The 72,089-nt window shown below is 39.1% G+C and overlaps 1 protein-coding gene across 1 annotated transcript; it reads right to left on the bottom strand.

Moving 5' to 3' along the window:
- Nucleotides 1–46,205: 46,205 nt before the first annotated feature.
- LOC104112570 (ABC transporter B family member 25, mitochondrial) lies at nucleotides 46,206–70,274 on the bottom strand. The gene is made up of 20 exons (XM_009622534.4): nucleotides 69,773–70,274; nucleotides 69,471–69,686; nucleotides 69,128–69,314; nucleotides 68,859–68,920; nucleotides 68,101–68,144; nucleotides 64,759–64,861; nucleotides 64,534–64,641; nucleotides 64,249–64,332; nucleotides 64,100–64,160; nucleotides 63,005–63,150; nucleotides 62,800–62,916; nucleotides 61,533–61,618; nucleotides 53,924–54,012; nucleotides 53,192–53,247; nucleotides 52,373–52,453; nucleotides 52,218–52,283; nucleotides 52,032–52,124; nucleotides 49,103–49,167; nucleotides 47,963–48,098; nucleotides 46,206–46,867 (listed from the first exon to the last, which is right to left on the bottom strand). Exons 1-20 carry the CDS (start codon nucleotides 70,046–70,048, stop codon nucleotides 46,727–46,729), a joined length of 2,217 nt encoding a protein of 738 aa, XP_009620829.1. The 5' UTR covers nucleotides 70,049–70,274; the 3' UTR covers nucleotides 46,206–46,726.
- Nucleotides 70,275–72,089: the final 1,815 nt, after the last annotated feature.

Below are 72,089 nucleotides of genomic sequence, written 5' to 3'. Positions count from 1 at the left end.
TACTACACCCTGCACTTCATGTGCAGATCCAGGTGTTCCCAGACACAATGGGTGTTGATTTCTTCGCACAGTTGATTATCCCGAGATTCTGAGGTAGTTGCCGGTGTTTCGCAGACCTTGTCTCTCCTTCCTTACCTTCTTAGTTACTATATTTTGTCTCAGACTATTATAGACCATGTTTTCTAGACTTGCGATGTATAGATGCTTATGTATTCGGTGACACCCCGATAGTTGGGAATTCCGCATTATGTTTTGAGTTTTCTATCCCGGTTATGAGACTTTTTACTACTAAAACTGCTTTAAATTCATTCTTGTTAAAAGTGTTGGAAATATTTGTGAGAAATCGGCTTGCCTAGTACCACGTTAGGTGCCATCACGACAGGTTAGGATTTTGGGTCATGACATATATATACAGAAAATTATCCAATTACGTCCATGAATTGATCCTCAAATCAAGGATTTACCATTTCGCAACTTTGGGGCTCAAAACACCAATTTCTACAACCAAAATATGGATAAAGATGATAACCAACAAAAATAATCATAGAAAACATCAAAATAAAGGTTAGACATTTAAACCCTTTTTGATACGAGAACAACGCCGCAAAAATCACCTTAAATTGAGCTATAGAACTCAAGATATGCTCAAAAATACTAAAATACTCGTTTTAAAACACTGCCCGGGTGATTTTTTTCATCGCCTTCGCGGGACACCTTCACTTTCGTGAAACGCAATTTTTTGCGTTGACCACCATCACGTTTACGAAGAACAAAATTTTGCACAAGAGACCAGGAATTTTTTCCGATACGGAAATGAGCATAACTCTTTCATACGACCTCAGAATGCGACGATTTTTATTGCTATGGCTCTATAATTATGATACGGATCTAATGGTTCAATCCAATCACAAATCAACGATTGTTTTCTCAATATGGTTCCCTTTATGCCAAAAGAAACAACATTGAAACATCAATAAGAGCGCGACACAATCCAAACCCATCTGAAACTCACCGAAATTAAATCAAAACTTGCGTACAAGTGAAACTTTTAAATCATGAAGCCGAGATCGTTACGTCCACTATTTAATCGTGATCAACTCATTTTCTTATACATAACTAGTATGCAACTTAAGTTTCTGAATCACTCTTAAACATTCCAGATCATGACCAAACTTCACACACAAGTTTCAATCAATAAAGTGAACCTATCCAAGGTCCTGAAATACCACCCGGAGTTTGATAATACCAAAGTACACTCTATGTCAAATATAGCAAATTTCAAACCTTTAAAATGCAAACTACCGATAATAAGCACCGAATTACTCCCGGACCATCCGATACTCAACCCGAATATAATCCCAAGTTCGAAATCACCTTATGAACCTATAGGAACCTTCAAATCCCGATTCCAAAGTCGTTTACTCAAAACTTAAACTTTAGTCAAATCTTTCAACTTTAAGCTTCCGAATTGAGAATTATTCTTCCAAATCAACTCTGAACTTCACGAAAATCAAATCCGACTACATGTGCAAGTCATAATACATGAAGTGAAGTTACTCAAGATCTCAAATTGCCGAACGACATGCTAGAGCTCAAAACATCCATTCGGGTTGTTACACAAATGTTACTAGGACAATATGCACAAATTTAATGTGGTAAGGTGGTCGAATTAATGTCTCAAAAGAACTTTGCTCAAATTTATTTGATACGCTATTGAAATATGATGAAAATCAACATGTAGTTGCTCCAATAATGTATATATCCAATCCAAATGTGACTAGAATAATAAATGAATCTCAGGTTGCTATGATGATGAATACAACCCCATGATCAAACAACCTTTGGTACTTTGAATACCTCGGCACAATAAGTTCCCTCCCAAAATTTAGAGCCGTTTGGTGATCATAGTAATGGTTCTGGGCAGCCTCTATCATCAACAATGAATGACAATGATGTTGTCAAGGAGTGAAATCAATTTTTGTTGGAGGTGAACAATGGAAAAGCTGATCAACATGAGGGTTATGTAGGTGATAGAATTTTGCCCAAGCGCAAAACTTGAGCTGACCAAGTCGAGGAGGATGAGGATGATGATATCAATACCTTTGATGATGAAGAGTGTGAAAATGAATCCTTACGCTCAGTTGGATCATCATCAATACCAACTAACAAAAGTTCTCCATGCACAAGTGTTAAGAGTAAGCTCAACTCAAAAGCTCCAATATTTGTTTTAAGAAATTCTCCAGGTGTTGCTGCAAGTTTGAGTGATCGACCTGCTCATTGTTCATCAAGTAAGGTTGTGCAGAATTCAGTCCAAGAAAGGACACCCTTGGATGCTTTGGAAGGACCAATACCACACACACTTGCACATTCGGCTGGTCCAAAAGTGAGTGCACGGGAGCTGCAAATTTCTGGTAAGTCTCCCAACAAAAAGGCTCAATTCGGATCCATAATAATTAAACCTATTGGCATAGTTGTAAAGAGGCATGAACCGGGTGGATTAGTTGACAAAGAACTTGAGAACCAACACCTATAGGGCAACTTAGGTGTTGACATTTATGAAGAAGGAGAGGAAGAATAATTACTTGATTATTGTCGGGCAGAGGCGGTTAGAAGTGGAGACTTATTTCCTATACATAGTGGAAAGAAGAAGAAGGGACACACACAAGGAAGAATAGTTGGGATGGTAAGGTGAATGAAGGAGTTGTTATTAGACAGCTTCCAATGAGAGTTGCAAAGCAAAAAGGGGCAGCCCCTACCACCTCCACAAAATCAAGTAGGTCCTGTAGTGTCATTTAAGACTTGCACGCAAAATTTGGTATCATTCTGAGTAGTATAAGTATGTTTAGGCGCATTGGAAGTAAATTGAAGAACTTGAAGTTCTTAAGTTTGATTCAATTGGTTTTAGGATGTGATTCTTGGATTTATTGTTATTTCGGGCATTCTGTGAGTTCGAGCTAGTCCGTTTTGTGATTCCAAACTTGTTGGTATATTCGGGCGGGGCTCGGGGGCCCCGAGTGTCGATCGGACGAGGCTCGGACCATTTCAGGAGCCGAAGCAACAACTGAAGCTCCCAGGTTCTGTCATAACCGCACCTGCGGTTGGCCAGCCGCAGGTGCGAGACCCGCATCTGCAGATGCGGCCCATCTGGCCCAGCCACTTCCGTAGATGCAGCTCCTTCTATGCAGAAGCGGGACCGCAGAAGTCGGAGCCCATCCGCAGATGCGGCCCAAACCGGCCCAGCCAACTCCGCAGAAGCGGACACCTGGTCTGCAAAAGCGGATCCGCAGGTGCGGCCTATGCACCGTAGGTGCGAAAATCGCTGAGGTAGTGAGGTTCAATTAATACGGGACTTAAGCCATTTTCACTCATTTTCTCTCACTCTTTGGGCAATTATTGGAGCTTCTTGGGAGGGATTTCCACCTAGCTTTTGGAGGTAAGTAATTTTTACCTATCGTGAGTTCAATACATAGATTTTGGATAGATTTTAACATGAAAATTAGTAGAAATCATGGGTTCGATGAAAAACCTAGGGTTTGACAAGAATGAGATTTTTACCCCGAAGTTCACCATAAAACTTAGTGATAATCATATATTTATGTTCTTTAGGTCACGGGTAACAACTTTCTTTAAAAATTTTCGGAATCCGAGCATGTGGGCCCGGGGTTAAATTTTAGGAATCTTGCAATTTAGGTTGGGAAATCACTTTAAAGGTGAAATTATGAACTTTTGAGCATAGATTGATTAGTTTATGTAATGTTTGACTAGCTTCGAGTCGTTTGGCGTCAAATTTGGAGGTTTAAGCACGTTCTTGAATTGGGAAGTAGGCTTTGAGACGATGTAAGTCTCCTTTCTAACCTTGTAAGAGGAAAATTACCGCATATGTCAACTAAATTAATATGTGTTGTTGTTTGTGGGAGGCCACATACGCACGAAGTGACGAGAGCCCGTACATAGCTATTATTCCTGTTATGTCCGGGTAGTCTTAGGCTTACACCATGCCTTGTTGATATTGTTATTGCTTTATGTATATTGTTTGCCTTGAGAAGGGCAGAATGGAGTGTGCTTATTAAATGTTTCAAAAGGAATTGGAATTGTGGAAAAATAATGGGATCTTAAAAGTTTTCATTTGGATGTCGTATTTTGAAAAGAATGGGAGAGTACTATAATAATTTATGAGTTCTCTATGTAACAGTATCACATGTATGATTCGCGAGCGGGGTAATTCCTTAAATTTATGTTTGACCACGTCGCATGTATGATTCGCGAGCGGGAAAAATAGATGCATCTATGGTTCGCGTTGTTCGACCCTCGGCAGTGCACACTTTATATTTATGTTGGATCGGGCCGAACGTCCTCGGTGGTATTGTGTGTGACAGTAGAACTGAAAGTTTCTTTCATAATTAATATGGATTCATTGTCTGTGTGATCATATGTTTTAAAGGATGTAAGTGATTAAGTTCTCAAATATGGTGATTTCTTGACCAGTTAAATTTTTGTTCTAAGTCTTATTGTTGTATACCATGCTTAATTAGAATCTCATATCATCATGTTATTGACCCTAGTAAGTGTCGAAGTCGACCCCTCTTCACTACTTCTTCGAGGTTTGGCGGGATACTTACTGGGTATATGTTGTTTTATGTACTCATACTACGCTTCTGTACTTAATTGTACAGGATCTGAGGCTAGTGCATCTAGTTACCCGCCCGGCGCACATACCTGATCTTGGACCGAGACTTCACGGTGAGCTGCCCCTTCTGAGCCGTTCAACATCATGCCAAAGTTTCTCTTTTATTTTATCTGTCTATCCTGTTTCAGACAGTAGGATAGTCATCTTTTGTATATTCTACTAGTTTTCCACACACTTGTGACACCAGATCTTGGCACGTATTAGCAGACTTTGATTTTTGGGTTGTAATTCAATAGTTATAACTGCTTTTATATGTTTCCATTTGTTTGCCTTAAAAATCCTTTGTTTATCAAATGCTTTAAATGTAAGTAAAGCTAAATGTTGGAATTGCTTAATAAACAAAAAAGGGGAAATCACTAAGTTATTCACTGTTGTCATGTCCAGCAACGGTGCTGGACGCCATCACGGCCTGACATAGAGTTGGGTCGTGACAGTTTGAATTGGGTGTTGTTCCGATAAATTGGAAACAACAAGAGGAGTTCAAAACTTAAATTTGAAGTGATTTGGAGTAGATTTGAACTAAATTTGAGTTAAATTTCAGAAGAGAATCGAGGAAGAAGACGAAGTCAGTTTTTGTATAATAGTGTATAATGTTATATAAAGGTGTATATGGGTATAAATATACCTCCTATACACTATTATACACTTTTATAACCCATATACAAGCATCTGTAGATGAATATTTTTCACGATTTTCAGTTGCAATTCTTATTCAAAATCAGTCCAAATCTCCATTAAATGACTTCAAATTTTGTATACAACCTTCTTATACTATTTCTAACTAGTCTAAATAACACCCACTCTAAATTTCTCACAACACCAGATTTGAAATTTAAAACCCATTTATTTAAACGTGTTCATCAATGGTGGATCACCTTAAAAATCTGATTTTCACCACCCAAATGAATTTAGTTTGTTAAACTAATGTTTGAGTCACAATTATTGATTCAAAGATTGGATTATCAGCTTGAACATTTTTTTAAACTTGAATAGCAATTTCGAGAGCCCATTTAGAGTTGGATGTTGAATTTTAGCCTATTATTTTTGGGCTACAACTTTGTAAAGTTGAATATAAGCCACTTAATTACAATGCATGTATGTGAGTTATATTTATGTGTAATTACATCATTTAAATTCGTCCTATAAGAATGAGACACTTAAAAAACAATTTAATTAATTTTAGGTTGTTAGTTTTAAGGGTAGATTTGAGCCAAAAACTAATAGTACATGCAAATTTAGCAGCTTAATTGGTCGACATAAGGCAATTTTATATCAGTTCTTATGGTTCAAAGGTAGTTTTGGCCCTTCCATTAAAATAAAGAATATTCAAACAAACATCATACCTAATATATGTATATTGTTATAAATGTATTTTACTTATGGTGAATGTCTATATTTTAGAGAGATTTTAGGGTTTATTACTTGGTGGCTAAGTCACTTTTTCCCCATAAATAGAGGGGTTCTATTCCATTGTAATTGATCCCATATCAATAAGATTTATCTCTCTACTTTTCACTCTTCTTCTTCCTTTATTGTTTATAACAAGTTATCAGCACGAGACTCTAACCAACTGAGTAGAGGGCGATTGTTTTAATTTATAGATATACTATTAATTAGTTGTCTAATGTTTGAGAAATTAAACCACCCGTGGAGAGAAGATATAGGAATTTGCGTGAGGCGGGTGAATACATTGATATTCCTATACTAGGCATCTGCTTTGGTCACCATGCTTTGGGATACGTGCATGGTGCTCAACTTGTAATAGTGAGCATAATGATTGTCAATTGTTCCATGAACTTTCTTCAGAAATAAATTCTGGACTTAAGGTAAGTATTTTACCTTATTTTTCTCTGTTAAATTCTTGAAATTCTATAATTTTATTGTAAATACAAGCAAAGACAATAAATTTTTATTATAACTCTAATAGAGTTTGTAAGAAATTATAACCACCCGAAGTGGTAAAACTTTCTATGTCTTGCCATGATCAAATTCATGTATGATTGTGGGCACAAGAAGTATAAATCCGTCCCATTGAATTTGCTTCATTCTCATTCCTTTAAGAGAATATGGTAGTAGTATGTGATAAGTCTAAGAGAAGATAAAATTATTACCGTGAAGGTATCATGGACATGGCAATAGACAAAATTATAATCGTCATCATTGTGATAGTGAGAACAATAATGATTCTCAAAATAATCCTTCACTCTGTGAAATTAATATTTTTCATCGATTTGACATGAGATTGCACAAAGCACATATTGATGATTATGGTCCATTCATGATGTGAATGTGACAACATGTGATTTATGAATACATATTCATTCTTGGAAGAATTTGAATATGCTAGTGGTAGTGAATATACCACACTCACCTCTAGAAGGAGGTTTGAGATAAAATAAGAAAATAATTTTATTATTATGGCATGAATGGTCATTGATCACGTACCTATTGTGATTATGTCAAAATATGGCAATGTGATTATTACATGGCAAAAGTAATAGAAGTAACATATCTTGCCTATAATGATTTTGACTATGACCATAATGGTATAACTTTCTCCTTGAAAGAGATATTCACCATATGGATGCTGATAAATATGTGGTAGTATAAAATCAATTGAGAGCTCTAGAAGAGCCAATTATACTATTTTGTAGAAAATTGATTATCAATAAGGTATTGTGTCGTAGTAAGTCTCAAAGAAACTTATTGAGTTTCTAAAGTATTCGCGAAAGCGTTTCGTTATATTGAGACTGAAAATAAAGGAAAGATTTAATATCCTGTATTACTACAACTTGTAGCGGGGTAATATGTATGTGAGAAGTAACCCGCTTTATTCTCCAGTTTGTACTACACAATAAAAGAATGCCACAATAAAGTAGAAGTTTATTAATATAAAAACCCATATCATAATAAACTTGGAGTTTATTGATAATTGCACACGTCATGGTATAAACAAAAAATTTATCAATATTGATAATTTATTCAGTTGGCATAATACATTTAGCCATGTTAATTTAAGTATGATGTGCAAAAATAAAAGAGAATTTACATGAGTAAATATTAAAGAACTAGAAATTTCTTTACGAATTCTCTTACGTCGTTTGTTCTCATTAATTAATAAACCAACTAAAATTGGGATTGAATCCCATAAATGCTAGAAATATCAAAGGTGAATATGGGCCCATTCACCTTCCATGTATACCACATAAGATGCATCTATGAGATGGTTACATGTGCGATTATTATTAACCCGCAACCTGGTGTTTACGAGGTAACTTGCTCAATAATTTAATTTAGAGTATAATTTCTAGATTTTCTATTAAAGACAATTCATCTTGATAAGTTGGTTACATCACAATTGGTTTAGCAAAATAATTTATTGAGTGCCTCCACTTAATAGCTAAACTATTGCTTATGAGAACAAAGTTATATAAAAAAGAAGTTTCATAATCATATTATTGCAAGAATGAATCATTAAGGCACAACATATTCAAACAGGTATTAATAGCATAACTTGGCACCTTAAAGATCATCAATGCAGATTCAAACCAACGGTCATGGTCAGCCATTGTTACAAAGAGGTTATCAAGGTCTTCAAGAATGGGATTAAACTCTCATAATGACTACAAATTCACAGGTTCAAACATGGCGCCCCGAAGGTCTCAATAGGGTCATGCTTTTAACAGTATTAGCAAGTCAATGTTTTCTGATATTATCAACAAATGGACTTCATAAGGTTTGAGAGTCAAGTTCAACTTCAGGTTAACAATAAGGAGGAGGATTGAGCATAACTCAAGATAGAACATGGTGTTACAGAGTTAAGCAAAGATGCTTACAACATTTAATCAACTACACATAGGTAGGGTGAGTGAGACAGTGACCTTATATAAGCAGGGGAACTTTGCATATTACAGAACCAATTACAGAACCAAATCAACATGTTGGTAAAGAAAGGAGATGGAAAACATTGTATCAAAACACGTTCAAACTCAAACATAAATCTAGTTCAGCATATGAAGTGATCATGCTTCAACTTCTAAAAGGGTCGCTTGATTATAACATAGTGTCTAAGTCCTTTCTTCATGACAGATAAGTTAATAATAGATGCATGCAAACCTTACAAAATCAACAGGGGCTCAAAAGATTAATGATAGGGATGTACTGCACAAGTTTTGAATTACACATGTATATGAAGATCTCAACTAATCATAGGGAAAACAAACTTAGTAATGCAGCAATTACCAGTTGACTTTATCCAAAAAAGATCATGACTTGCGTGTGAAGAGGAAGATAGCTTAACTTTAATAGAATATATATACAACAAAGATTCATGAGAATAGGATAGTTTGATGCAAATAAGATATCTTCCTATAAATGCATACAACAGTTGGGTATGATCATGAGAAGGTTATAATGATAGCCCAGATATCACCCTCAGAGTTAGTAGATACAGATGTAGAGAAGGGAAGTATCTAATCACTTAAATTCTTTCACCTTAGCTTAATGATATAGACTCATTAAACTTTTAGATGTATACCAGTTAAGATTACCAAATAATGAACTCGATCATAAAGCAAATAGGATGCAGGGAATGATATGTAGAAGTGAAGATCACAACAGTATCATTAGTGAAGGGAAACCATGAATATGATTGGTTTAACAATGATAATATTCAAACAAAGTAAAGACTATAGTGGTAACTTAGAAACAGTTTAACAAACACACGCAAAAAGGAAAGTATTTAGACATTTTAAGTTCAAACTTAAGGTTAAGAAGAAGGGGAATATAAATCATCTTAGTACAGGTTTCATTTCAGTCATAACTATCAGGTAGTAAACTCAGCTTCCAAAACTCACAAAAATAAAGAAGCGCAATAAGACAAAGATGAGTTTACTGCAAGTCACTGAGAACTATGAAGTTTGTATTGAACATAAACATATAAGAATTTAGGCACGGAAAACTCAGAACGAAGATCAACAATTATCAATGACTTAATCGATTATCACTTTAGAGAATCATAACATAACAAGCTGACCATAAAAGGGCGTCAAACTAACAAAGCATAAATATCAAACATGGCAAACACATATAGAATAATTATAATCTACAGAACTTAACTCGACATATCTAAATCATTTAGAGAGATGAACAAAAAGAAAAAGGGAGAGAAAGATGTTGACATTCTTAAGGGCAACATACCAAATGAATTCTTTTTGTTGCACAAGATCCCAAAACCTTCGAGCTTGAACCAGCAAAAGAACTCAACAAAAGAGAGGGAAAACAATAAGAGAGCTAAGACTAGAAACCCTAATTTTCTTAGTGTTTTCTTATTGTGTGCTTAGTGTGTTCGTATATGTGTATGTCCGTTCATGTTAGGTGAGAGCATTGAAGACCCCTTTTTATAGTGTCATTTAAGGCTTTAGGGTTTCAGATTTCAAACTAAGATAGTGGAGAGTGACGATGAGTTGATGATGTGAGCAAATCAAAAGAAAATTAATAGACAGAGGGTGAATTCAATTTTTGAGTTTACCTGGGTGGAGAACAGTCGATCGCTGAGGGCAAAGGACCGATGGACAAATCTCAAAACCTAGAGGTCACTGCGTTTGACCTCTGGGTATAGAATATTCATGATGAACTCTGAATCGTGCACATGCATGCTCCGATTTAGCAGAATGAGTGAGGGAACTAGATGAAATGAAAACTCATTAGTTAGGTCTAGGGTTTCGAATTGGGGGTTTTTGAATCTTAACAACGAGAAAGGAAAACTGAGCCTACTGCTTTTATCTCCTAGGAATAAAGGAAGTAGATTTGCGAGTTGATTTGAAGGGACAATGGAATGGTGCTTCGATTTCAAGGAGCCAGGTCCTCGCGTTTCTGATTTGGAACAAAAGAGGGAAAGTCAGCAGAATTCATGGATAATGAAGCAGGAGAGGATGATTTGATAGGGTTTCATGACCTTGCATAGATTTGTCCAAGGTTTGTTAACTGATTTGCTATGGCTATTTGAGAGAAAAGAAGAGGAAAGAGGAAAGAAGGGCGGCTAGATATCATAGGAATGATTTAGGGTTTTGAGAAAAGGGGGGGGTCGTCTCTACGGTTAAAGTCAGGGGAAAGGATTTGGACTGTTGGATCGTTTGATAAATGGTCCTGATAAATCGAGGTGTTACGCATTTAAGAAAATCAATTTCGGGAAAACACGGGGACCACTGGATCTGTGTAATCTAACGACTGATATAATGTCTAATACTAGGTTGAGATTAAACAAAAAATAGGGATAATTTGTGACCGTTGATGATTTGAATCAACGGCTCAGATTGCTTGTGTTTGTTTTGTGAGTGGGATTAGAGAGTGACGTGGCGCGAGCTGGTTGGTTCGCAAGGAGTGGCATGGATTGCCAACTTGGAATGAGATGGGGTATTTGGACTGGGTCAGGTTCGGATTGGGCTTGGTATTTGGGCTGGTTTTGATTTAATGAATAGCCACTTCATTTTTAATGAAGGAAGTGCAATTGTAGCCTTTTAGTTTTTAACCCTCTTAAAATTAATTTAAATAAGCTTAACAATTTCAATAAAATATGGTAAAATTATAATTACTATATGTTACTAATTATTTTAATTAATTATCTATAAATAACACATATTTTGAATTATAGCACTAATTTCAAAATATTAACATTGTAACCTAATTCACTGGAAATTAAGGAGTAATTTTGTCAAATTATAAAACCTATGTAATGTATATACAAAATTTATTTTTATAATAGTAAATACATTTATAATTACACAATGTCGGTACTACATGATTAATTTTAAAACTAATACTTAATTAATTTATAAAATAGATATTCGTTAATAGAAAATACTTTTAAAGTATTTATCGTAAATTGTTAAGCGTGAATAAATTAATTTTAAAAGGGAGGGTCAAAATTGACTGTCAACATACATGAATTAGAGTTGGCATCTATTGTTCACGCATTGAAGATTTGGAGGCACTATCGTGTTCATTGTGAGGTCTATGCTGACCATCGGAGTCTCCAGAATTTGTTCAGGCAGAAGAATCTTAATTTGTGGCAGCGGAGATGGTTAGAGCTGATAAAAGACTATGATATCACTATATTATATCATCCGGGGAAGGCCAATATAGTGGCTGATGCATTGACTAGGAAGGCTGAGAGTATGGGCAGTTTGGCATATCTACCGGTAGCAGAGAGGCCACTAGCCATGGATGTTCAGGCCTTGTCCAATTATGAGATTGGATGTTTTGGAGCCTAGTCATGTTCTTGCTTGTGTTGTGGATCAATCATCGTTGTTGGAGCATATCAAGGCTAGCTAGTTTAATGATCCTCACTTATTGGTTTCGAAGGACACGGTGCAGCGGGGTGGTGCCATGGAGGTTGTGATTGGTGATGATGTTGTTATGCGGCGTCAAGGCCAGATTTGTGTTCCAAATGTGGATGGGTTGAGATATTGGATACTTGAGGAGGCTCACAGTTCACGCTATTCCATTCACTCAGGTGTCACGAAGATGAACCGTGACTTGAAATAGCACTATTGGTGGCAGAGAATAATGAAAGATATTGTTACATATGTCTCTCGGTGTTTGAATTATCAACAGGTGAAGTATGAGCATCAAAAACTAGGAGGGTTAATTCATAGATTGGAGATACTGGAGTGGAAGTGGGAGCGCATCACTATAGATTTTATTGTAGGCTTACCACAGACCTTGAAGAAATATGACGCAATTTGGGTTATTGCGGACAGGTTGACTAAATCAGCACACTTCATTCCGGTGGTGACTTCCTATTCTGCAGAGCGGTTGGCTCAACCTGCTCAACCCGTCTTGGAGGATAGGAAGTCACCACCGGAATGAAGTGTGCTGATTTAGTCGACCTGTTCGCAATAACCCAAACTGCGTCATATTTCTTCAAGGTCTGTGGTAATCCTACAATAAAATCTATAGTGATGCGCTCCCACTTCCACTCCGGTATCTCCAATCTCTGAATTAATCCTCCTAGTTTCTGATTCTCATACTTCACCTATTGATAATTCAAACACCGAGAGACATAGGCAATAATATCTTTCGTCATTCTCCACCACCAATAGTGTTGTTTCAAGTCACGGTACATCATCGTGACACCTGGGTGAATAGAATAGCGTGAACTGTGAGCCTGTGAACTGTGAATGGAATAACAATAATATCTTTCATTATTCCATCCTCAAATGGACGATCAGTTCGAGCGCACCATTTAGATCTTGGAGGATATGTTACGAGCCTGCGTTATGGATATCAGAGGATTATGGGATCAGTTTCTTCCGTTAGCAGAGTTTGCCTACCACAACAGCTTCCGGTCAAGTATCCAGATGGCTCCTTATGAGGCCTTATATGGGAGAAGATGTTGTTCTCTGGTTGGTTGGTTTGAGCCTGGGAAGGCTAGGTTGTTAGGCACTGATTTGGTTCGTGATGCCTTGGTTCTCCCATGAAGTGTGTGATGAGGTTCGGAAAGAAGGGCAAGTTGAGCCCTCGGTATAAATATCCTTTTGAGGTGCTTGAGAGAGTAGGAGAGGTGGCTTACAGAATTGCATTTCCACCTAGTCTATTAGGTGTTAACCCAGTGTTTCATGTTTTTATGCTCTAGAAGACTTATGATGTGGAGTCGATGGCCATTTTGGACCAGCAGGTTTGAAAGTTGAGGTCAAAGAATATAGCATAAGTGAAAGTTCATTCAAGAGGTTAGTCGGTCGAGGAGGCTACTTGGGAGGATGAGCGGGAGATACGGAGCATATACCCACACCTATTTGAGACCCCGGGTATGATTTTAGACCCGTTCGAGGACGAACGTTTGTTTAAGAGGGGGAGAATGTAACGACATGGCCGGTCATTTTGTGTATAGTATCCCCCTTCCCCCATTTATTGCTTCTTCTATATTCATTTGTGGTTTTTTGACTTTCCGGGGTGATTGATTTGGTTTCGGGGATGTTTCATAGTGAATTAGGAGACTTAGTCCCAAGGTTGGAAGCTTAAGTTGGAAGAGTTGACTGGAGTTTGGATTTTGTATAAACAACTCCGGAATGGGATTTTTATGGTTCTGATAGCTTCGTAGGTGATTTTTGACTTAGGTGTATGTCCAGATATTGATTTGGAGGTCCCTAGGTTGGTTTGAGGCTTCTTGGCAAAAGTTGGAAAGTTTAAGGTTTGGAAGGTTGAGAGGTTTGACCGAGGGTTGAATTTTTTGTTATTGGGTTTGGATTTTGGTTCCGCAAGTTGGAATAGGTCAGTTATGTCATTTGGGACTTGTGTGCAAAATTTGGGGTCATTCGAAGTTGGTTTGGTATGATTCGGCATTAGTTTTAGAAGTTGGAAGTTCATTAGATTCATTTGAATTGGGATGCGTTTCATGGTTTTGATGTTATTTGGGGCTTTGAGTAAGTTCGTACTGTTATTTAGGACTTGTTGGTATGTTTGGATGGGGTCCAGAGGGCCTCGGGGGTGAAAGTTGGAAAGTTGAAGGTTTGGAAGGTTGAGAGATTTGACCGAGAGTTGACTTTGTTCATATCGGGTTTGGATTTCAGTTCTGGGAGTTGGAGTAGGCCGTTTGTGTCATTTATGACTTGTGTGAAAAAATTAAGATCAATCAGAATTGGTTTGGTATGATTTAGCATTAGTTTTAGAGGTTGGAAGCTCATTAGTTCATTAGGTTTGAATTGGGGTGCGATTCATGATTTCAATATTGTTTGATGTGATTTGAGGCTTCGACTAAGTTCGTATCGTGTTTAGGACATGTTGGCATGTTTGGATGGGGTCCCGGGGGGCTCGGGAGTGATTCGGATCAAATTTGGCTTCATTTTGGACTTGTTGGACTACTGATTTTTTGGTATCTAGTTTCCTTATATGCGATTGCGAGGGAAGGGTTGCGATCGTGAAGGGTCTTTTGGTGATTGGTGGAATTTGTGCATCGTTCGCGAGACAGGGGACGCGTTCGTGAAGGTTGAGGTTAGTTTCTCATCGCGAACACGTGATGTGTGTCGCGTTCGCGTAGGAGGGAGGTAAGGCTCAGGGGTGGCATATGTTTATTCTTCGCAGTTGCGAGACTTGGACCGCGATCGCGTGGCTTTAAGGTGTTTGGATATCTCTTTCGCGACTGGGGTTGTCGCGTTCGCGTAGGAGAATTCGTCAGATGGAACCATTTGTGCTTCGCAAACGCGAGGCATTTTATGTGTTCACGAGGAGGAGAACTTGGGCAGCAAATTTTTTTTTCTTTTCAATTCCACTAGACATAATGCCTAAGGTTAGATTTTATAGATATAACATAAAAAAAAGTACAACAATGGAGGGGGACATGGACCTTACCTCCGAAACTATGATGGATCTCCACTTGATCGTCCAAACATGACAACTAATTGGGTCTAGTGAATTAGTTGAAGTTAGACCTATGTGAATGAAGCAATTGTCTATCCACAAGTGATAGGTAATTGTAATCCCAAAAACAAGTTGAAGAGATCCTAGGTCAACTATACGGAAAAGTTAACCAAAGTTAACTATGTGAGGTAGTTGGAAGGACTCCTTCCATTTACAAAAAATTCTACCTCGAAATAGTGAAAAAACACTGCTTAGGAAAGGTGACAAAATACAGATGTACAAGTATCCAAGGAGAGCAATCCAGTAGCCGGTATAGTCTATCTTCCACATTGCTTTACCAGAGTATTCTAAAAGAGCCAAGTTGAAGATAGATATGTGAAGCTTCAGGGAATATTTGATAGAAGAGATGGAGCAATTAAGTATCAGTAAAACAAGGAACAGCATTAACAAGACAGTGTCCTCATTTTTATTGCTGATATTGGTGCTGAAACATGAGGAAAAAGGTGATAATGCAGCGTTCAAAACACTGGTGCAGAACTTCTAGGAATGTGAGTGATCTGGGGCTCTAAGGATGGTTGTTTCTGTCTGGTTTGTGAAGGCAAGGTAGCTACAGACATAGTAAAATGGAAACAGTTGGCACCATGTGTTACAGATGCTCTATTAACAATTGTTTTCTATATGGGTGAATGAGTGGGCATGTGTAACAAGGACATTAGGTGTGAGCCCCTAAATGTATCCATTTGGTTGCCTCTTGGATGTAAACATATGGGTTTGACGGATGTTTGGTATGTTTGAACCCTTTGATGTACTCTAAGCAGAATGAGCATTAGTGGTGCTAATACCACACACTTAGAATACCTCAATGGGTTTAACATATCAGGAGTAATAGTACCTCTGCACAAAGAAACAAACAAATTAGTGTAAAAAGTGACTCCATGATCTTTGCTTTTAGAGATGTTGCCAGATGTAAATCCTCCAGTTTTGGGGAAATGCGGTCAGGGATCTGCTGCATTTTTGCCATGAAAACGGAGGATAAATGGTGAGCTTTTTATGGCTGAGTGCTTGTAAAGAAAGGATCATATGTTCTGCACATTTGGGATGCAGATTTATGTAAATTCAATTTGCTGATACCAAGCCTGTCAGGAAAGGTAGGGGTCTCTTGTTGGGATAAGACTGTTTCAGATTTTCCAAATTACGGAAATTTGGTTAAAACATCTAGCATTGGGTGCATAACTGTTAATCCATTGAACCAGCTAAACCAATTGAGACTATTGTGATGACATTCTTTGAGCCATTTATATATCCTCAGTAGAATGAGCATTAAAAATACTAATACCACACACTGATGATATACCAATAGGCTAAACATGACATTAGAATAAGTACCTACAAAAAAGAAAAATAGAATTAGTGAAAACTGTGCATCCCTACTTTCAGGACTCTGTGTGTGGATTTGAAACTATGCTCTCAGGTTCTTGTGGTTTCTGAGAGCTGGTAGGGGCATAGATGAGATAATAAACAGAGGGGTTTGAAGTGTTGGTTTATCTAGAAGATGTAGTTCAGTAGTATGGATATGATTGTTATTGATTTTGCAAAGATGAAATGAGTTAAGGGTAGAAGGTTAAGATGTAGTGTATGTGCTGGTGTTTGGATTTTGTGGACACTAAGAAGGTAACAGAAGAGTGAACAAATCACTGGGAGAAAGATCCTGCAAAAAAGTAGAAAAGTTATGAAAATATTCATTTATGTTGTTCTCCAATTGGATTTGAGCATGTTATTGTGTTTCCATTGGTGTTGTGGAACCACCAACTGAAAGTAGGCATCACATACAGAGACACTATGATCAAGGTGATTTGGACTATTGGGCATGCTCCTCCCTGAAAACAATTTTAATCATAACCATTGGAATGATTGGCTATGAATTGTGTAGGGAAATGAACCTTAATAGTCTTTTTAGGCCTAAATGAGAGGGTTCCATTTTGGTCTAAAAGGATTTGACCCCTAATGTGAGTGGGGAGCTCCCACAGGTAGTAGAAATATGTTTGTAATGCAAGAATATGACTAAGTTTGGATAGAGAATCTGCAGGGTAATTGGCCTCTCTGTATACTTGTGAAATTGTAATGACTTCACATTACTGACAAAGATCCTTGAGTTTCTGCATATGCATATCCAAGTTCCGGGGGGTTACACTCTCTCTATCTAGCTATTGCTTGAGGAGATTGGAGTCTGTTTCAATCTGAATCTTGGTGAATCCATTGGCTACACACCATTTGACATCAATGATAGCTGCTTATGTTTCTGCTAGATTATTCGTGCCCTCACCAAGTGGACAAGATATGGCAAGCATGAATTGGCCTTGGTGATCTCTCACTATGACTCCTGCTCCAATTTTACTAAGGTTAGTAAGTGCACTACCATTAATGTTGACTTTCACAAAATTGGTTTGTGATTTTTGCCACCTCACCAGAACAGTTGTGGTAATATGTTTCAGATTTTCTACCATGGTATACAGATCAATCCACTTATGGGGCTATTTTATGTGTGGATGTTTGTATATGAGAAGTATATGAATATCTGAGTTGATTACAAGAATAATTCTAACCATAGAAGAAGTTTTACCCCCATACTTAGCACTGCATCTGTTTTTTTAAAGATTCCAACAGACAATGATGGGAACTGTATCCAGCAGTAGTTGTTGAAGTTTATTGTTGCTTTTATAGAGCCACCATTTCATTAGAAGCATATTAAGAGGTAAATCATCGGTATTTATCCCTGTGATGCCTGAGAACATTTTCCATACAATTTTGGCAAGAGGACCTCGCTGAAAATATGGTCTATGGATTCACATTGGGGTTGTCTGCAGCATCCACATCTGTTGTCAATGGGATTGCCAAAAGCAATAATCATATCATCAGTTGGGAGTTTATTTCTCAAGGTTCTCCACAGACAGAAGGACTATTTGAATAGGATTTTTTCTGCCAAGTCTTTCTGTTGGTTAGAGTGATCTGCTTCTTGTCTCTAATTGTTTCCCATGTTGAACCACATGTGAACTTGCCAGATGTGTTTGTTGACCAAATGGCTTTATCAGGAATTTGTGGATTATAGTGAATGGTGGTTTGGAGAATTCGTGGGATCATGTGAGCTGGGGCAGTGGCATTGAGTTTCTGGAGGTCCCATTTACCTGAATCCCAGAAATGAGATACCAGGACTTTATCTGGTCTATCCCCTCCAGTTCTACTACTGGCAAGTGAGCCTGTGCCAAACCAATTATCCCACTAGAAGCTGGAGTTACCTGAATGTAACCTCCAGTAAATGTGTTGTTCTACCTCCTTCCTGTTAGTAGTTAACTTCTTCCATGCTTGAGATTGTCCAGTGTCCCATTTCTTGGAGACTGGATGAGACCTTTCGCAATACTTAGCCATAAGGACATTACTCCACAGGGACTGCTTAGTTCTGAAATTCCACCATTGTTTGTACTCCATAGCTTTGCATACATCTTGGATGGATTTGGTTTATGTGCCTCCTACTTGTAAGGGATAGGACATTTTAGCCCATGAAGCCCAGTGATACTTCTTCTTGTCTTTTTTCATACCCCAAAAAAATTTAGCTGCCATTCTTTTAATCTGCTTTAGAGTTGTTTAGGAGGAAATACAACTGAGCATAAATGAATAGGCATGGATTGTAGAACATGTTTGATGAGAGTTATCCTGCCTCCATAGGAAAATAGCTTACCTTGCCACCCTTTGATTCTGCTTATGACTTTAGGGATGAGACCATTAAAGTACATAATTCTTTTCCTTCCAATGTACAGACGACATCCCAGGTAATTAATTGCAGATTCCTTTCTAGAAAATCCTGTGATTTGCTGAATTCTATTTACATTGTACTGGAAGACGCAAGAAGGAGTCATGAAGTGAATCTTGTCGCTGTTAATTCTTTGCCCATAAGTTTCTTCATAATATATCAGTATATGCATGGTTTTCTGAAGGGATGCTCTATAGCCTAAGGTGAAGATGATAAAATCATCAGCAAAGCTTAGATGATTCACCTGTGGACCTCTCCTTTCCATGTAAAAGCCTTTGAAAAATTGGTCATGATTGAGGCTGTTAAGCATTCTAGAAAGAAGTTCTGCTCCAATGTTGAAAAGAGCAGGTGCCAAAAGGTCACCTTGTGTGAGACCCCTAGTTGATTTGAAGAAACCATGTCCGGTACCATTTATAATGACATAGTACCAATTGTTGGATATAGTTCTCCATATCATGTCCATAATCTTCTCACATAATCCCATCCTCCTCAAGGTGATGCAGGTATAGGCTTATGAGACTCTATCATATGCCTTGGCCATGTCAAGTTTGATCACAACATTGGCCCCAGGATTTGGCTTCTTAATACCTTGTACAATTTCCTGAGACAACATGATATTCTCTGAGATACTTTTGCCTTTAACAAATCCTGATTGATTGACTGATATAATCCTTGGCAAGATAGTTGCAAGTATGGTGGAAATGACTTTTGAAATAATCTTGTTGATGAAGTTACTCAGACTGATGGTTCTGAATTCAGTCAAGGAATTGGGGAATTCCACGTTAGGTAGGAGTATCAAGCAAGTATTAGTCATATACCTAGGCATGGTACTATCCCCAAAGAAAGCCAAAATTTTATTAGGAGATCTATATTGATAATGTCCTAATAGGACTTGAAGTATTTATCATTCATCCCATCACGACCAGCTGCACTGTTGGGGCTCATAAAGAAAACCAACTCCTTGAGTTCTTGCATAGTAGGGTCTCTTGTAAAATTAGTGTTATCTTTAGAGGATATCATGGTTGGAATAAGTGAGAGAAGATCTTGTCTGATAACACCCCATGTTACAGTAAAGAGGTGTTCAAAATAATTGCAGGCAGCTTTACCAATATCTTCATCCCCTTGTATCCAATCTCCATCTTCATCTTTGATTTTGTGGATGTACAATCTTATTCTTCTTCATCTAATAAGACTGTGAAAATATCTGGTATTTGCATCACCCTCTTTAAACCATTGAAGTTGGGTCTTCTATTTCAATATTGCTTATTCAATCTTCAGATATCTTACATATTGGGCTTGTATCTCCTATAAGTTAATCCTATCAACTGGATTGTTAGTATTGATCAATTTCTCTTCAGCTTCCTTGACTTTCTGTTCAAACTCTTTAGGCTTTTGGAAGATATCCCATATTGTTTCCTAGACTATAAGCTCAGGGCCTTAGTGACATACTTTAATTTCTAGTGGAATATCCACATTGCACTTCCAAATCTGAGAATCAAAGGCATGAAGGTGTCATTTTCAACCTAGAAATCAGATCAGTTTGCATTTTGACCTTTCACACTGCCCCTTGTCTTTTGAAATGATGTCAGATCCAAGTGAAGCGCCTTTCCAATAGGAGAAAGGATCCCTCTTAGTATTTCCATGTAATAAAAGTGTCAGGGTAATTCTGGAATGACTACCCATATTGGCACAATTGGAGAGTCTTTATCAGGGTTGAATGTAGGTGTACAAGCTTCCAGCTTCATGATTTGTCCCTGAATGTACATGAATTGCCTTATCAAAATAGTGACATGATCATATTCATTATCTACGTCAATATATACAGCCCTGGAATTAAAGTGGGAAATTTTAACACCTCCTTTTAATTCAGTTTGTGCCACAAAACGTCTTTCGATGGCCTCCATTGTGGGCATGGTGTTTGAGAATTTGCCTACCATAGTATACTTACATCTTGCAGCCAACTTCACCATGTAATCCTCCCCAGTGAAGATACAGCAGGTTGACCTTGCTTGGTAGTGATCTTAGGTGGAGTGACTTCAATTGGTTCTACCTCAGCTTCATGTTTTGCCCTCAACTTGTTAACATAAGAGTGTTTGACTGTGGGTGGTGGAGGAGGGGCAGGTTGGTTGACAGCGGGTTGTTTGGTTTTGGGGTTGGTTTCTGATGGCTGTGTATTGGTGTTTGTGGTTCTAGGGGTTTGATTTAGTATAGGGTGTTGATTGGAGTGCTTAGGTTGCTCAGGTTTATCAAAGTTGGAGGATATTTGGCAGGGTATTTCTTGTGGTACTGGGTTGATTTTTGGGGATTTCTTGAATTGTGGGAGTTGGATGTGCTTGTGTAGCATTTAGTTGATGATGTGTTACTGTAGTGTTGGCTTCATGACTTGGGAGGGTGTTGTTATTTTTTTGATTGGTTGAATTGGGGGGTTCCTTAGAGTTGGAAGGGGCATTCTCAAAAGCTATGTTAGAAACAGGACTAATGGTTCTAGAACTAATCCTCACGGTTTGTGCTTCAGTTGAAGATGGTGGCTAATCTGTAGTCTTTTGAGGTGATTGTATTGCAAGTTGAGAATTAGATTCCGATTAGTTTAAAAAAGATAGAGATTCACCTTGTGCACCAAGTTGGATGGAAGAATTGGTTGTGACATTACCTCGAGCACCTGGGGCATCATGTTCTTTAGTTGTGTGCTCTTGCATTGATGTGGAAATTGGTTGGCTGGAGACCTGTTGCGACCAAACACACTCACGCAAGTATACGCGGTCGTCAAGTAATAAAGTGACTCAAAGTCGGATGTCGAACCCACGAGGACTTATGATTAACTATTAACTAACTTAGCCTATCTTAATTATCTAAACAAGAATTAAATCTAAAAATATTTTATTCTAACTAATTAAATAAGAAAAATATAAATAATAAACTTTGAACAGAGAAAGAGCAGATTTTAATGATATCAATGTAATGAAAACGATCTAGGGTTATGGTCTATCTAACAATCCTATTGTATTTTTCAATTGAATTGACCGACTAATTTATCTAGCTTATTGGTTGACAGGGTTAATATTGCTCATAAGAATCTGTCGAGTTCTTACTCGCCTATTCAAGCTAACCTAACGCCTATATGTCTATGGAGTTAGAATCAACAAGAACGCATTTATAATTCCTGTAAATCAACCAAGCAAGGTAATTAGGTATATGTCTATCCTAACCACGAATCCGTTCCCCGATGCCCGAGTTCAAGAACTTGCCCTACTCAATCCTATATGCAATATAGAATTCCCACTTTCGAGTTCAATTCTAGATTCGTAGATAATATTCAATTGGTGATCAAGCAATTAAATAATTAAGTGCAAGATTGAATAAATAAACTAATATGATAAATCAAGAAGTCAAAATCAATATCCGAATAACAATAGTCATGAAAGAACCACAACCCTAGAACGTGAAGTTTAGCTCCACATAGACATGGTAGCCAAACAACAAATCATACAAAGAAACATAAAAATTACTAAGTTTGGTGGGAGAAAGATGAAACTTGATGAATTCCGGCCTTCACAGCTTTTTCCTGGCTTTTTCCCTCTTCCCAATATGTTAGATAACCTAAAAGAGGCGTTTTTAGCTTATATATTACGTACAAAAGTCGTGGGCCAAAGCTCTCCTATTCCTAGTCCAATTCGGCTTCAGGGATTGATGCTAAGGTGGATGCGACGCATCCACCTTGTCCTCCATTTCAATTTTTTTGCCTGCGAAGGTGGATGCGACGCATCCACCTTGTCCTCTATTTCTCAGCTTGCATGCGATGGTGGACGCGACGCATCCAGCTTCACTTCTACTTCCCAGTTTCGCACGCGATGGCAGACGCGATGGCCCAACTTCACTGCTAAGGTTGCATGCATGATGATGTTTTCCTAGGTTGGATGCGACGCATCCAACCCTTCTTCCTCTAGCTAAACCACCTTTTCTTCATATTTTGCACTCCGAACACCTTAAATCGTCACACATAACTTAATTAGTCATCAAACCAATAATTACACCATGTTGGGTGTTTTAAAGATTAAATAACATCAAAAAGTGGTTAAAGCATGGGCAAAGTAACATCAACACATATCGAAATATGCCAAACATCACTACCCCACACTTAAACCTTTGTTCGTCCTCGAACAAACCATCCTATAGTAGACGAAACAAAATTAAACTCTTATCGTTCAAAGCACACTGCACCTATGACCGTGGTTATTTGCTACAATTAGGCTCTAGACTATGCATCAACACACTTCCCTTTTCTTATGCCCTTCTTTAAACATATTCGAACAAAGACAACATGCTCACAACAATCCTAACCTCAAAAACCGACTCAATGTCACAATGCACTCATGGCTTGAACAACCAACATCATAGAGAAGTCTAATAACGTTACCTATCCCTCGTGAAACCATGTGCCCTCGCAACAAAAGCAAAGAGAGTAAAATCAATCCACACATTCGAATCTCATGCTCACAAAGAAAATCGCTCACTCTCACAAAAGAAGTCGCATGCATGCAGTTGGTACCATAGGCTTGCCCTTAATGTAAATCTCTACTAATGTAAGCTCGCTCGATCTAAAATCAATTAGGACTTTTTCATGGTTGTAATGTGGGCTAAGGGACGGGTAGGATATATTTAAGGAATAGTGATTCACCCTCCTAAGCACTTTAACACATCATCAAATAACTTAAGCGCAAATTCTTCAACACCACTTCAATTTCACAAATAATATCACCCCAACAATATTTCCTCTTTCTTTAAGCACTACTTTAATTCATACCCACTAGCAAGAACAAGACAACAATTTATTCATTTATATTTTTCTTTCTTTCAATTTCCGCTAGTGGTGTATTATTTTACAAAATAAGTGCACCCTTCTTTCTTTCATTGGTTCCACTCAAAAGTCACCCCACACTTAGTCCCTTCTTACTTCTTTTAGCGCTCATCTAACACTTAAAGTGCTTTAAGAGGTAAAAGGATCAAAACAATGTCAATTAAGAATAAAAAGGGTATAGGCTTGTAATGTGGGTACCAAATAAAAGGTCTACAGGCTCAAAAGGTTTAACTAGGGATAGATTTTATTTGTGATAAGCAATAAGCTCAAAAAGATCAAAGAAAGCCTAAAATCATTTTTCAAACCGAGCATCACCTAAAATTTCGCTTCAACTCACATACCGGGCAAGTTCTAGACACAAGTACATTACATGGACTACACAAAAACCTCACCACACATGGCACATGACTCGCTAAGGACGGTCACATTCCGACTCTCAAACAATGCAAGTATTCACGGAGCCACGAGATATTAAGCATTAAGCGCAAAGTGAACACAAGTCAAGAAAATGAGAAATAGGCTGCAACAAAACATGCTATCCATTTTAACAAGGCATCATCAATAATTTCAGAGTGAGAAGGGAAGATATTACATATGTAAAAGCTTAAATATGCCAGTATCAACCAAGTCAAGGTCACCTAGGTTCATCATTCTTCCTCCTTTTATTCCCTACATTCCTACTCTACTCTAAAAAGAAAACAAAATTACCCGGTTCAAACTACATCCCATGGAAAAGAACCGAGGCACAAAGAAAAACCACAGGGGATTATTACTATCTACAAAGATACTTTTTTTTTTTAAATAAATAAACTAATAGATAAACTGATAGTTACTCCATATAGATGAATTTACTGCTATTTTATGCCATTAATCCAGTGAATATATTAGTACATTCATCCATACATCAAACATAAATCACCCCCACCCCACACTTAGGATTGTGCGTTGTCCCCAACGCACACAAACAAGGTAAAGTAGGGTGAGAAGGACTCCCTGAAGTCAAGGTGGAGGAGCATCTGCATCCATAGCATTCCTATCATCAACAACTGGTGCTGATTCTGTATCAGGTGTTACAGCGACCTCAATAGGCCTGTTGAGTGGAGCCTCGGTGACTATGGGAGGAACAGGAGTGGATGGTCCGGCAGTGGATGATGCAATCAGCTGGGAGATGTCTGTACCTGCACATTGAACCAGAGCTCTGAGGAGTAATGATATCTCCTTCATCATCGTGGCCTGCTCGGTCTGAACTCGGCTTAGATCCGCACGAGTCTGTCTCAACTCATCCCTGGTGGCACTCAACTCGACACGAGTCGCTATCAGCTCAGCCCTGTTCTCTTGCATATCTGCTTGCATATGCTCAAATAATTGTTGGACGGTGAGCTTAGAAGACCTTCCCTTGTTCGGCTCTAGAACATGAGTGACATCATATGGTCCTGGAGCTTTAGCCTCAATGTCATCATTCTCCTTGTCCCATAGTACTCCCCTCTCTGTTAAAAAAGCCGTTAGGGTATTAGCAAAGAACAGCCTCCACTTGTAATTCATCCTGGTTCGCTGCATTTGATCATGCATGATGGCTCCGAAGTTGAGTGGTATCCCCTCTAATAAAGCATATAATACGAGTGCGCGGTAACGAGGGACATCAGTTTTATGTTGGCATGGCAGCAGTCGGTTACAAATGAAATTTAGAGCCACACGTGCTAACGCACTCATGAATTCCTTTGCTATAGAGTGGTACTCCATACTCCCATGCTTCCATTCTGCATCCTTCCTGGTAGGGCATAGGACAGACTTAATGTGTGCATAATCTGGTGTTTTGCATATGGCGTCAAACCTGTCAGTGAGTGTGTGTGGCACCCTTAAGAAGTTATTCAGAGCTTCAGCTGACACATTAATATCTATCCCTCTTACTCGCACAATGTTTCCCCGTGCGTGACGCCAATTGGCGTAGAGCTCTCTAACAATGGTGAGGTTGGCTTTGCCATGACCTTTCAGAATGGGTCCCCATTTTTGCACCTCTCGAATTGACTTGAGAAACTCTGAGTACTTTGTCTTAAGTGGTCCGATGTTTATCGGCTTTTCCGGAATGTACTTCTTTGAAACCAATATCTTCTTATAGGCTCGGAATGCCTTCTCATTAACAAAGTATTTCTCCCAATCAACTCGGTCTATGGGTTCACCTTCGTCTTCATCACTCATGTTGATCTGTAGGTGGTCATTGTCCGAATCGGAATCGGATTCAGATTCTGTAGTAATCTTCTCCTTCCCTTTATCAGTTGGAGCACTCATTCTCGAAGCTTTTCTTTGGTATGTCACAGGCTCTCGTATCTCTATTCCTTTGCTTGGTGTAATACCCTTCTTCACTGTCCTCCGGACCAATGTTTCCTCCTCCTCTTGCTCTGAATCATCACTTAACTGCCTAGGCAGCAGTTCCATTTCCTTCTCCGTCCGCTTCCTCTTTTTCTGTGGATTTGGACCGCCCGCTGCCCTTCCGGTAGGCTTTTTGGGCGGTTGTTTGTTACCATCTTTGTCTTGTTGCTTGGATGGTTTACTCGCTGCTGTCATTTTACGAATCTAAGTACCTGCAATGCAAATAATTCAACAATTAGCAGATGAAACAGCGAAGTTCAGCTTGAAAGCAATTGCGACAGCTTGCAGACTTCAATTTATTTGTAAAGTCATGCCATTCACTCTTCATGGAATTGTAGCTCATGACTTTCAGCAAGTATGTGATAACTTTCTTCAAAAACTCAATTTCACATAGCCCCTCACTCGACCCCACACTTATTCTCAAGCATACACCAATGTTGCTCGGTTACTCAGACTTCACCGACGCCTAAATTTTTCTCAGGGACAATTCGTCGAACATGTGGTATGCAACAAGTGTGCCTAGTTCATTCTATCAGTTGAGCAGTGCAACTACCCTCCCAAAGTTGGACGAGATGAAGGGAATTATAGTTTATCATCTCTCAACCATTACAACTACCAAGAACGACAGCCCTAAAAATCTTGAAATTGCAAAACCTACTTGTTGCTACCATTGAAGGAGGGAGGAGAGACGAATTTGGAGAGAAGCCAACGGAAGAACGAAGAGGATGATGCGTACCTGTCGCGTTTGAGCTTATTGCGTTACAATTTCGATGAGAGAATTCTGTTCTGCGTTCGTAGGCGTCGCCAAAACGAGACGAGTGGATGCGTCGCAAGAAACGTTTTTTGTTCGAATAGGTTATCTTAAGATGTGTTAAAATATATATTACTTACCTGTGCGTGCGAGCTTTGACGCGACGCATCCCCTTGTCTTCCTTCAAAAATTTTCGGACGCGATACGGGCGCGATAGGCAGACTTCACTGCCTTGAGCAATTGGCCCGTCAATTTTTTTGCTGAGGGGGACGCGACGCATCCCCTTGTCTTCCTTCAAAAAATTTTCGGACGCGATACGGGCGCGATAGGCAGACTTCACTGCCTTGAGCAATTGGCCCGTCAATTTTTTTGCCGAGGGGGACGCGACGCATCCGCCTCGTTTTCTTGAATAAAATCTATGTCCTACGAAAAGAAAGGAGAGAAAAAAAAAATTAAAATAAAAATAAAAAACTAACTAACTTGGGTGGCCTCCCAAGAAGCGCCAGATTTAACGTCGCGGCACGACGCAACATGTTCTTCATGCCTCCACTAAGTCCATTGTGGTCTTGTGACGTGCAATGTCACCACCCCAATAGTGTTTTACTCTTTGGCCATTTACCAAGAATGTCGTATTGGACCCCTTATCACACAATTCTATCGCACCATGAGGTTTCACACTAACCACTTCAAACGGACCCGACCATCGAGATTTAAGCTTTCCTGGAAAAAGCTTTAGCCTTGAATTAAACAGTAGAATTTGTTGACCTGGTTCAAACTCACGATGTTGGATATGCTTATCATGCCATCTTTTGGTCTTCTCTTTATACAATTTGGCATTTTCATACGCATGCAATCGAAACTCATCAAGCTCGTCGAGTTGTAGCAATCTCTTTTCACCGGCCAAGTCCATCTCCATATTTAGCTTTTTAATCGCCCAATAAGCTTTGTGTTCAAGCTCGACGGGCAGATGGCAGGCCTTCCCATAAACCAACCTGTACGGAGAAGTGCCTATTGGGGTCTTGTACGCAGTGCGATATGCCCATAATGCGTCATCCAGCTTCCCGGCCCAGTCCTTTCTATTCATACTTACTGTCTTTTCCAAAATCTGCTTGACCTCTCTGTTGGAAACTTCTACTTGACCACTCGTTTGGGGATGATAGGCAGTGGAAACTTTGTGCTTGACTCCGTATTTTGCAAGAATATTATTCAGCAGTTTGTTACAAAAGTGAGTTCCCCCGTCGCTTATCAACACTCTTGGGGTCCCAAAACGTGTGAAGATGTGCTTCTTTACAAAGCCTACCACAACTTTTGCGTCGTTAGTAGGAAGAGCTATGGCCTCTACCCACTTAGAAACATAGTCGACCGCTACCAAGATGTATCTGTGTCCGTTAGAATATGGGAATGGTCCCATAAAATCAATCCCCCAAACATCAAAAAGTTCTACCGCCAGTATATTTTGCAAGGGCATCTCGTGCTTCCTCGTGATAGTTCCAGTTCTTTGGCATCTATCACAATTTTTAACGAAGGCATGTGCATCCTTAAACAATTTTGGCCAATAAAAACCTGATTGTAGCACTTTTTGGGCGGTTCTATCCCCGCCGTGATGACCTCCATATGGTGACGCATGGCAGTCATGTAGTATAGCCTTCATCTCTTCCTCAGGAACACACCTTCTCACCAACTGATCTGCACACTGCCTATATAGGAATGGCTCATCCCACACGTAGAACCTTACATCATGTAGGAATCTTCTTCTATTGTCAGCTGTCCATTCTAGTGGCGTTACCCCACTTGCGATAAAATTCACATAATCTGCATACCATGGGGCTTCACCTGAGGTGATTGCCAATATTTGCTCATCCGGAAATGTTTCTTTAATTGACCCTCCTTCAGCTACATGGTTCCGGCTCTCTAATCTGGACAAATGATCGGCCACTTGATTTTCTGTCCCTTTTCGATCTCGGATCTCTAAGTCAAATTCTTGCAAGAGGAGGACCCAACGAATCAGCCTCGGCTTGGCGTCTTTCTTTTCAAATAGGTATCTGATAGCTGAATGATCTGTGTAGACGATGACTTTGGTTCCCACTAGATAGGATCTGAACTTGTCAAACGCCCACACCACTGCAAGCAACTCCTTTTCAGTCACTGTATAATTCATCTGAGCTGGATTCATAGTTTTGCTTGCATAATAAATGGAGTGAAAGATTTTATCCCTCCTTTGCCCCAACACCGCTCCAATTGCTATGTCACTTGCATCGCACATCAACTCAAATGGTTGTGCCCAATCGGGGCCAATGATAATTGGTGCAGTCACCAATCTTCCCTTCAGCTCCTCAAATGCTTTCAGACATGCATTATCAAACTTGAAGGTAACGTCTTTCTCTAGAAGCCTGCACAAAGGGGAAGAAATTTTCGAAAAATCTTTAATGAAACGACGATAAAAACCTGCATGACCCAAGAAACTGCGAATGCCTTTGATGGATGTCGGCGGGGGCAATTTTTCGATCGTCTCCACCTTTGCTTTATCCACCTGTAGACCATCTTTTGAAACCTTGTGCCCCAAAACTATACCTTCACGTACCATGAAATGGCACTTTTCCCAGTTTAGCACCAAGTTCGTCTCTTCACACCTAGCTAGCACTTTATCAAGGTTCATCAAACAACTATCAAAAGAACATCCAAACACAGAAAAATCGTCCATGAATACTTCTACATATCTTTCAACCATGTCAGTGAAAATAGCCATCATACACCTTTGAAAAGTCGCAGGTGCATTACAAAGACCGAAGGGCATTCTCTTGAACGCATACGTGCCATAAGGACATGTAAATGTAGTTTTCTCTTGGTCTTCTGGGGCTATAGCAATCTGATTATACCCCGAATAACCGTCCAGGAAACAGTAGTATTCCTGGCCAGCTAATCTATCAAGCATTTGGTCAATAAAAGGCAGGGGAAAGTGGTCTTTCCGGGTGGCATTGTTTAGTTTTCTGTAATCTATGCAAATTCTCCATCCAGTTACAGTTCTTGTAGGAATTAAGTCATTATTTTCATTAACTACTACGGTTATCCCCCCTTTCTTCGGCACACATTGAACGGGGCTTACCCATTTACTATCAGAGATTGGAAATACAATACCTGCATCAAGCCACTTAATCACTTCTTTCCTTACCACTTCTTTCATGATTGGATTTAGTCGGCGTTGGTGTTCTACACTCGGCTTGTGTCCGTCCTCCATGAGGATTTTGTGCATGCAGAAAGCTGGACTAATGCCTTTAATGTCAGACATTGTCCACCCAATTGCTCGCTTGTGCTCACGTAGCACCCTTAATAGCTTTTCTTCCTGTAATTTAGACAAGTGAGCAGAAATAATAACAGGTAAAGTGTCAGAACTTCCCAAATAAGCATATTGAAGGTGAGGGGGTAGGGGTTTAAGTTCCAAATTTGGAGCTTTTTCAATTGACGGCTTTGGTGGGGGGCCACTTGGCCTATTCAGGGGCTCAAACGGGATTATTCCTTGCATGTAACCACATGATGTATCTAGGATTCCCTTCATCTCCTCAACCTCATCATCCATCTCCAAGCTATCAAACAGCATGATTGCTTTTTCTAAACAGTCGCCTAGATATACACTCGTGTTAAGAAGTTTCTCATCCACCTCCACCACAGATATCATAGAGAGCTCCTCATAGTGGCGGGGGAGTTGGATTGCTTTGTAGACATTGAAGACTGCCTCCTCGTTGTCCACTCTCATAATCATTTTCCCTTCTCTCACTTTAATTATTGCATCGCCAGTAGCCAAGAGAGGTCGTCCCAATATGATTGGAACTTGTTCATCAGCCTCGAAGTCTAGAATAATGAAGTCAGCTGGGAAGATGAATTTTCCAATTTGCAGCAGCACATCTTCAATCACTCCTTCGGGGTAGGCTATGGACCTATCAGCTAATTGCAACATCACGGTGGTTGGTCTCGGAGCTCCCAGACCTAATTGCTTAAACAAGGATAACGGCATCAGATTTATGCTTGCACCCAAATCACACAGAGCACGTCCCACGTTAATATTACCGATTTGTACTGGAATAGTGAAGCTGCCAGGGTCCTTAAGCTTTTGGGGAAGCTTGTTTTGGACCCTTGATGTGCTCTCCTCAGTAAGTGCAACCATCTCGAACTCAGTCAATTTCCTCTTATGAGCCACTATGTCTTTTATGTACTTAGCGTACTTTGGAATTTCATGAAGTACATCCACTAATGGAATATTTAATTGAACCTGACTCAACATGGAGAGAAATTTGTTGAACATGCGATCGTCATTCCTTTTCTGCAATCTTTGGGGGAAAGGTGGTGGTGGCCTTGTAACCTCCATTCGCTCTGAACTTGCATCATCTTCCTTTGATTCTTGTGTTGCCTTAGGTGTCAACTCCCCCCCAGGTATAGGTTTTTCTTTTATCTTCCTTGGCGCTTCCTCTAGTTCCCTCCCGTTTCTAAGTGTAACTGCATTAATTTGAGGGTTCTTCTCTGTATCACTGGGAAGTGAGCCTGTAGGTCTAGTATTTTGGTTTGCTGCTAACTGCCCCATTTGCCTCTCAAGATTTCTGAAATCGGTCCTGAGCTGTTGATTGTCTAGTAACAACTTTTTCAGCAAGTCATTCGTACTTTCTTCCATTTGTTGGGGTGGCTTCTGAGGTTGAGTAAAATTCCCTTGAGGCCTATACTGATTCTGTTGACTCCCGCCCCATGAGAAGTTAGGATGATTCCTCCAGTTTGGGTTGTAAGTGTTCCCATATTGCGCATGTTGATTCATAGGACCTCTGTTTTGTTGTCCCACATAGTATATAGATTCAGGATTCGTGGGGCACATGTCAATCATATGACTGTCTCCGCATAGTTCGCAACAAATAGACATCTGCTGTACATGTTGCATTTGTTGTGTTGTCATTCTATTCATCTGATTTGCCAATTTTGCTATATCGGCTCTCATGGCGGAAAAGTCATCAAGCTCAATCAAACCGGCGGCCTTCTGTTTAATTACCCTTCGTGAATCCCCCTCTCCTTGCCAATTATGGTCATTAGCAGTGAAATTATTTAGCAGGAGTTGTATTTCACTATACGGTCTTGCCATGCAACTACCCCCACAAGCTGAGTCAAGATTCATCTTTGATGCTTCATCTAACCCATCAACAAAAGTGTGACCCAATACCTCATCAGTTTGACAATGATGCGGGCAGTCTCTGAGTAGTTTCTTGTATCTTTCCCAAGCTTGACGAAGTGTCTCGCCATCCCGTTGTTGGAACCCAAGAATTTGGCTCCTCAACGACTTTGTCTTCTTAGTTGGGAAAAACTTGATCAGGAATTTCCTTGCTAGATCATCCCAAGTGTGGATAGAGTTCGCGGGCTCCTTTTGCAACCATTCTTTAGCTTCCCCCAACAGTGAAAAAGGGAATAGTGTCAGCCTGACATAGTCCTTGGAGACGTTCGGATAATTGTAAGTGTCCGTGATTTCCAAGAAGTTCTGAATATGCCTCTGCGGGTCCTCATGAGATAGACCCACATATTGTCCTGTGGACTGAATCAGCTGTACCATGTACTGTTTGAGTTCAAAATGCCCAGTGATATCAGGCTTCACAATAGCCTGAGTCATATTCGCAAGATTGGGCCTTGCGGCTTCGATTACCGGACGCTCTTCATTGCCTGCCATATCTATTGGCTGTGGTTGGATTGCGATGTCCAAATCTCTTTCTATTCTCGTTCTAGCTTCGTGTTCCCTTCTCACTCTATGTAATGTTCGTTCGATTTCTGGATCAAGAGGAATGAGGTTGTTTGCACTTCTACTCCTCTGCATTCGAGAGTAAACCCTGCGTTGACACAAACCAGGCAAACTGAAAATTAAAACTTGAAAACAAATATCTAATAAAAGCTTAACTTAGTCACGTAGCTAATTTCTAAGTCCCCGGCAACGGCGCCAAAAACTTGTTGCGACCAAACACACTCACGCAAGTATACGCGGTCGTCAAGTAATAAAGTGACTCAAAGTCGGATGTCGAACCCACGAGGACTTATGATTAACTATTAACTAACTTAGCCTATCTTAATTATCTAAACAAGAATTAAATCTAAAAATATTTTATTCTAACTAATTAAATAAGAAAAATATAAATAATAAACTTTGAACAGAGAAAGAGCAGATTTTAATGATATCAATGTAATGAAAACGATCTAGGGTTATGGTCTATCTAACAATCCTATTGTATTCTTCAATTGAATTGACCGACTAATTTATCTAGCTTATTGGTTGACAGGGTTAATATTGCTCATAAGAATCTGTCGAGTTCTTACTCGCCTATTCAAGCTAACCTAACGCCTATATGTCTATGGAGTTAGAATCAACAAGAACGCATTTATAATTCCTGTAAATCAACCAAGCAAGGTAATTAGGTATATGTCTATCCTAACCACGAATCCGTTCCCCGATGCCCGAGTTCAAGAACTTGCCCTACTCAATCCTATATGCAATATAGAATTCCCACTTTCGAGTTCAATTCTAGATTCGTAGATAATATTCAATTGGTGATCAAGCAATTAAATAATTAAGTGCAAGATTGAATAAATAAACTAATATGATAAATCAAGAAGTCAAAATCAATATCCGAATAACAATAGTCATGAAAGAACCACAACCCTAGAACGTGAAGTTTAGCTCCACATAGACATGGTAGCCAAACAACAAATCATACAAAGAAACATAAAAATTACTAAGTTTGGTGGGAGAAAGATGAAACTTGATGAATTCCGGCCTTCACAGCTTTTTCCTGGCTTTTTCCCTCTTCCCAATATGTTAGATAACCTAAAAGAGGCGTTTTTAGCTTATATATTACGTACAAAAGTCGTGGGCCAAAGCTCTCCTATTCCTAGTCCAATTCGGCTTCAGGGATTGATGCTAAGGTGGATGCGACGCATCCACCTTGTCCTCCATTTCAATTTTTTGCCTGCGAAGGTGGATGCGACGCATCCACCTTGTCCTCTATTTCTCAGCTTGCATGCGATGGTGGACGCGACGCATCCAGCTTCACTTCTACTTCCCAGTTTCGCACGCGATGGCAGACGCGATGGCCCAACTTCACTGCTAAGGTTGCATGCATGATGATGTTTTCCTAGGTTGGATGCGACGCATCCAACCCTTCTTCCTCTAGCTAAACCACCTTTTCTTCATATTTTGCACTCCGAACACCTTAAATCGTCACACATAACTTAATTAGTCATCAAACCAATAATTACACCATGTTGGGTGTTTTAAAGATTAAATAACATCAAAAAGTGGTTAAAGCATGGGCAAAGTAACATCAACACATATCGAAATATGCCAAACATCAAGACCACTTTAGTCATGTTGAGATCACATTCTTGTGCCGGATGGGGAATTAGGGTTTCATTCCCAATCAGTTGATGAGGCAGCAACTCCTCATTGATGAATCCAGAGTTTGGTTGAACAGAGACTTGTTGGGGTTGACAATGCTTGAATTGGAGAACAATCTCCATGGCTTGAAGTTCCATGATTTGGCCCAACCGCGAGTTGGGAGTTTTCGTCGGAACCCATTCGATTAATTGCTACACCTTTTGTGCCACCATCTTTGATACCCGTAGCAGCTGGGGAAGGAGTGATGGTTGTGCCTACATTAGGATTGTGCGTGTTTTGAGTTTTATCTGGTGGTTTACCACCACCGTACGGCGGGGCTGTGGCTATTTCGATGATACACATTAGGGTTTGTTGAAGTCGCATGAAATCGCCTTGTACAGAGATTAATTACTTTCAAATTAGGTGGGCTATGCAAAAGTGGCAGCAGATTTAAAAAGCTCAAACCGAGGGTTAGAGTTATTATTTCACATTTTGAGTTGTAGAGCTCAGTTTTGGGCGCTTTTAGAAGGAATTTTCACGTCTTGGATTGGGGTAAGTATTTTTGACTTAAATTTATTATTATTTCATGATTCCATCTTCATTTTTAGCATTTAATTTAGTGAAGAAACAGGGGAGTTTGTGAAAACTTTTCAAAAAATGAAAAATAGAGGTTTGAAGGTCACTTTGAGATCGGAATTTGATGATTTTGGTATAGTTGGACTCGTAATCGAATGGGTGTCCGGGATTTTTGAATTTTTTCGGGTTCCAAGGTGCGGTCCCGGGGTTGACTTTTTGACTTTTTAATTTTTGGATAAAGATCGAAACTTTATTGTTTGAAGTTATTTCCTACGACATTATTTGTTGATATTTAGTTGTTTGTGACTAGATTCGAGTCATTTGGAGGCTGATACGCATGAGAAGGGCTTGTTGGAGTTGTGATTTACATATTTTGAGGTAAGTAACACATCTAAACTTGGATTTGAGGGTATTCAACCTTGAGAACTACATTGTATGAAAGATATTGGGGTGACGTACGCGCTAGGTGACTGGCGTGTGTGCGTGTATCGGTGTGCACATGATTTGGGGAGGCCTTTAGGCTATTACCGGGCTTGTTTTGCTATCATATCATGTTGCCCCCGTGTTCCTTCTACTTGTTTGATTATTTGAACTGTGAATCATGCTAGATATCGTGTCTAAGCTATATGCTAACTGTTTGAGACTTGATAGTGCTAGTCTTGTTGTTTCTGAGTTATATACCTTATTTTCACACATGTTCCCAGTCATGATACTATATCCTTGTATGATATCTCTATTTTAACATTTCTTATTTGATTCCCTACATGTTAATACCGCTTAAGGATAAAATTGTTAAACTGAGTATTTCAGATGTGTTTATCTAAGACCTGAATGGCAAATGACTGGGTTTGGGCCTTAGAGCCGGTTTGGTACTCATTTTGAGATGACGCATACGCCAGGCCCATATTGGGCTAAGTGTTATTGTTTTGGGGCGACGCGTGCACCATGCCTCATTACTGGGCTAAATGATTATAATTAGCGCCTTGGTAGGATCCGCCCTCCGTAGCCTGATATGCCAGTAGTAGGCGCAGGCACAATATTTCATTTATGTGCTTGACGTTGGGCAATTATGCCAAGCACACATACAGTGCTAAGTGTAAATATTTTTGATGGATCCACTATGATACTGTTGATTTACATGTATACTCTATGTGTAGGCATAGAGATGTACTTTCCTCATGCTATCTGATAATTGACCTGCTTTATATGTGTTGGGTTTTAACTATTATACTTGAAAGCATGCCTAAATTACTGAAATGTGAACAAGCTGAACTTAATATTATTGAACTACTATTTCTACGGTTTATCCTTATATTCTGAATTGTTACCGGTTATTGGTATTGGCATTTGGATTGTTGTTCTGATCTTGTCACTACTTTCAACTCAAGGTTAGTGTTGTTACTTATTGAGTACATTGGGTCGATTGTACTCATACCACACTCTGCACTTCGTGTGCAGATCCAGGTACATCCGGTTGAGGTGATTTTCAAGATTGAGTTGTTGCTAGCTTTCGGGAGACTACGAGGTAGCTACTATATCGTCTACAGTCCCTGAAGTCCTCATTCTGTTATCTTTGTCCTTAACGTTCTTACACTCAGACAGTTGTATTAGAGGATTTTGCTTGTACCTTGTTATTCACCAGTGCTCGTTGACACCAGGTTTTGGGGTTGGTTGTAGTAGCATTTTTGGTTTTATTCTCAAATATCTTATGACACTTTTCTGTTGTTGAGTTATTAGACCATGTTTAATCAATTTCATTATTATTATGTGATTGTTGGTTTACCTAGCGGTTTGGGTTAGGTGTCACGCCCTGAACTTGGGGAGCGTGACCAGCGCTCAACCGAGTGAACCCGGTCAAGCAAGCATGTTAGATACTTTCTACCCAAACTCACTTATGAATAAAGATAATACATATTTTCATTAATTAGACAATAAAGGGATCATGTGTACAATACCAATTCATTACCATTAGTTACTTCATTTTGAAGTCTCGAATTACACACATTTTCATAGTCTGAAGCGGAACAAGTAATTCAAACACAATATAACTTGTTTGACTCCCCCCAGTACTAATATACAACCCACACTATGTCTACGGAGCCTCTAATAGATATGAAAGAGTACTATGATAGTGCCAGCAATAAGGCCCCGGCTATACTTCAAACACAATACATAAGGAACAAAAGATACATGACCCCGAAATGAAGTGGGGCACACCAAGTCAACTGGGAAGAGGGTGTATCGTTATCACTGATCAATGTCTCCTGCTGTGGAACCACCTGCATCCATTGAAGATGTAGCGCCCCCGGCAAAAGGGACGTTAGTACATATGGAATAGTGCTAGTATGAATGACAAAATACCCTCTCAATAGAACGATTAATAATACAAGCAAGAACAATCATAATATCAGTGAAAGCCTCAAACAACATCAAACCTCAAGTTAGGACCAAGAGAGTGTTCAAATAAATTTCCATATTTTAAGTTGGGAGATATTTATTACCAATATGCCACCGTTCACAATACCAATACCACTGTACTTTTAGCACGGAGTCAGATCACGACCCGATCTTCTAGGCCGTCTCATCCGAGACATCAACCACCATCACGATTTCAATTACAATTTCCAGCACAATCACCACCATGTGTGAGGCATGGCATCCGATCACGACCCGATCGTCTAGGTCGTCTCACCACAATGATTTGTGGATCGACATCATCCTTTTCTATCAATCATCTTGTTTCATACTTCTTTCATATCTTTTTATTTCATTAGCACTAGTGGCCATAATTATAAAATCATTCTTGGTACGTTGGCCGTATTTAGTATTTCATGCTCACCTTTTTCACTTTCAAACATCATCATCGTCAACAACAAGGAGTTTAAAATCAAGGTTTTTAGTACACATGTGAGCAATTAAGGGTCTTAGGCACATAGAGATTTTTCACAAAATTTGGCATAATAGCCTTCGTTTGAACTTGGCTCGAAGTCGAACGTTTTTAATGCACATTCCATACTTTGAACACATTCTCAAATGATAACATAACATGATAAAAGTATTTGGGATACATATTGAACATATATCATTCAACACAAGCTTATTCAGAATAGCTAATTTTATAATGAACAACTCGGGATTTACATAAATTACATGAATACCGCGGGATTCAATTCTAAGAGAGGACTTTAGCCAACATACCTCGATTTGAGTTTTCCTTAAATTACTACAACGCTCCGAAAATCCTAGCAATTCCAATCTATTTTGAGACATAACAAAATTGAACACAAATTAGGAAAATATTCATGATTTCAGCTCATTTGAGCATTTTATCAAACACTAGGGGTGCAAATTTGGCTACAAGGTTCTTCTACAAGATTTCCTTCATTCCACAACCCAACCTTTACTTATTTGAGCTCAACAATCTTCCCACAAACCTTATGTATACATAATACTCTCACACCCAAGAATCATACTCCCAATCACCCATTTTTTACCCCAAACTCGAAATTGAAGAATTGGGGAAAGGAATTATTACCTCTTTGAAGCCCTAGCAAGATCCTTGTGAAATCTTCAAGCCTTGAGAAAGAATTGATGAACAAAATGGCTAGGTCTTCTCTTTATCTCTCTAAGATACTCTCACCTCTCTCTAAAAATATCAGATGAAACCCTTAAAAATGACCCCCAAAGCCTTTTTATAAAAATGGGATCGGGTTATAAAAATCAGAAAAATGGAGCCATGTCATAAATCTGCGGTCGCATAATGCTTCTGCGATCTGCAAAATGGACCGCACAATGGCCTTCGGAACTAGGCAATTCTGCCTCACTCTGTGACAGATCTGCGGTCCGCAGACCTGTTATGCGGTCGCATAATGTGCCGCAGAACTCTCCTCTGGAAAATTTCATGTTGAATCTACGATGGCTTGTGCGGCTTGCAAAATGATTATGCAGTCGCAAAATGGTCCAAATATTTTCCCAAGTTTCGTCTTCAGTCTGCGGCGGATCTACAGTCCGCGGACCTGTTCTGCGACCGCAGAAATGCCCTACACTTCTAAATATTTTCTTTAACTCCCCAATGCACTGTTCAACCTAAAAGGTCTGAGCCGCAACTTGCAAGCTCGCCGTGAAGAATTTCTACAATCATCAACGTACATGTTTCTTTTTCGACACCACGAAACCTAAAATTTCTTTGCGAAATTTTACGGGGCCTTACATTAGGTGCCATCAAGACTTGAGGATTTTGGGTCTTGAGAAGTTGGTATCAGAGAACTAGGTTTCTTAGGTCTCACGAGTTATGAGCAAGTTTAGTAGAGTCTTGCAGATTGGTACGGAGACATTTATACTTATCTTCGAGAGGCTACCGAACTATTAAAAAACTTCACTTTCTTGCAATCTTATCGTGCGAAGTAATTAATTCCAAAGTTTGAAACTTGACTTTTCTTCTTTCACAGATGGTGAGGACACGTGTGACCGGATCAGGCGGACGCCCACTAGTACCACCAGCTATGTCCGCGAGAGGCCAGGGCCGCGGTAGAGGCCGAGGTGTGGCCCATGCTACAACTTGAGCAGCACCTGTGGAGCCACCAGTTGCTCTAGTTAAGGAGCAGATACCATATGTGGTTGAGCCGGTGGGACCAGCTGAGGCACTATTTGTTCTCATTGTGATCCCACGCCTTCAGGAGGCCTTAGCCAAAATTTTGACTGTGTGCACCAGCCTGGAACATGCAGTCTCTATTCCAGTTGCACCAGCCACTTCTCAGGCCGGGGGAGGTGGCCAGACTCTTACTGTATGTACTCAAGATCATGTAGCTCAGGGACTCCAGACACCGGGGGTATTACCAGCCCAGCCGGTTGATGCTGCTCGAGCCGAGGTTGTCCCACAAATGAATGATGAGGATTAGAAGAGATTAGAGCGGTTTGGGAGACTTAAGCCTCCAGAGTTCGGCGGGGAGGAGGCAGAGAATGCTCAGGATTTCTTAGATTGGTGTCAGTAGATTCTTCGCACAACGGGTATTTTGGAGACCAATGGAGTTGCATTTACCACCTTTCAGCTGACTGGGGTAGCTTACAAATGGTGGCAGGCCTATGGGTTGAGCAGGCCAGCTGGCGCAGCGCCACTTACATGGCATAAGTTCTCCATTCTCTTCTTAGAGAAGTTTGTCCCACACACTCGTATGGAGGAGCTGCGTAGAGATTTTGAGCAGTTACGCGAGGGAGATATGACTGTGACCTAGTATGATATGAGATTCATAGATTTGGCTCGTCATGCTATATGGTTGGTTCCCATAGAGAGAGAGAGAGGGGATCAGGAGGTTCATTGATGGCATCAACTATGGCCTACGTTTCAGTTTGGCCAGAGAGGCCGAGACAGATGCTAGGTTTGACCAGGTGGTCGAGATTTCTAGGTGCTTGGAGTTGGTTCGCAGGCATGAGCGTGAGGAGCGGGAAGGCAAGGGGATGCATAAAGATTTTGAGCAGTTACGCGAGGGAGATATGACTTTGACCCAGTATGATATGAGATTCGTAGATTTGGCCTGTCATGCTATATAGTTGGTTCCCATAGAGAGAGAGAGAGGATCAGGAGGTTCATTGATGGCCTCAACTATGGCCTATGTTACAGTTTGGCCCGAGAGGCCGAGACGTATGCTAGGTTTGACCAGGTGGTCGACATTTCTAGGCGCTTGGAGTCGGTTCGCATGCTTGAGCTCGAGGAGCGGGAAGGAAAGGGGCCCCATTTTTTTTTTGTGGTTTCAGTGCTACCTCATCAGGAGGTCAATAACATCACAATAGAGGTCGTTCTTATAGGCCCGCTCAGATGGCTTATCCGGTTCATTGTGTTGCATCAGCTAGTCGTGGTTCATACAGTGCTCGTCTGAGTCAGTCATATTTTAGTGCCCTCCCAGCTCAGAGTTCATCCAGTACTCCATCAGTTCAGGGCTCATCTGTACCGGGTTCTTTCTATGGCTATTCTAGTTCTCAAAGTCCGATTCAAGCCCCACCGTTATTTCCAACTTGAGGTTGTTACGACTGTGGAGAGTTGGGGCATATGAGGAAGTATTGCCCCTATCATTACAGAGATCCAGTGCAACAGGGAGGCCAGTCTATGACCCCTGAACTAGTTTCTTCATCACCCGCTCAGCCAGCTCGATGTGGGATACATGCAGTTTGAGGTCTCCCTAGAGGGGGAGGTCGATCAGGTGTTGTTCAAGCTCGATGCTATGCTTTTCCCGCCAGGCCAGAGGCAGTTGCTTCAGATGCGGTGATCACAATTATTGTTTTAGTGTGCCACAGATATGCTTCCATATTATTTAACCCTGGTTTCACTTATTCATATGCGTCATCATACTTTACTCGTTATTTGGATATGCCTCGTGATTCCTTAGTTAAGAATGTTCATGTATCTACATCGGTGGTTGATTCTATTATTGTAGATCATGTATATCGGTCGTGTGTGGTGACTATTGGAAGATTAGATACGATAGTTGATCTTTTACTGCTTATCATGGTTGATTTTAACGTGATTTTAGGCATGGATTGATTGTCACCATGTCATTCTAGATTTTCACGCTAAGACCGTGACGTTGGTGATGCCGGGATTTTATAGGGTTTAGTGGAGAGGTTCTCTGGACTATGTTCCCAATAGAGTAATTTCATATTTGAAGGCCCAACGGATGGTTGGGAAGGGATGTCTGGCATATTTGGCCTTTGTGAGGGATGTTAGTGCTGATACTCCTACCATTGAGTCTGTTCCGGTAGTGAAAGACTTTTTGGATGTGTTTCCTGCAGACCTGTCGGGCATGCCACCCGACAGGGACATTGATTTTGGTATTGACTTGATGATGGTCACTCAGCCCATCTCTATTCCTCTGTATCGTATGGCACCAGCAGAGTTGAAAGAATTGAAAGAATAGCTTCAGGAGCTACTTGATAAAGAATTCATTAGGCCTTGTGTGTCACCTTGGGGTGCACCGGTTCTGTTAGTGAAGAAGAAGGATGGTACTATGTGGAAGTGCATTGATTGTATATATAGTGATATCCATTCCTCCTTGGTTATGGTTATGGTCATGCACCTCGCGTGTTTGTAAAATATTACGCACATGGTTATTGATTGTGAGACTCATGCCTCGAGGTATTCCATATCGATCGGTGTTTGGACCGGGTCATGCATCGCAGCGACGTTATATTTGGATACTATCCTCTATGCTCATTTCGTCTGTTTTTGTCTATTTTTGTTTCTCCATTGTGAGATGGGTTCATAGCATTGCTCTTCTTGGTGGTATCTGTTGAGCCGTGGGGCGGTCCTCTCATTTGATTCTCTTTTCATCACCCGGGTACATCCGAATTGTTGCTTGTATTGGTGCAAGAACTGCATGGCCGGTGCCGGGCTTGTCAATTAGCACCTATTGTGGTCGGGAGCTACTGCTACGAGTATCTTAGTTATGTGGTATCTCGTGTGATTACGTTCTGGGTTATGATTACGGCTTGATTTGGCTTGTTCACACTTATACATATGTGGGTGTGAGAAATAGGTCTTATAATGGGTTCAAGATATTTGAGAATTTGGATCTAAGGTTGCAGTAAGGATCTTTAGCTAGGTTGTGTTGTCAGGCTTATATGGATGGGGTGACGTGGGATCACCCATGGATATGTGCACGAGAGGGGTTACACGGTAATTTGATGGGTTTGGGAAAACTCTTAGCATGTTCGAGGACGAACATAAGTTTAAGTGGGGGAGAATGTAACGACCGACCGGTCATTTTGAGCATTTGAATGCAATTCATTTGTTTAAGGTCTCGAGTAGCTTCATATGGTGTATTACGACATGCGTATATTTTTGGTTTTGGTTTTCGAGTGATTCAGAGCTACTCGGAAAGATGATTCTCATTTTAGAAGCTTAAAGATTGGAAGAGTTAGACTAAGTTTGACTTTTTCATATGTGATCTCGGATCGGTGTTTTGATGGATCTGATAGGTTCGTATCGTAATTTTAGACTTGGGCGTATGCCCAGAATCGAATTCGAAGGTCCCTAGGTTGATTTCACTTGTTTTGCCGGAAGTTGGCAATTTAAAGGTTTAGAATTTTTCTAAGTTTGACCATGGTTTGACTTTATGTCTATCGGGTATGAATTTTAGTTTTGGGAACTGGAATAAGTCCGTTATATTTTTTGGAACTTGTATAAAAAGTTTGGCGTCATTCCGAGTTGATTTGATAGAAATCGGACGCACGGTGGTGTTTTAGAAGTTCTTGAGTTTCATGTGTTTTGGAGGTCCGATTCATGGTTTCGGATGTAATTTTGGTGGTTTGATCGCGCGAGCGAGTTTGTATTATATTTTTAGACTTGTGTTGATATTTGGTGTGGAGCCCCGAGGGCTCAGGTGAGTTTCGAACGCGTTCCGGAGAGTTTAAAGAAGGTTCAGCTGGTTATGGTGTTCTATTCTCGCATTTGCGAGGTTTTTATCGCATTTGCGAGATCCTTCTCACTTTTTCGATGTTGGGCTGGGAATAGGGAATTCGCATTTGGAACAATTCCAATCCATTTGTGATGGCACCTGGGAAGGAGAGGTTCTGCATTTGCGACATTTTATGTCGTTTTTGCGAAGATCCCAATTTTCGCATTTGCGAGATTTGTGTCACATTTGCGACTTCATCATGTTGAGTTAGTGTTCGCTTTTGCGATAGAGGTTTTGCATTTTGTGAACTATGCGACATCTGCAGCTCGGTTATAGCTGAGTATTTCGGGACTTAGCCTCATTTTATCACCTTTGAGCCCTAGACTCGATGGGAGGCGATTTTGTGGAGAGAATTTCATACCAAACTATTGGGTAAGTGATTTTTAATCAATTTCCAACTAGATTTCATGATTATGCACTAGATATAACATCAAATTTATTAAAATCAAAGAGGAAATTTGGGGATTTTTGTCACAGTTTTGGAAAATAAAAATGTGGGTTTTGAGAGTCGATTTGGACTCTGATTTTAAAACAAAATATATATATATATATATGGACTCGTAGGGTTATAAGTAGTCAAAATCTACCCTTGGACCCCGATTTCGACCAGGCGAGCCCGAGGTTGAATTTTGTTGACCTTTTGGGAAATGTGTAAAGATCATAGCTTTACCTATTGTAATTAGTTTCTTTTTTGATGATATTAAGTCATTTTTTGTTAGATTTGAGCCGTGTGGAGGCGAATTTCAAAGAGAAAGCTATTTTTGAGTGTTGATTTGGCCAAATTGAGGTAAGTATCTTGCCTAACTTTGTGTGGGGGAACTATCCCTTAGGATTTGGGTTTGATTGTATTATTCGATCATGTGAAAGACGTATACATGAGGTGACGAGTGTTTGGACCTGGATTTGGAAACTAATTATATATTTGGACGCGACAGGTTATGGGTCATTGTATTTTGGTATTGATTTCAGATTACGGGCACGCGAGCTCGAGTTACCTTTTGTTGAATTTTTGAAAATTCTTTAAGGATCGAGGCTTTATGGTTTGGGATCATTTCCTATAGAATTATTTGACTTCCTTGGATGATGTTTGGCTTGGATTTACGTAATTGGGGGGCTAGAGCTAAGTTCTGACGTGATTTGTGGTTGAAGCTAGCCCGGAAGAGGTAAGTCTCTTAGCTAACCTTTTTAAGATGGAAGCCCCTAGGATTTTACTTGATTGCTATGTGTTAAGGCATTGGGGGTGGTGTATATGCGAGGTGGAGAGTGTGTATGCACGTACCAAGTTTATATCATGTACGGGGTAGAATTGAGATACTTTATGCCTTATTTTGATTATGTGCTCAACTTGATTCATGATTTATTTGGCTTATATGACTGTACTCGCTCTCTTGTTCATGCTAGAGATCATACCTAGGTTTTTTATTATTTATGAAGGCATAGAAGCTTGTTCTTGATATGTTGAATCGCTTGGATCATCAGTAGTCAAATAGAAATTCCATGAGCACATATCTGCATGATTGTTCTTAAGTTCTTGAGCATCTTTTATCCATTAATTCTTGGGCATATGCATATCTATTATATTTGGATAGTTGATTTGGACTGAGATCATAGCACGAAAGATAAAGTTGTGCGGTTGAAATACAGTGATAGCACAGGACATGATGAGCGGATATTTGATTATAAGTGAGCTATCAAGCTCTTTTTTGTGCTTGAATTTGGTACCGTCCCTCCGGAGTCAGGTGATTACCCATGTTACTTTGGTGCCTGTGAGCGTGGTCGATACATGAATTGTGTATCAGGTCGATACATGAATTTTGTATCGGATTTTAGAGATATATAGATTTTGTATCGGGGTACATGGATCTTATACCGGTTAAGGTAAGAGGTAGGAGCCTCGACTCCGTTAATTGAAATATACCATCTTTAAATATCATATCTGAGCAGTGTTATGATTATCTCTTGAATTGAAAAGGCATGCTTTATATCTTTCGATTGTTTGACATCTTTGATACGTGTTATTCATGAGGATAATTACTATTTCAGTTCCCGGCTCTGTTATTTATATTTGTGTTGTAAGTATCTTGATGCCTATAGTCTCGTCGCTACTTCTTCAAGGTTAGACTTGATACTTGTTGCGTATCGACTGTGGTGTACTCATGCTACGTTTTTGCATATTTTTGTGCAAATCCTCAGATGGATTCTAGCGGAGCCTCTTGTTGAGCCTAGGTGATTCCTCAAAGACTTAGGGCGAGCCGCACCTCATGGATTTGTATCGCAATGCTCGAGCCCCTGTCCTTATTTATCTCCTGTCTATTTTCTTTCTCTCAAACAGTTTTGATTATGTATTTAGACTTGTACTTAGTCAGTAATTGGGTCGTGTACTTGTGACACCTAATTCTTGAGGGTTGTACAGTGTTGGTCGTGTTCGGACCATGTTATGTTTGTATCAGATATTATACCATTTCGAGATCATTCATGTCGTTATTTATGATATGATTCAATTAATTAAAGGAATTTGGACTATATTTTGTTGATTGTGAGTTGGCTTGCTTAGCAAGTATGGCTAAGTGTCGTTACGACATGAGATGGAATTTTGGATCGTGAGGGGCAAAGATAGTCATAAATTCCTCCCAATATGATGTTTCTGTCCTTCTCCCTTATTTTATTCTATGGGTTAAAACGTGTTCAGCCCAAAACAGTCGATCAAAAAACTCTCACGCCCAACCTGTTAAATACTGTGTTGGTTGGGTGAGTCAAGTGACTTTGGACTAGTTTTGCTACCCCTAGCCAGCGTCTGGGGTAGATTTATGCTTTGAATGCCATTCTCTTTTTGGAAGGGATAGAGTGTGGTGATTAAGTTCACATAAAGAAATTAGATCTGCTGATTCTCTAAATTCCAACATTCGTCTTCAGCTGCAGACAGCAAGATGTTTAGTAGTACAAAAAATATGTTTAAAATTTAGTTAATGAAACATATCGAATTAAGGCAATGTGAGATGCCTTCCTTCACTAACGGAGTTACCCCATATCAGGGAAGTTCACACAATGTAATGTGTTTGTGGGTTGTACACAATGTATAGCATCAACTATAAAGTCCAAAGAATGAATCCTAACAGCAAGCTATGAATCCTAGAGTTGAGAAAAATAAAAAATGAACACTGCACTTTAACAGTACATATAATACATAGCTGCTTCCGATTAATCGCAGGTATCACTAACAACACTAGATGACTGTAGTCCAAAATATAATCATTGAGAAGATTACTTTGACCTGCTCTATCCATGCAAGAAGCGTATAAAACAGTAATCTTGCATGGGGCTGAAAGTGGCTTCTTTGTCCTAGAAATCCTGTCCCACTAGATCAAGGGATTAAATATGGTAAACGAGGGTGAAAGTGGCTCGGAAATTGGAGTTGAAGAAGTGAGATGATTGAGCCGAATTCGCTGGTGAAGTCAGTAATGTCTTTCCTTTCTTGAAACAACAGGAGGGGAATATTCATGCGTTTAACTTGATCGCTGCATCGAGTCCATCAACAGTATTCTGCTGTGACCAAAGTTGTGCATACCTCCCTGGCCTAGATAGAAGAAACTCATGCGACCCTTGTTCCACCACTTGCCCACTCTCCAAGACTACGATCTGATAATCATGACCACACATTTCAATATTTATAATGAACTAGTAAAAAGGGTAAGTTAGACTTTACAAACTGAAGATACAACATATTTGAACCACAGTTGTGGAAAATGCCGACTCAAAGAACCGCATGTTATATTCAACACTTTGCGTTTGTGATTTAGTTTTTTTTTTATAAGTAATGATATTTTATAAATGGTATAACAGCACTACGTCTGTGTTAAAATTACAAAGTGTGCAATGCCTCTTATCATATCTAACATGGAATCTACATCGTTTACAAAGACCATGTTGCACCAAAAAGCTAACAAAGAAATACATTTGCGTTTGTGATATAGTTAAACAGTTTATAACCTATCGTTGTCTATTAATTCTAATAACTTTAAACAAAAAGGACTATGTTCTCAACAACTACACACCAAATATCGCTCTGGTTTTGCAAGGTCCAAGAAGAAAAGGGAAATTTTGTAACCACGGTTCTAATGAAATAAGTTAGAAGAGAACAATTTGTAACAACACAATTCTGGTGAAATTCTGAGAAATATCCTACACACTACCTAAAATACCAAGGTAATGCACTCCTTCTATTCCGAATTGTTCATTTTATATCAGCGGTCGTCTTATTTATTTAAAGAAATCAAATTTAGCTAATATTCCCTACGTCCTAAAGTTGGTTTCAGTTTGATCTGTGGACTACTATTAAGGTAAGAGTTTGAATGTTACTGTAGCTAAGTGAAAGTTGGTAAAAACGTTAACTTACTAAGGAATTAAAAGAGTGTACACAATAGGAGAGGGTCCTTAGTTACTTTAAATGTAGAATATTATGAAGTACTAGTGCAGAGAAAAAGTCACTATTGCGAGAGTGGATATAGTTTTGGGTCAGCCAAAAAAATAAGTAGTTTAATTGGGACAATGGGACTATCTGATCCGATGCATAGAATACTGAATTTCTTGATGCCCCATCCCTATTGTACATCTCAGTAGCACATCTTGTGGAGTTTGATGTGGAGTACAATACTTTAATCTCTGAACTTATCAAGAAATAAGAATATATATTGGAGAACGAGCATTCATGAAATATATTTGCTAGAACCAAACCTCATCACATTGCATAGCTGTAGTGAGCCTATGGGCAATAAAAACTGCAGTCCGATTATCTGCTAGAGACTTCAAAGCACTTAATATTTCTGATTCTGTCGTGCTGTCAAGTGCACTCGTGGCTTCATCACAAAGCCTAAGAGAGAAGGAAAAAAAGGGTGAAACAATTTCCTAGAGGAAGAACAAAAGATAAAGAAATTAAATTAATAACAATCCTCTCTCAGTTAATAGATGGTCAGTCAAAGCCTTGCTGCCTAGTTTGAAAATATTAACCTCCAGTTAACACGACAATCAGCCCAGTATTCCCAGGTTGAAATAAGGCCTAGAGTCAACATTAGAATGCTATCAACTCACAGATTCTGATAACGGAGTTTTACGAGCAACTAAAAATAAAAGAAGCACGTTTCATGACACACGAAGCAAATATATGCTCTCGCCTGTCGGTAACACAATATTTATAAGTGGATGAAGAAAAAAGTGCACTTTAATGAATGAAGAAAAATGCACGGCAACGAAGATAGGCAGAACCAACCAAAAAGAGACATCTGAATTTTTCATCATGTAAGACATGCTTGAGCCAGTAAGCCAGTATTAAGAGCAGGTAAAATTAAACGCCGGAGACAATTCTGTTAAATGTGTACTATGAAGGTAAAATCGACATTCTGGGTTAAGCAAAGGAACCGAAAAGAGATGAAGCTGTATTTTTTTTTTTTTGGGAAAAACAAATGAAGCTGTATAGACACCAAGAAAAGAGATGAACAAGGGGAGCACAAATCATTGTAGCTTCCGCCAAATTGTAACCTAAATATCCAATCCAAAAGTAATAAAATCAATATATTTGCTAATTTAATTTGTCTTTCCAGGAAAAATCTGACTCCAAATGTTCCAGAAACTGTTTCTGATAGTGAAACAGCAGAGTATGACACTTTCCAAATAGTTCTTATTTGTCTCAAATACCCAATCCTCATAATTAAAATTGACCTTGCTAAACAAATGTTATAATTCCTTAAGATTCTATAACCTCGGGTTCTTTTACTTGGAAAGCAAGGACTAATTTATGAGAACATACAGAAAATGAAGGTTGGTAGCAATCTCTGAGACAACACTTCTTTATACTAGAAGGGTGACAGGTGAACTTACAATATAGCAGGTGCTTTAAGGAACGCACGCGCTAGTGCAACCCTTTGCTTCTCGCCACCACTTAACTGCAGGAGAAAGACAGAAAAGGAAAGACCTGCCTTTAGTCAGCGGCATACATAACTTACTCAAAGTAGAAAAGAATTGAAAAGCAAGTCCTGTATATAAAAAGAATAAATATTTGGATAGGGAGTGCTATGTAATCCCAAAATGATATCTCATTTATTGTGCTGCACTTCCTATATCAACAATAATACCTCAAGCCCAAGCTAGTTGGGTCAGCTAGATGGACTCTCAGTATTCATGTCGCTCCAATCAGACTCTTCTCAATCCAATATTCAAAAATTTAGTTCTCTGACACTAGAAGTTTTCTACATCTTCTACTGCATACAAATTTCTGACAAGATTAAAAGACTCCTAGTAGAAATTGGACCTAAAGTAAAGTAAGCATACCCACATGACTACATCCTAATTCCCACTAATTGGCATCTTCTATACGAATCTTTTTCTTCTATTGTCCGCTATTTTTCACTGAGCTTGTTTGGAATCCAAGAGATTGTAGGTCTTTTGAAGCAACTCCTTCCACGTGGTTTGATGTCTACCTCATTTTCTTTTGACGCCCTCAATCAACTATGGTTTATACCAATGGACCGGTACATCTGGAGATCGAAGTAGAATATGACAAACCAACTAATTAAAAAAAAAAAGAATATGACAAATCATCTCAAGTGACCTTATCTTTGTCTGATTTTGTACAACCGCTCATCTATCTTAACATCGGCATGTTAACCACAAATTCACTCCCATACAAAATTGTTGGTCTTTCAACCATTTTATCGAACTTGCCTTTCACTCACTTTGGTAGGTATTCCCCTATCACATAATTTCTGTAGCACTTCTCTGCTTCAACCATCCTATTCTGATTCTATATGCTTCATCTTAATCTGTCATAACATTCTCCCGAAATATCTTTTTTGAGAATGGTAACTTGTATATATATTAATAAGAAGAAAAAACAGTACGAAAGCAGTGCCGAGCTATATTTACAAAAAGAGCAGACCCCAGCTATGTCAACCTAAGGTTACAGAGCACCATTAAAATCTACTAAAGATTCTGCCTCCTCTAAAAGCTATCTTTACACCAGAAATGAAACGAAAGGAAACAATTCATTTTAATATTCCGTAAGGAGTTGCTTCTGTCTTCAAAAATTGTTGAATCTCTCTCCTTCCACAGACAATCCACCATATGCAAGTAGGAACCGATCTCCACCATTTCTTCTGTCTCACTATACCCCCATTATAATTCCAACACTTCAACAGATCACAAATGTTTGTTGGCATAATCCATTTAAGGCCCACAAATTAAGAAAAGGTTGCCATAGTTGGTCAGTGATAAGGACAGTGAAGAAACAAATGGCTATTGGTTTCTCTAGCTGTACCACAAAGTGCGCATTTAGAGCATAAATGGGAACCCCTTCTTCTCAAGTTCGTCTGCAGGTAGCATATACCTGTGTTAAACATGCTTCTTCTCAAGTTTTCTTGTGTTAAACATGCTTCTCTTGCCACCAACCATGAAAAAACAGACCACCTTGAGAGGTGCCTTAACTTTCCAGATTAAATTTAGATATCCGAGTTTTGTCCATTTAGGAACCACAATCCCGTCTCATTTCATCTTATTTCACTCTTCTTGTGTTGGTTAAACTTGCAGTCCACATATTCAATCTTACTTCTACTTATGCTGAAACCCTTACTCTTGAGTGACTCCATAGTTTAACAAAATATCGTCTGCAGGTAGCATATACCTGTGTTAAACATGCTTCTTCTCAAGTTTTCTTGTGTTAAACATGCTTCTCTTGCCACCAACCATGAAAAAACAGACCACCTTGAGAGGTGCCTTAACTTTCCAGATTAAATTTAGATATCCGAGTTTTATCCATTTAGGAACCACAATCCCGTCTCATTTCATCTTATTTCACTCTTCTTGTGTTGGTTAAACTAGCAGTCCACATATTCAATCTTACTTCTACTTATGCTGAAACCCTTACTCTTGAGTGACTCCATAGTTTAACAAAATATTGTCTGCAGGTAGCATATACCTGTGTTAAACATGCTTCTTCTCAAGTTTTCTTGTGTTAAACATGCTTCTCTTGCCACCAACCATGAAAAAACAGACCACCTTGAGAGGTGCCTTAACTTTCCAGATTAAATTTAGATATCCGAGTTTTATCCATTTAGGAACCACAATCCGGTCTCATTTCATCTTATTTCACTCTTCTTGTATTGGTTAAACTTGCAGTCCACATATTCAATCTTACTTCTACTTATGCTGAAACCCTTACTCTTGAGTGACTCCATAGTTTAACAAAATATCGTCTGCAGGTAGCATATACCATGAGACCCATCTTCTATATTGTTAGTTAGCTCATCCATAAGTAGATCTAGATAAGCAACTACGAGCTTAATGAAAATCCCTGGTATAAACCCTATAATCGTGAAAACTCATTTGTATCTCCTACCACTCTAACACTAATAGTTCCTTCCTGCATACCTGGTTTAGGAAAAAGATCACATCAAAATTCAGAAGTGCAGAATTAGGTGTAATGTCTGGTTTTTAACCCGAAATCTGTGCTGGCAAGTTGCAACTCTAAATAACCAAAAACATTAACTTCAAATCCAAATGGAGAATGTTGACTTGTACTGACAAATCTTTAGCGACAATTAGAAGAAGATCAATTTTAACATACTATCAACATGGGTTATCTTAATGAGTGATGCATATGATTTTGCGCCAACTATGACATGATTACTCTTCCATGTCCTGCCTACATGGATAAATTTCAACATAATCACGGAGGGGCAAAGGATAGACCTAAAGGTACCAACACATGCTCCTGCACATAAATAGAGAAAATGGGGGACTAAAAGGGACTCACCTTAAGTCCACGTTCTCCCACCACTGTAGCATACTTCTGGGGGAATTTCATAATAGTGTCATGGATTGCAGCTTGCCGAGCAGCATTGTACACCTTATTGAAACATTTCATTTGATAACAGGGGAGACTCAGATAATATAGCAACTGAAGGTTGAAATAGAAGCAAATTTAAAATTCTTAACAGACCTCCTCCTCAGAGGCAGAGAGCCGTCCATAGTGGATATTGTGAAATATAGTATCATTGAATAGGACCTGGAAAAACAAAGAAATCGTTGTTTTCAACCCACGCATTACACAGGGACCACAATGAATATTAAGCTACATAATTTATGACAACTTACAGTATCCTGGGGAACAACGCCAATAGATTTCCGAAGACTCTCAAGTGTAACCTTCCGAATATCTTGACCATCTATTTTTACCTGTCAAGAGCAAAATGCCACCAAAAAGCTGAAAGATCTAACAAGAAAAAGAAAACTTTTGCCTGAGACGTAAATTCACTGTTCCATGTGCAATTATCTACATTTACCTCTTCACTTCTATCTTCTGTGTTCTAATATTTCAATCATGTAAACATGCAGCAAAACAGGATCAACATAATTCTCTGTGGAATATGACAAAATCCAGTCCCCTGCTAATGTTAACTTATGAGGGTGCATAAACTTGGAAATTCGGCTTCCACAGCACATGAATTTGCAAAGCGCCTTATGAACAGTCAGAGAGCGCAACCTTAACAAGTAGGGTTCATCAACCACATGGATAAAGATAAATGTAAACATTGTCCAGATTCCTTCTTACAGACATATTCTTTAAATTATATGCCTTTCGTATTTCCATCGCAATAGAACTCCCTATTTATCAACATACGGTTTGTAGTTTTTGTCAGTCAGTCTTCTCTTTAAGCAAATGCGAAATACCAGTTTCATCATCATGCATGCCATTCAAGGACTTTTTGTCTGTTATTAATGATTAAAAAGCGATCATAAAGAACTGCACAGCGACAGACCACTTAAATTGCTAAGGCAAACAATCCAAGTTTAATATGATAAGACACACATAAAGCTCTCAAACATTGTGATGAAAAGCAGGCCCAAGCAATATGATTTGGCCGCTAACTGAGCATATGTAGATAAGTAAAATCCCACAATGATTAATCTTACATTTCCAGAATGGGTGTCAAAGAATCTGAAGAGCAATCTAAGAATGGTTGATTTGCCTGTAATAGAAAGTAATATGCGGATCAGGGGCTCGTAAAAAAGCATAAACAATAAGATTGAACGTAATCAAAGGTTCTACACAAACTTAAAATAATCTAGGAGATCCCACACTTGAAAATTCATAGTGCCCTCTTAAAAAGGTTGTATATTTCAGTCAGCTAAGAGGCACCTTATATTGGTCGGGATTTGGGGTAAGCCCATATTTATATTGCAAGAATATGTTTCCAGAAAGCTTTCTCAATGAAAAGAAGAGCAAAAACGAGAATGACCTTTTCAGTTGTTTGCCGCAGAAATCCTACACTATATTATATCATACTGGTCAAACTTCAACAAGCAAACAAAATTATACGATTTGATCAAGGGGCATATTATAAACATCTTATAAGAGCATCTCTAGTGATCCGACTTCAAAATTTATCCCTCATTTAAGAATCATAGAGGCTTCAGCATCCTATGCCACAAATTGCTTCCTTTAAATGCCATCCTAAGACCTATACTACTCGGATATACCTTTTTCACTCACGTCTGTTAGATTGCTAACTGAGATAACTCGCTTTTGCTTAATATGCTAAACCTAAATGGACAGTCGCTGGATTACAGAACAATTAAGTCCAAAATAAATAAATAAAACTGAAAAGTTGAAACAGAATAAGGAACAAATGACTGAAACCATACCACTACCACTCGTTCCTACAATAGCTACACTTTTTCCAGCTGGCACAGTAAAAGAAATCCCGTCTAGAATCTTCCTTTCCGTCAAATAACTATGAAAAAATGAAAAGTACAAGGATCAGCAAGCACATTCAACTAGTCTATTAAGTGGAACAGTAGAGAAAGCAAGCATATCTACTTCAAGCAAATATAATCATGATGAGTTGCAGTTCAAATGAAGAGCAGCAGCTGTACATCAACCTAACTACCGAAGCTGCAGAACCTAAAGAGCTTTGGAAATCTCCTACTTCCAAAGTACCTGGAAAGCATTTTTTTGAGAAAAACGTACTTGGAAAGCATTAAATATGTCACATCAGCATTGCTACCTAGGAAGATTTGTAAACAAGCTCATAACACATGCTTTGCTTTAGGATGGATATGTGACGAGAAATTAAAAAGCTCAAAAGCCCTGACATGGAAGTGCTTATATGGGCAGAAACAGAATGATCATTGACTACGAGATAGAAGAATTAGTATCTTTTTCCCTGCAATATCTAGATAAATAAAAGGAATTTCATTAATACCACTATACCAGACAAGATGGTGTCAGAAAATATGTATAAAAAATGAGTGGTTCAACCTCAGTTAGCTAATAAGTTACCCTAATAACCTATACAACTAGGGATGTTCAATTTACATCAAATGAATACGTGAAATAAGAAACCTTTTCAAACCGTTCATATCCCTTTCATTATCATGAAACAAGCTTCTGTCCAGTCATTCAACACTGTACAAAAATAACAGGACAGCATCTTCCTCCAGGTAGCACTCCACTCTTCCCTCAATTTGCATCGTCTCCAACTTGGTAATGTCTCCTAAATTGTGCTTGGTAAAACCCATGCCAGATTGAACAATGAACATGCAAAACTCCTCAACTATGAAATAAGTTAGCAGTGCAAAAAAATGTCATTCATATTTTAGCAACTTTCTTTGCACCAATAAGCACCTTCCACTTCCAACCAAGAGGTTGTGAGTTCGAGTCACCCCAAGAGCAAGGTGGGGAGTTCTTGGAGGGAGGGAGCCGAGAATCTATCGGAAACAGCCTCTCTACCCCAGGGGGTAGGGGTAAGGTCTGTGTACACACTACCCTCCCCAAACCCCACTAGTGGGATTATACTGGGTTGTTGTTGTTGTTGTTGTCGTCGTCTTTGCACCAATAACACCGACTGACCATGATTCTCCCCTCCTTTCTTGAGAAATGGTAAAGTGATTCTCTTCCTCCTCCTTAGGTTCATAAATGGTCAACGTAGCATCCCTTACAGCACACGATTTGAAAAAATTACTCTTTTCTGGTGTTTTACTGCCTACATCTTTTATGACGCCTCTTCCTTCTCCGCTTCCTCCATTAACTCCCGGTAACATGATTTTAAGCAAAACAATTTTTATCCCTATACCCTCCATTACATCTTGTCCTAATTCTAGCACTCAATATTTCATGTAACTCCCAGATCCTCTTCCAAACAATCTGTGAGAAAGCACGGGAGAAAATATTATTAATTATTTAAAGTATTGTACAACGCCCTATATTTATATACAGTGATTACATAATAATAGGTATCTGCTTCCCGATATGGGACACTATACATGACTAACTAATTAACACTCCCCCTCAAGCCGGTGCATATAAATCATGTATACCGAGCTTGTTACAGATGTAACTAATACGAGAACCAGTAAGAGACTTAGTGAAAATATCTGCTAGCTGATCATTCGACTTCACAAACTTTGTAACAATATCTCCTGAGAGTAATTTTTTCTCTGACAAAGTGACAGTCGATCTCAATGTGTTTAGTCCTCTCATGGAACACCGAATTTGACGCAATATGAAGAGCAGCTTGATTATCACACACCAGTTCCATCTTGTTGATTTCTCCAAACTTCAACTCCTTGAGCAACTGCTTGACCCAAACTATCTCACACGATGCCATAGCCATGGCCTGATATTCGGCTTCGGCGCTAGATCGAGCAACTACATTCTGTTTCTTGCTCTTCCAAGAAACTAAATTACCTCCTACTAGAACACAATATCCAGACGTAGAACGTCCATCAGAAGGTGATCCTGCCCAACCAGCATCTGTGTACCCCAATAATCTGCTCGTGGCCTCGATCCTCGAATAGTAATCCTTTGCCTGGAGCTGACTTTATATACCGAAGAATGCGAACTGTGACTATCACAGGGATAATCCATAAACTAACTTACAACACTCACCGGAAAAGAAATGCCAGGTCTAATCACCGTGAGGTAATTCAATTTGCCAACCAACCTCCTATATCTCGTAGGATCTCTAAGAGGCTCCTCCTGTCCAGGCAAAAGCTTAGCATTCGGATCCATAAGAGTGTTAACAGGTTTGCAACCCATCATTTCAGTCTCCTCAAGAATGTCTAAGGCATACTTCCGCTGTGAAATAACAATACCTGAGCTAGACTGAGCGACTTCAATACCTAGAAAATACTTCAATCTGCCCAGATCCTTAGTCTGGAAGTGCTGAAAGAGATGCTGCTTCACATTAGTAATACCATCCTGATTATTGCCAATAATAACAATATCATCAACATAAACCACCAGATAAATACACAGATTAGGAGCAAAATGCCGATAAAACACAGAGTGATCAGCTTCACTACGAGTCATGCCGAACTCCTGAATAACTGTGCTAAACTTACCAAACCAAGCTCGAGGGGACTGTTTCAAACAATATAGTGGCCGGCGCAATCGGCATACAAGACCACTAGATTCCCCCTGAGCAACAAAACCAGGTGGTTGCTCCATATAAATCTCTTCCCCAAGATCACCGTGAGAAAAGCATTTTAAATGTCTAACTGATAAAGAGGTCAATGACGTACAACAACCATGGACAAAAAAAGACGAACAGATGCTACTTTAGCCACGGGAGAGAAAGTGTCACTATAATCAAGCCCAAAAATCTGAGTGTATCCTTTTGCAACAAGACAAGCCTTAAGCCGATCAATCTGGCCAGCCGGGCCGACTTTGACGGCATAAACCCAACGACAACCAACAGTGGACTTACCTGAAGGAAGAGGAACGAGCTCCCAAGTGCCACTCGCATGTAAAGCAGACATCTCGTCAATCATAGCATGTCGCCATACTGGATAGTGCCTCATATGTAGACTTAGGGATAGAAACAGTGGACAAAGATGATATAAAAGCATACTGAGGTAATGACAGACGATGATAACTTAAACCGACATAATGAGGATTAGGAGTAAGTGTGGATCGTGCACCTTTGCGGAGTGCAATTGGTTGACTAAGAGGAGACAAGTCTGCAGTAGGAGCAGAATCTGATGTAGGACGTGAATCACCTAGGCCTGATGCTTGATGTGGACGACGATGATAAGTCAAGAGTGGTGGAGCAATAAAAGGTTGAACTGGACTAGGTGGTGGAACTGGAGCTATAGGTGGTGGAACTGGAGCTATAGGTGGTGGAGCTGCAACTGGAGCTGTAGGTGATGGAGTTGGAGTTGTAGAGGAAGATGAATGGGAGATAGTGATTGAATCTCCAAAAGATGAAACTGGTAGTAGTGTTATCAAAGGCGAAAAGCGCAAAAAAACTCTAAGGTCCGTTGGGGCTTTAAGCGCAAAGTGCAAATAAAGTGTGCTTTAATGAAAAAAGGCGCAACTGGAGACAAAGTAAAAATATGTATATGTAGTCCAAGAATAATAATTATAAGCATGAATAACAAATATATGGACAAAGAAATTGAAAATAATTACGATAAAGTGAAATATCAAATGTTTAATGTCGCATTTACAGGATTACACTCATTGGCAAGGAAAAGTATGCCTTAGAGCATTGATGCGACACTAAAGCTTCCACAAAGCGAAGCGCTCAACATGTTTTGAGCCTCGCTTCAGAGCTTAAGCACGCTTTAAGCGCGCCTTTGACAACACTGACTGGTAGCACCTCAGAAATATCTAAGTGATTACCTGGACCTGTGAAGTATGATTGGGTTTCAAAGAAGGTAACATCAGCGGACATAAGGTACTACTGGAGGTCAGGAGAATAGCATCGATACCCCTTTTGCGTTCTCGAGTAACCCAGAAATACGCGCTTAAGAGCACGAGGAGCTAACTTATCTTTTCCTGGAGTAAGGTTATGAACAAAACATGTGCTTCCAAAGACACGGGGTGGAAAAGAGAACAAAGGTAAGTGGGGAAACAAGACAGAGAATGGAACTTGATTCTGGATAGCTGAAGATGGCATACGATTAATAAGATAGCAAGACGTAAGAACAACATCCCCAAAAACGCAACAGAACATGAGATTGTATAAGTAGGGTACGAGCAGTTTCAATAAGATGTCTATTCTTTCTTTCAGCTACCCCATTTTGTTGAGATGTGTACGGACAAGATGTTTGATGAATAATCCCATGAGAGTTCATAAACTGCTGAAATGGGGAAGACTAATACTTTAGGGCATTATCACTACGAAATGTGCGGATAGAAACCCCAAATTGATTTTGAATTTCAGCGTGGAAGGTCTGGAAAATAGAAAACAACTCAGATCAATTCTTCATCAAAAATATCCAAGTGCACCTGGAATAATCATCAATGACACTGACAAAGTAGCGGAATCCCAAGGTAGAACTGACCCGACTAGGACCACAAATATCTGAATAGACTAAAGTAAAAGGTGACTTTGCTCGATTATCGAGACGCCGAGGGAAATGGGAGCGGGTATGCTTACCGAGCTGATATGACTCACACTCTAGAGTGGACAAGTGAGATAAACCAAGTACCATTTTCTGAAGTTTTGACAAACTGGGATGTCTCAACCGTTTATGTAATAAATCTGGTGAATCGGTAACTGGACAAGTTGTTGAAGTAAGACAAGATGTGAGTCCATGTGATTTTGCAAGGATAAGGTAATAAAGTCCATCTGATTCACGCCCGGTACCAATGATGTACTGCGTTCCTATATAAAAACAAGGTCATCAAGAAATAAAACAGAGCATTCAAGTGATTTGGCTAAGCGAGTAACGGCTATGAGATTAAAAGGACTACCGGGAACATAAAGAATTGAATCTAAAGGTAAGGAAGGAAGTGGACTTGCTTGACCTATTCTGGTTGCCGTGGTTTTAGACCCGTTGGCCATTGTGACTGTTGGAAGAGATTGAGAACATGAAATAGTAGTGAAAAGAGATTTGTTACCAGAAATATGATCAGATGCACCTGCATCAATGACCCAAGACTCAGAGGTTGAAGATTGGGAGACACAAGTCACGCAACTATATGTTTGAACAACGAAAGCTATCCCTGAATATGTTTGTTTATATGTTTTGTACTGAAGGAACTCAATATAATCCGGTATAGAAACCATCCAACCATTCATACTATTGGATCCAATTACGCTACAATTTATTTCTAAAAATCTTGACTAAAAGTAGTAGGGTTAACTTGAAATAGTGGAAATCAGTAACTCCTACGGTAAAACTGAAGAAATAGTTGGGAAAATATTGTTCACAACAGAAAAACAGAACACTATTTTCACGCCGGAACACTGTTCACGCCGGAAAATACTGTAGCTCGCCGGAAAATTCTAAAGTTGTCGGAATTTGTCGGGAATAGCACTGGTCGACTCGGAATCGCTGTGCGAGTAAGCTTTCCTGAAGGAAGTTCGTCGGAATCTGGCTTGAAGGGGTCTCACGCGCCCGGCGCGTGCACAGATCTCGCCGGAAATTTTGGAGTCTGCCCGGCGCATGAGGGCGCGTGGGTGTGAGTTTTCCGGTGGGATTTTCTGGGGTTTGGTCGCGGGACTACGGCGGACCTTGTGGTGGTGTTGGTTTGTACAACACTAATAAATAGTGACTTTGACGCAAACAATCACTTAGGTCACCGGAAAATTGCACGGTGATTGAGTTCTTTCTTCCCGGATATCGCTGGAATGACGCACAACGATCTTTTCTCACCGAAACTCTGATACCATGTGAGAAAGCACGGGAGAAAATATTATTAATTATTTAAAGTATTGTACAACGCCCTATTTATATACAGTGATTACATAATAATAGGTATCTACTTCCCGATGTGGGACACTATACATGACTAACTACTTAACACAATCCATCAGCACGACCTCATTATTCCAGCCATTATTAACCATGCTATATTTGGCAATCATTACCTTCCTATATAACATTTTCCCCATGGGGGAATCTCCACAACCATTTTCTTCAACTTTACATTAAAAGGTAAAAATTCTCTATTGGTGTTACATGTACAAGTTTATGGGAGAGGATGCAAATCACCTATTGGTGCACAACCAAGTAGTGAATAAGCCATGGGGGAAGCAGTGGTGATGTCAGCACTTCAGCTATGGTTAAGGATGTCATGTTCAGTTGGGCATTCAGATGTAGGAAAAGAAAATGGCGGGCACAGAATGTAGCGCCACTCACACTCATATGGGTTCTTTCGAGGGAGAAACAGGAGAGCTTTTGAGGGAGCGAAAAATACCTTTGTACAAATAAGGGCAAATTTTTGTTTCTTTTACACTTTTGGAGCACCCACGAGATGCTAGTCAGTATAGATGAACGGGTCTCTTTATACAGAACTTGATATTTGTATAGATTCTCTACCACTTGTATCGACTTACCCCACTATATCAATAAGATTATTACCTTGTAAAAAAGAGAAATACACCGTATCCGTAAGCTCCCTTCTGTCAACAGAAATGCAATTCTCTTCCAATCTACCAAATAGAATTTCTATTCCCCCTCATTTCTTCCTACAAGAAATCCCTTGGCATCTACTCTTGTCTAACCGAAATGGCTCTAGGCATGCAAAACAGAGACATAAAATTAGTGGGGATGTTAGATAAGTTGACTTAATCAACATGACGTTGATATGAGGTGTATGATACTGCTCTTTACCCCAAAAGATAAGGTGTATGATACTGTCAAAAGCACTTGTTTCCTAAGAGAAGCTACAAGCAAACATCAGACGAACTATATCATAAATAAGATGAGTAAGAATAAGTCCAATCACAAGTAGCCTCAAATGCAAACTGCAATAACCGACAAGCAAGAATGCTAAGCTAACATGTGACAATATCTTTTTTTTTTTTAATGACCAAGAAATCCATTGGGCAAACCCTCAGGAACAGCTGCAACCTTCGCAACTCGGGAACAATGGGCCGCCCCTCTACCCTTCTCCACTTATATACCATACTTAGTTCGCATGACATAGGGTTCGAATCACAAGTCCTTCAACCTTTGCCACTTGAACTAAGCCCTGGGGCAACATGTGACAATTTCATTGCAGGCCCAAATTGATAAAATTCAACTAAGTCACCAGTCTAACACTGAAGCTTAGTTCTAAATATACATCTCCAGGGGTTAAATATATAATTTTCTTAAACGGAGTATACCTTCTCACAGTACATCAGAGATCATCACCCCATAATGTTTGATAATGTTTGTCTACCTATCTAAATATACATAGAATGTACCCAAACTGATGATTGAGTGAAAACATCGCTCAAGGAAAAGTACAACCAATCGAATAATCCATATATCATTTAGCAAATAACAAAAGAAGAAAGAATTTGATATGCACCTGAAGTGAACATTCTCAAATTGAATGCTACCCCCACTTAACTTAAGAGGTTTCGCATCGTTTGCATCTCTGATTTGAGCTCTTTCCTGTACATATTATTCAAAGATCTGCTCAAAACAATTCTACATATGCACAAGACATATAGAATATGTGCGCAATCTATTACTATCACATAAATGAATAAATGCTATAGCAGAAAAAATGGTTCCTCCATGAGTGTCTAATGTCTTTCTGGTGTTCTTTTCAATGCTTATGAAATGATGGTTCAGTTTTGCAAGGACGTGCCATGGCAGGAGGAGTAAATGTGTTTGTGGCCAAATCAAGGTCTACTATCAGAGTGACACTAACAGTGCCAGATAAAGAGATATGTGGATAGATGTTTGGAGACTGAACGTTTAACAATTGTATCCATGGAGACTTCGGCACCATCTTGGTGCACATTAATGGAGCTTCTCTTGATTTATCAAAAAGAATACTGAACAAGATAATGATCAACGCAAAAGAAGGGCATTAGTGTACCAATCCTTGTTGACCAACAATTGCTTCCTAAAAAAGCTGAAAATAATCCTAATATATTGCAAGTGGACACATCTGATAATTCAGAACATACTAATCCCCTCATAATACAATGACATTTATCATTTCGATAAGTAGTTATGCAACTAATTTTAAAAAAAAAAAGATAACTTCATTTTATAGCAACTTCCATTTTATTCTGAAAGTGATGAAATTATGCTTGGCCTCGAGAGATCATGCTCTTTCAACATTTCGAGCTACTCAAGTTCGAGAAGAATATTATCAGTCAGCAAGGAAAGAAACACAAGAGAGAGACAGGATTTATCACAGAAAGACTGGACGAAATAGAAGAGAAGATAGCGGTTGGTACCACAACATACAAGAAGGACCAAGAAGAAATTACTCCAGAAAAGAGCCAACTTTATCATCATTCAGATCCCATCCTGACTGGGTAAGAAAATTATGATGTTTGTATGTCCAATTCTCTTAACCTGCCGATATAAAGAAGCCTGACCCCTAGACGCACAATTTCTCATGAGGTACAATATCTCATTATGAACTTAGGAAGCAAGAGCACAACATTCTAGAGGCATCATCTGGACCACAAATCTTACAACATTTGCAGATTATCTTTCGGCTACAAAGTTTGATGTTACTTGACAACTGTTTCCTCTATAATCTTTCACATAACACAAAAGTATTTAGCAAGTGAAACAAAACAATGAATGATATCATGGAAGCTAGCTGATACCTCTAGCAACTGAAACATTGATTTCATGTCCACTAGACTTTGGACAGTTTCACGATATACGCTACCAAGGAAATTCAGTGGAAGAGATAGCTGGAACAGCAGCCCATTTACCATGACCTATCAAAATAGTAATATTTTCTATTAGGGTGCTAGCACTGCAGAGAAAATAATCACTCAGCTAAAATAATTGGAGAAAAAGTTTTACCAAGTCACCAACAGTCATGACGCCATTCATAATCCCATTAGAACATAAAACCATAGCAGCTGAGAGAGCTATGCTGAATATTGCATTTTGCCCAAAGTTTAACATTGCCAGACTGCGTTGTGTCTTTAAGGCAGCATCTTCATATCCTGGAGACAACCACATAATATCATGATTGCTTATTCAGAAAAAAGAATGGGGAGGAACAACACAACATAAGTTTTGTATGTCAAAAGCCGGCAAATATATCATAGTTTTTGAACCACTGGGAGAAAGCACGTATTCTTCTGCCACCTCATTGCTAGATTCCAGAGCAAAGTGTGTACACTCACAGTGAAGTGAACCCATGTTTTTCTTTTTCTGATAACGTGAAGCAAACCCATGTTATGTTGAAGGGAAGCCATATAAACATGGTACCGCCACTCTGTGAAACTTAATAAAGGACAATGATTTCTGTTTTTCTTTATCATGTAACTCTAATCATTCTAAAATTCAATGATTACTCCTGAAATTTACTTTTAGACTAATTGCCAACAAACCACGTTGTGTCATTCTTACCAGTATTGCTAGTAGTATTCTTGTATTTCTTGTTGTTAGATCTTTGTTGTTACTGATATATTTGTCTCTTTTCGTCTTCTTGAGCCGAGGGTCTTTCGGAAACAGCCTCTCTACTCCCTCGGGGTAGGGGTAAGGTCTACGTACTCACTACCCTCCCCAGACCCCACTTGTGGGATTTCACTGAGTTGTTGTTGTTGTTACACGTAGTGTCTTTATTTTTATTTTTTTCCCTTGTTGTTGTTATTGTTGGTTGCTTCTTGTTTAGTGTTTCTTAAGTCGAGGGTCTATCGGAGACGGCCTCTCTACCTTCACAAGGTAGGGATAAGGTCTGCGTACACACTACCCTCCCCAGACCCCACTTGTGGGATTACACTGGGTTTGTTGTTGTTGTTGTACTAATTGCCAACAAAACTGTGTTAAATGTTATCACAGTTGGTGCAATCTGATTCACCCAACGTATACACAACTTACACCATAAATTAAGAGCGCAGAAGAGCTTAAGAAATGACAAAAGAAAAGTCATAAGGCAATACGACTTACTCTTTAAAAAGTGATCATACTTCTCAGCTTCATAGACCTCATTGTTGAAGTACTTAACAGTCTGGAAAAAAATGAGTAGGGCCAGCACAATCAAGTGTATTGCACATAAACAGATAAGCTAATCTTGGTATAAAGGAACACAAGCTTACCTCATAATTGATAAGAGAATCTATTGCTCTTGTGCTTGCATCATTATCAGCTTTATTCATCTCCTTCCTAAACTTAGTTCGCCACTGCAAGATACAAATGAAGAGGAACTTTGAAACAAAAGACTTGAGAGCTGGACTCACTAAAAGTTACTGATATATCAGTTATCACCTAGCTACCACTGCCAGTATGACAAATGAACAATTCAAAGAGGAAGAACAGCATGAAACCCAAAATAACAGACAATGCCAAGACAAAGAATAGATGGGTTTCAGCAAGTAGATAACCTGGGTAATACTCAAGGTGAAGGCAATATATGCAGCCACTGACAGTGAAGTGATCCATGCAAAGGGTGCTCCAAACTTGTATGCAAGTATACCTGATACCATTGATATCTGAAAGGGTTCATGTTAATGTAGTTGGAGTAATACTTAAAAGCAACATAACTAAGTAGGACTTTTTTCATCAAATAAAAAACTGCCTTGAATGATGGAATGAATAAATTTATATACCTCTAATATTGTTGGGAAAACATTGAATACCATGGATGAAAGAATAAAATTGATAGCTCGGCTACCACGGTCAATAATCCGATTAAGACCACCCGTTTCTCGACTGCAGGATGCAAGAAGAATATAAAAAAAACTCTATCACACTCAAGCAAACCACCTTCTCAATATCACAGCTGATGGCATAAAATTTTAACTAGAATAACATCAAAAACAAAGTATAAACAATCTCAGCCATAAGCATCTTATTTGGGTGACATGTGGTACCCTTTCACCTGCATCCTTTGCATCAGGACAGACTAAATCGATATATAACAAAGCCACAAACAGAGGAAGCCTGACATAGAATTGAACAGAACCAAGTCCACAGGATAAATAATCAAATGGGTATGACTTATTTTGAATGATGGAGCTAAAACTCAGGTTAGGACAGCGGGGGGCGACTCAGAGCAATTTTCGATTGTTATGGGGTTACACCATATTTAAGGGGAGGTGCCATGGTGTATGTTATTCGCTGATGATATAGTTCTGATTGATGAGACGCGAGGCGGTGTTAACGAGAGGTTGGAAGTCTGGAGACGGTCCCTTGAGTCTAAAGGTTTCAAGCTGAGCAGGACTAAGACAGAATACGTGGAGTGCAAGTTCAGCGGCTTGTCGGGAAAAGAGGACATGGACGTGAGGCTTGCCTCTCAAGTCATCCCCAAGAAAGGGAGCTTCAAGTACCTGGGGTCGGTTATCCAGGGGATGGGGAGATTGACGAGGATGTCACGCACCGTATAGGGGTGGGGTGGATGAAATGGAGGCTAGCGTTTGGCGTCTTGTGTGACAGGAAGGTACCTCCGGGACTTAAAGGTAAGTTCTATAGAGAGGTGGTTAGGCCGGCCATGTTGTATGGTGCAGAGTGTTGGCCAGTCAAGAATTTCCATATTCAGAAGATGAAAGTTGCATAAATGAAGATGCTGAGATGGATGTGCGGGCACACTAGGCTGGATAAGATTAGGAATGAAGATATCCGGGTGAAGGTGGGTATGGCTCCCATGGAAGACAAGATGCGGGAAGCTAAGCTTAGATGGTTCGGGCGCGTGCAGAGGAGAAGCCTGGATGCCCCGGTAAGGAGGTGTGAACGGCTGGCCTTGACGGGTATGAGAAGAGGTAGAGGGCGGCCTAACAAATATTGGGGAGAGGTGATCAGGCAGGACATGATGCGGCTGCAGATTTCCGAGGACATGGTCCTTGATAGGAAGTTGTGGAGGTCGAGCTTTAGGGTTGTAGGTTAGGAGATAGGAGGCTAGTCTGATAGTGTTTTGTTTTAGGCTGCTAGTGGCTCCAGTTGTGTCCTTAGTACTTCATTAGGGTTGTAGGTTAGGTTGTATGAAGCTAGTCTGGTAGTGTTTTATCTTAGTGGCTCTTGTTGTGTCCATATTATTCCATCGTGTCTGTAGTACTGTGCCATTGTTACTGCTTAGTGTTATTACTTTTCTCTCGATTTTCTGGTTATTACGTTGTTGGTGTTATCTTCCTGGATTCCTTTGTTGTTACTACTACACTGTCTCATTTCATCTTTTTGTGCCGAGGGTCTATCGGAAACAGCCTCTCTACTCCTCCGGAGTAGGGGTAAGGTCTGCGTACACACTACCCTCCCCAAACCCCACTTGTGGGATTTCACTGGGTTGTTGTTTTTGTTGTTATGGGTATGGCTTATTTAACTCAGTGTTCAAAGGAAACACATTATTGAGACTGATAAGGCTAACAGAATTAGTTTATCCACACAGATTTTGATCTTGAACAAAGTTCAATTAGTTCGCAAGCAAGGGACATGCCAAACACTACCTTTCCAACTAAATCCAAGGCGAGGACCCTTTAATTGAAAATGCGTTCCATCGTCAGCAAGTGGCGGCCGACAAGGACCCTTTCCCTAAATATCTTGGGAAGCGAAGAGGACAAATTTGAAACTCATTCAGTAATCTTCTCCTGAAGGTAGGTGCTTACTGTAAGCTAAGTTACTCCGACTCAGGTGTGGGTGTCTCGTATCTAGAAGTCAGATCCTTCATGATCTAAATTTTAAGATTTGGGGTACAGATTCAGGTGCGGATAAGGGTGCGAGCATTCGGGTAAAAATAATTCAAATGTCTAAAAATAAAGTTATAAAAATATGTCTAAATTATGAGACATCATGCGGAAAACTTATAAATTATTCCTAGAAGATATTGATCAAGAGGAGAATTCGAGAAAGAGATAAAAGAAAATGGACTGACATAGAAATCTCCATACACAAGGTATTCAATTTTCTTCAATTTCACTCTAGCTTTGTTTTGATTTCAGAAATCATTGTATATGTCCTAAATTTCTCCGTCGATTTTTTATCAAAGTACTCAAAATCGGTTGACCAGATCTGATACAGATCCCACACCCACACCCACATCGTGTCGACACGGGTGCGCCACCGAAAGTGAAGAGTCCGAGCTAGAGTGTAAGGCATTATAAGAATGAGCTTTTTTTAGCATAGCCTTGGAATACATTGTTCCCACTGCTGGTTATACAGCAAATTACATTTATCTCATGATATATTCGCTTCTACTTTTGTTGAATTTTTTGGTGTCTTTGAAGCTACAATATGATATGGGAACCGGCGCAGCTTGAGGCCTTATATCCATTGTTGGCACCATAAATTCTACAATAGATCGAGAAATCTTATATTAACTGCACGGGAATTGGCTTTAGTATCCTTATTACCCAGTTAGCCTTATTAGATATTCTTATGCTAGTAGGAAATTTAGAGAACTTCTTATATTTCCATTTTTATTTTTATTTTGTATAATATTTGACCTGAGATCAATTTAAATGGGGAACATGACCCCAACTCATTTGGCATAGTTGTTGTTGTATTCTTAATTGTCCTATTAATATTCCAAGTAACTGGGTTTCTGGCTTCCTGCAACTGCACAACATACCACACAGAAAAAAGAACTACATGATTATTTCCACTTTTAAAAGATAGAGTCGAAGTGTAGACATAAACAGTACAGACTGATTTTGACTTTTTGCAGCAAGTGAAGGCAGAGATGAGCGTATCTTACTTCCAGAGACAAGAGAGATGTTGTATTGTAGCTTCCAATCATTTTTTAGATCCAATAATTCAGCTATTCCTCCTATCTTAAAGACGAGTCACATGAGAGAATGGGGGATTTAAAGGAGAATGGGAGAGAGAAGAAAGGTCTGGCAAATGCTACATCTGAGGCAATGCACTAATAAAGTCACATAATTAACTGCTTGCAAGAGAATAGAATATGCATATTCAACAGGTTTAAAAGGGTAGATTTCTTAAGAGGGTGTTTCAAGAAATACCTAAGGTGATATTGCAGGTCAAGTTCATGCAAATGCGAAAAGACCTGCATACATTAGGGCATGTTATGTACATCGGCATATTAAAATGGAAGAATTAAGTTCAGTCAAAATGTGAATTAATCAAAACGCATGCAAAGCCCAAAGACAACTGAAAATGCGAACTATCAACATTGACTGATGTCAGATGGAAGGTGAGCATAATATTTAGCTGAACATACTAGATGGTGACTCATCAAAGGAGACACCATCTTTTTAATATAGTAATTAAACGCAATCTGGAGTTTGTACAAGGAACTTGGACATATTCAGAATTATTTTCAAAGCAGTGGTGTCCAGCAAGCAATGGATACTTCAACTGCATTTTTGACACAAACATCCAATATGAACGGTCTCTAACAGACAGTGACATAGACCAAGATTCACCTTTCATTGAGAACAAAAGAGCCCAACTTTGGACAAATGTGTGAGATATTATTGTGATAGCAGTTCATTGATAGAGCCCATTGTAGACACAGACAATGCAGTGCAAGCACCTTAGTATCTCACACATCTGTCCAAGATAATAGTGTAGACTCCATCTTCCAATAAGCATATCATCTACATTTAGTTTGAATCTTGGGTCATTACCCCCATGAATTTACCCTCCATTCCTTCGGAATTCTCTTAAGTTCACGAAATGATGTGGTTCCCATCATTGATGACTAATCTAAAAAGACCCATAGGAAAAAAAAGCTGGCAAAACAAACTCTGCTCTGTACCTTCCGTGAAACAGACCGGATAGTGCGGAGCGCCACCTTTGAGAAAATTGCAGTTCGCAATTCTGCAAAACAAAAGAATGATAAAGGCATTTAGAAAAATAAATAAAGAGCAAAAAAGTAAAGGACTTGCTGATGAGGAAAAGGAAATAAATGTCTATCATCCATTTATGCGCGAAAAAGAATATCTTTTACTGAAAAGAAAGAACAAAAATCTAGTAACTCTGAAACTCAAGACAAGCACAAGCAATTACTTCATAGGTGTGAAGTACCGTTGAAAGCAGATGCCCCTGATCGTGCAATACCATATCCAATCAAAACCGCGGCAGGACTAACAAAAAGAGCTAAAGCAGTAGAGTTGGCAGTAGTAAACTCAGCAAGAGCATTAGCATTGCCAGTTGCTGTTGTCAACCAATCAACAGCAAGCTTAAACAAGAATGGCACTTGAACATTCACAACCTGTGGCATAAAAATGCACAAAAGTCACCACTGTGCATTGAATCAAAATCCACCTTTGCATATAACACACATTTTTTAGCTATGTCCACATAATGCCCTTTCTAAATAAACAAATAAAAAACACGACTACAAGAAAAAAAAAAAAACTGCTCTCACCTTTGCACCAACAAGTAAAGTCAAGGCAGCAATGACCCGGAAGCGGAACTCATAATTATCCTTCATCCACAAGTATTTCGCCAGAGTGCTAATAATTTTCGCATCAGATATTTGATCACTTTTTGCCGCAATCCCAGTTTCATCTTTCTTCACTACAGGCTTTTTGCCATCACTTGAAGATGTTGAAAACATAGCATGTCCATTTGGCATCCCATCCTTTTAACCCCCAAAAAAAAAATAGTCAACGATCAACACAAACAACAAAAAAAGAGACCACAGTTAAAACTAAAAGTAAAGCTTACAGGGTCATTAGGGTTTTTGGCAGGGAAATCAGAAACGAAAGCCTTGATTTGTCTGAAGCCAGTAGAAGATGTTCTAGAAGAATCCCACAGGTTTCTATTAGTTGAAAGATATCTTGTACTGATGCGATATTGATGATGGAGATAATTTCTGGGTTTTAGTGCTTGTGAATGTAAAGAAGGGCGAGAAGGGATGTAATTCAAAATCATGGTTTCTGCTTTTTGGAGCAAGAATTCCCCTGCCCTACTAAAACACCTCGAACAAATACTCCCCTGCATTTTTGTACTATAACTATCTTATTATAAGATGAGAGCCTAGCTCAGGAGTTGAAGAAGATAAGAAGTATGTGACTCTCCGATTATTGCTAAGATGAAAAGTCGCCGCCGTCACGACACGGCTGAGGTGAGGGTGGCAACCGGCAAGCGTTAGTTACGGTGGCCTTTAATATTTTTTACTCCATTTGATTAGATTCTAGACTACTTGTGTCGATTGGCCATTTTTTGAAATTTTTTATGTTCTGTCCAAATATAGCTAGCTGTTCTTTTTTTTTCAAAGTTTATTTTTAATTTGCCCACTCCCTCCCGTCTATTTTAATTGATTTTTTTTATTATTTTCACACATATTAAAGAATTTATTTTTTAATATTAATTAATAATAAAATTAATCATATTAATTTTAATTTATTTATTAAAAATATAACAAATACTCCCAGGCTTTTTACTCCAAGAATAATTTGAAAAAAAAAATTAATTTCTTCTTAATATCTAAAAAGATAAATATTATGGATCACAAAAAAAAGACTAAAAATTCAATTAAAGTGGACAAGACGAAGCATTAGTTTTTGTTACCATAAATTACAGCAAATTGAATTGAGTAGTAGTTGTGCATCAATCGCGTCTCACAAAAATGCAAAATTTTCTAAAGTATAGCACGGTTATGCATATATAAAATATGAAAAATATATTGACAGCCTCAAATTTTCACATTATGATTTAGTTCTCGTAAAAAGTGAACATAGCACAGCATGTAAGGACATAAGTGTCTAATTATGACCATTGTTAATTTAAAAATAAAAAGATATAAAGACAAAAAAAAAATCAAAATATAGCGACAGAAGTAAAGTGTACACATAAAGTTCTTAATACATAGAAGATGGACGCCAGAAAGGTAAAACTTAGAGGCGGAGCTAGGAATTAATATTTGAACCTTATGAGTTCGAAATTATAATCTTTTTAAGTTATTGGGTTCTAAATTAATAATTTATATATATTGATTAGATTTCTTAATACAAATATAGAATTTGAATAAATATTACTGGGTTCGGCCGAACCCACAACTAACCATGTAGCTCCGCCCCTGGTAAAATGTGCTCTGAAGGTTGGGTCTGATGTATAAAATAATTTATAAATCTAAGAAGAAGGGTTTTATAAGTGTTTAAAATATAATGTGATTGAAAAAAGTAGCTTTACTACATTATTGAAGATATTGATGAGCTCAAAGGGAGCAGAAGCAAATGTGAATCACAAGAAATATGCAAGATACTAAAAATTAATATCGAGATTAAAAATTTATAAGGAAAATGAAAGTATGAACTCTAAAAGATACTAGGATTGTGGAGACTAATGTGTAATTAAAAGAGCAAACTAGGATAACCGTAAAGCACCTCATTTGATGGATGTTCTCCTGCACAGATTGACAGGCACCTTCCGTTAGATAAAAGATTGATAGAAATCTTGAACTCGTTTTAATTTTATTATAATTAGTCTTAGAATATACGTTTTGCACATGTACCTTATATCAATGAGTACACAACTGTAAAAAAATCGCATAAATAAAGAGGTATTATAAGTTCTTTAAATGATTAATGTTGATTCCATGGCTCAACAAAAGAAAAAATGTTGTTCCATATAAGTGAGATGAAATATTCTGATTTTCGAGAACTTCTGTAGGAATAATTTATGAAAATTATTGTTATTTTTGCGAAATATGAAACAAAAAAATAACGCAAAAGTACTTCTATCATAATTTTCAAATATGGGTTAATTTCATAGAACCTCCCGTAGCACTAACTTCCCTTGTAGTTTACGATATTATGGTTACCTCCTTTGTTGAATTTTTTTTTTGTAACAATTCTTTTAACATATTTGTCATTAATAAAATGAATTATGAACTGACTAATTTGCCCTTTTAATATAGAAAAATTACATCAGATATCACTAGGGCCTACAACCCATCCGAAAATGACCCACATTTGAAGCCCTAATTTGGTTTGACCCAAGTTGTATATATTTTGAAATTTTAATTTTCACCCGTTAGTCG

This window comes from Nicotiana tomentosiformis, chromosome 7 (assembly GCF_000390325.3).
Source record: "Nicotiana tomentosiformis chromosome 7, ASM39032v3, whole genome shotgun sequence".
NCBI lineage: Eukaryota > Viridiplantae > Streptophyta > Magnoliopsida > Solanales > Solanaceae > Nicotiana > Nicotiana tomentosiformis.
The sequence above is the reverse complement of the archived record's forward strand: the minus strand, read 5'-3'. Positions and strand labels throughout refer to the sequence as shown.

Excerpts from the sequence above, each read along its gene's own strand:
- LOC104112570 (XM_009622534.4), bottom strand. The coding sequence starts at position 70,048 with ATGCAGGGGAGTATTTGTTCGAGGTGTTTTAGTAGGGCAGGGGAATTC. Across the intron at positions 64,642-64,758 it reads TTTTCCCAACAATATTAGAG|ATATCAATGGTATCAGGTAT; the intron begins GTATATAAATTT and ends GAACCCTTTCAG. Across the intron at positions 49,168-52,031 it reads TGGGAGAACGTGGACTTAAG|TTAAGTGGTGGCGAGAAGCA; the intron begins GTGAGTCCCTTT and ends TTTCTCCTGCAG.